Raw genomic sequence first — 60948 nt, forward strand, 5'->3', positions numbered from 1 at the left:
CTTGTAACCGGAGGGTTGCCGGTTCGAGCCCCGACCAGTGGGCCGCGGCTGAAGTGCCCTTGAGCAAGGCACCTAACCCCTCACTGCTCCCCGAGCGCCGCCATTGAAGCAGGCAGCTCACTGCGCCGGGATTAGTGTGTGCTTCACCTCACTGTGTGTTCACTGTGTGCTGTTTGTGTTTCACTAATTCACCGATTGGGTTAAATGCAGAGACCAAATTTCCCTCACGGGATCAAAAAAGTATATATACTTATACTTCTGAGGGCACAAGTTCAGTGTATCAACAAAACTCAATAACAGTTTATGTGATGTGTTAATCAATTAAATTCCCAACAATTTCACAACAGCTAGTTCTGGAGTAGGCCATTCAACTAGCCCGCTTGCTTACGACGAGACTCAGGCTGCGCAGTCGGCACCCGCTTCCTTATTTGGGTTTTGGGTTGCCAGGTTTTAGCCTATGATAAAACGGTTGAAATTGAAACTAAGTGATCGTGTATGTGTAGAGTGTATTTCATACACAATCTGGCAACCTGAATGGATCAAAGATTTTAAAATGAAGTTTGATGGCCATGCAAATTACGGGAGTTTTCCGGGAGAAATAACAAAACGGGAGGGTGCTGGGAGATGACCTTGAAATACGGGAGAAACCCGTGAAAAACGGGAGTGTTGACCGGTATGGTGTGACAAAGCATAAGGTTAAGTTGTTGGCTGTGTTCCGGTAATTGGAAGTTGTTGTCTTTTAATCATTCTACGTTGTCTTTTAAGTCTTAATTATCCTACTTTATGTACTTTAACTATTGGCCCTTTATGCTTTTATGTACTATTACTCTTTGCTTTTGTTCTTGAATTACCCGTGTATGAAATGTGCTTTATAAATAAACTTGCCTTGCTTTACACAAGCCACACAGAGTGTCTCTTTTAACAGTTGTTCTCTCTCAATTGTTTTGCGTCTAGTTCCGCTCCCTGAACACCGTTTCTGAGTGCCTGTTCTCCCTGATCAATGGCGACGACATGTTCCCCACCTTCAAAGACATGCAACAGAAGAGCTACCTGGTGTGGCTCTACAGCCGCGTGTACCTGTACACCTTTGTGTCCCTGTTCATCTACATGGTCCTCAGTCTGTTTATCACCCTCATCACAGACACCTACGAAACTATTAAGGTACTGGCAGAACGCTCTTTGTTTGGTAAATCGGTTTGGGATCACTTTACTTGCGTTTACATTTGACATTTATTTATTGATTCATTTGGTAGACATTGTTTTTATCCAAAGTGACTTATATATACACATGTCAATTATACTACTGTACAAGGACCATTGTACCCAGAGCAACTCGGGGTTAAGTGCCTTGCTCAAGGACACAACGGTGGAAGCCGGGTATTGAGGCCACAACTTTACAGGCTACTGCACGGATAGTCCACCCATATGTTAAGGTTCATGTTCACCATGTAAAGTTGTTGTTGTTGATCAATTACTGAACATCACCTTGACCAATTCCAAAGTCTAACTTTAACCTTAACCATACATGTATAGCTAACAGAGTGTCAACACATGGTTATTGAATTAATCTGTTAAAGGCTATACAAATCTAGACCTTTTCACCAGTATTCAAATGGATTGGATAGCCCACAGCCAACATTGCTATGACTTGCACAGCATGCATGCCTATACCAGAAATGAATTGACATTATGGAGATGTATTTTCTGAATCTGAGCCAACCTGCTAGTAACTTCTCTTTACTTCTCTCAGCATCAGCAGCAGGAAGGCAGTCTAGAGTCTGAGCTGCACGCCTTCATATCCGAGTGCAAAGACCTGCCCGACTCTGGCCATTACCGCCTGGACCAAAATCCTACCGTCTGTTTCCACTGTTGTCTCCCGCAGTGCAGGTGTTTCTTTACACTCTTTTTACTCTTTACTCTACTTTTATGGACCCTTTCAACAAGGTAAACACAAACAATGCTTGAACATTCTATTTGGGCCCCAATCTACTTCCTCTGCATTAAGATAACATATGGAATGTTAAAAAGGAAGTCTTGTGGGGCCAACTATGATGCTGATAATGGAACTCTCCTGAAAGGGTCCATTGACCAGTGACTGCTTCTGTGTGGTCATGTATATTGTGAGAGAGATTCTGATGTTGTCAAGCTGAAGAAGGGAAGGGTTTAGCACTAGAACGACCGTTGACTGTTGAGCGTTGGAATTTAGGGGCCGTGCACACGACGCCGGTTTTTGTGAAGCCGGTGAGGTTTTGTTAACGGTTACGCCTTGCATGTACACGACGCCGGCAGTTTAGGAGACTGAAACCGATAGCTTTTGAAACCGGCTTCCAAAGTGGGAACTTTTGAAACCGCCGGCTAACTTTCGCCGTGTAGACGGCTGTAGGTGCGAAGCCGGCAACTTTATGACGACATAGCCCCACCTCTCAACTCAGCCACGGCACTCGACCTGACATGTTGCTTGTCAAAACAAACCAAACCATTTATTTATCATATTAAAATGTTTTTCTTTCCCCTGTCATGATTTATGTGCACAATGTAGCCTATCAGCCTTTAGTGGCTAAGTTAGAAGCACACGTTAGCTTAACTTAGTTAAACATTAGCTTACTGCATGTTAGTGTTTTCTCCAGTGGTGCTCAGACCTAATGCAATGCGTAGGTTAAAGGAACCGTATGTAGGATTTTGGCCAAAACTGGTACTACAATCACTTTCAAAATACTGTAGAGCGGTGTACACCGCAGATGTGGTAACTAGAGCAGAGCTGGCAACCCAGATGAAACACTACTGAATTTGTGATTACTAGATAGGTGGAAGGTGGCGGATCAGGCTAAAACACAAATATGTAAACATCAACATCAGTTGAGGGCTGCAACTTCACTTTTTTAAATGACGATATCCTGGCCGGACTACTGTTGTCAGTGATATAAGTATTTGAAATTAGCATGATTTCCTAATGTCTAGTGACAAATCAGGGCCATTTTATGATTAATTGAATTACATTTCTTACATATGGTTCCTTTAAGTATTTGAAATTTCACATAGCAGTCACATACCTTGAAAATGAACTTTATTAGTTTAACAGTTGAATTGAAAACCGAATTGTCTGTAGTCTCCTTATTTCATGCGACGTCTTAACCAGAGCACTTATTAGACATTCTCTGGCTTAACAAACTGTTTCAACAATGTTTTCTTCTACGCGATTCACGCGAAATTGTCGTGAAGCTTCTGCACAGCGGCGCCATCGACTGGTCTGGCATATGCACTACAGCACATTTAGCCGGTTACACCTCTGTGTGTAGGCTACACGCGAGGTTTTTTCTTGCCAGAGTCGTTAAAGGTATGAAAGCGGTAAGAGAAAATCCACCCGGCGGTGTCGTGTAAACGGCCTCTTAAACTCAAACATTTCACCAACAGAACTCCGTAAGTCGGTATATGGTTAAATGACTCATTACAGGGCAATTGAAGACTCTCTCGCCCGCCCCTACTGCCTGTAGGAAGAATATCCCACTTGCACGTTCGGTGTATCCGACCCACCGACCTTCAGTCTCACAAAGTCTCAGACATTTTGAGAAGCAGGATCAGTTTACATCCTGCATCCCCAGCACAGAGGCAGGTTAACGAAACACTAGCGATTGTTGCAAACGTGTGTATAATGGCAGAGCCGGCAAAGAATCAGCAAAAACCCTTGACGGAAGATGCAAAAAAAAGGAAAAAAGCTTCAGACCGAGCGAGGGCTCGCACACATATCGACACGTACAGACGCTAGGGGGAGCTTCGTCAAGAAAAAGCATCAGGCTTGCCTGGTGTCCCTTTAAGAAAGTAATTTTTTGAAAAAGAAAAAAAAAAAAAAGAGTTGCCAAAATGACCAGTCACAGCCTTTGTAGTGTTCAAGGCAATGGGAGTTGGTAGAGCATGAAAAGCCTAAAAAAATCTTTAATAATCTTATTTAAATAAATTGGTGGTTTGTATATTCATTGACTGCTTCGTACAAAAAGATCAGCTGCTTATCATGTATTTCATTGCACTTTTTGCAGATCTGATGATTATCAAGAGAGACTGCAGAGTTAGTTGCTACCAGAATGCAATTGCACCACACGAGAAACGGCGGAGAAATGTAAAAAAGTTGAATTGTACTGAAATCAACATTACTGTACAGCTTTATAATCTGTAGTTGAATGTGTTGCATTATAATACAACAACAATAATAATGTTGGTGAGCTATTATTGTCATATGTTGTATGTAAGACCAATGAAGTACTTTAGGCAAGAGGGTCTTATTTGATCTTTTTAACATTTTGTGTCTGAAAATGAAATGTGGGACTTGCTTTAAATATACACAGTAATAATTATGCACACTGAGCAAGTACACCAACAAAATGTAGGCAATATGTTTACAGTACCTTTTACACACATTCTGATGCACTTTGGCACTTTTTCTAAGTATTGTACCTGTCTGCAATAGGTGGAGGATGAGGTGAAGGACAGTTTTTATGCACTGTGTTTTCTGTAAACCTGTATAGATAATCTTGCTTATGGGGTAAGGAGTCATCACAAAAATATGAGTAATAGCGTGGTCTTCTGTCTCTAAAGATTATAAAATTATAAAGATTGTTAAAATCGATCAATGTATAATGGTGCTTTGTTTAGATTCTGAAGAGAAATAAATATTGTGATTTGTTATGTGTTCAATAGCAATTTACTGGAAGCTTGTGGAAGCATATTACCTGTGAGGAGCAGAATTTATTTGATTTATTTATACATTTATTTATGTATTAGTTAATTGTCCTGGGGGGTATTCCAGAAAGCAGGTTTACTGGCTTAAATGGGTATGTTAACCCAGAGTTAGCGGTAAACCTGGGATTTCAGTTCCAGAAAGCTCAAAAATGATCAGGCTATGTAAGTAACTATGGTAACATAGGCTCTGAACTTAACCTGGTAGGGGGTAGGTTTTGTTCAGGTTATGTTAAATTATGTTCGGTTATTTTAGTGCATGTTCAATCAGGCCGCTATTTTTACACTTGTCACGCAATGGCGTTTCATTTTGACGAAGGTCCGATTGACAAAGAAGCACCAAATCATATAATATTCATCCGTGCAATTCACCGTGAGAGGGCGATAAGACCACGACATCACATGATGGCCTATCCATTCTTTTCCAAATGAGTTTTTCAAGAGCGCTAGAGTTTTTCAGCTGAATCGTAAATATAGGCTACTTGAAAAGCATTCTCCATCCCTACATTACGCATGGTGGATTAGAATAGAATAAAATAAATATTTAATGTAGGCTAGCTAGCCTACACCATATGGACATTTGTGTTTGGCTCACCAGACAGATGGACAAACAACATCTCAGACACATTGAAGACATAGGCTAATTAAAACAACTACAGTACAAAAAAGGGGAAACATAGCCTATAGAAAATTAATAAATAAGTTTAAATATAGCTGTACAGCTCAGCCTGGTATGCATGTTGTCACTAAGTTTGGTTAAAAATGCTGATGGCATTTGGGATAAAATATTGTTTTAATAGGCAGTGATGTTGTACTCGAGTCCGGTCTCGAGACCGATTTCTGCTTTCTCGGACTCGACTCGGACTTGTTCCTTCAAAGACTCGGTCTTGACTCGGTCTCGGACCACAGTGGGAGGAGAAGGACTCGTAATTTCAGACCGAGTCCTCGAGACCAACGCATTTTTTATGTTCATATAAAAAAAAAATGTATGTTCATATCAAAAAATCAAAATGAAATTTCACGGCGGCCGTCTTTGCCCCTTGTTGGCCTTGGTGCCCCCTTCTTTCAATATTCTGCTTTGCGTCCGTTTAATTTTATTTAGCCTATAGCCTGTCAAAATAATCTTAGCATCACAGCGCAAACTAATTCAGTTTTACACAGTGGAGAAAATGACAGCGCATGGCAAGACAGAAAGTGCGTCCAAATTCACCCATTCTTCTCAGTTGAAATACTCGCAATCGCTAAGCCTACTCATCACACAGGCACATGTATCACATCACATGAAATAACTTTTCCTCAGCTTTTAAACAATGTTAGCCGCTAATTGCTGTGGTGAACGGTTCGCGACAAACCATATATCAGAATAAACAGCAGACCTTACCGAACACAAAGGTGTAAAGCAGTCCCCTGTACAGTAAGCCGTTCCAGAGTATTCCGGTTAAATTAAAAATGTAATCTGCAGCAAGGTCTACATTCATGTCTCCAACTTTGGTCTTTAGGTTTCAAAATGTGTTTAAATCGTTCTTCATGATTTCATAACAGGCCAAATACAAAATAAATGTTACAAATATTGCCTAGATATAGGTAAATATTAAAATCAGAGGATATACAGCTGAGTAAGAGTTTGTGAAAGGAGTCTTAATGATCAAAAAATGCTAAGCATGCATCAAGGTTGCATCAGTTTCTTAAAGCTGAGCTGTGCTTAAATTGTTCAATACATGATTCCATAACAGGCCAAATATAAAATAAATATAAATATTAAATATAGCCTAGACATCTAAATATTAGATGATCAGATGATTTTCTATGTAATATGTCATGTTTCATGTTTTTGTAATGTTTCATACAGTGATTCAGGTCTACTGCTGTGAATAGGCTAAATACAACTTTGATTATTTTTATAGCCTACTACTGTATAGTTAACTTTGGCCTTGGTGCCCTGACATGTGGCCTTTGTGCCCCCCACCAAATATGCCCAACTGAAGGCCAAGTGGCCTTGCCCCTAAAATGGTGAAATTCCAAGCCTGGGCCTAACTGTTGATTATTAATTGGGATGATATTAAATCATATGAAAACTGACATGTTTTTATGGTCTTGGTCTCGACTCGGTCTCGACTCCTAAAGGACTCGGTCTCGACTCGGACTTGCTTCCTCAAAGACTCGGTCTTGACTCGGACTCGACTGTATTTGAAAACCAACGGACTCGGTCTCGACCCTTCAAAGACTCGGTCTTGACTCGGACTCGGCATAGGCGGTCTCGTCCCCATCACTATTAATAGGCTATACACGCTCTCCGACTGGGAGTTTTTGTAGTGTTGGAGACGCAGAGCATATCGGCAAGCTGTCGGTCGGTGCGTAAAGTTTGCCTTGCGCTAAATCAGTTCCTGCGCAACTTCATTCGTTTTCCTGGACACAAACCCACGAGGATCATTAAAGTGTAGTTTCACCAACTGGCAGGTCAGCATCACTTATTAAATTGTCCAAATGTGCACCGAAATGTGTCCAATAGGCTACACATGCCTTCCGACATTCACCCTTACGATGATGGAGCGCAAAAGTTTAACTTGGCCCACAGCTGCAGGACCCGCGTTAAAATAGAAAATTACATTTGGGATTCTCAAAGAATTCTATGGCCCACTCAATCTGTGACTACTAGGCTAGTTTAAGAAAGCATCATTCAAAGCAGTCAATACAATACGTGATGTCCAGTGAATTATTTAATTGTTCTTTTGACATTAAATAGGCTATCTTAAACATACGCATTTACACGGTCAGTTAGGCTGTTCTCTGCCAAGCAAGGTCTCGGACGCAGGCGCTTAAGTATTGCTCTTTTTTTGTTATTACAGTTCTCTCCTCCTCGTAAGCCTCGACTACTCCGACTCTAAAAAATACGGTGCTCAATTCCTTTCGCCGGTTTCACTCATGGTTTCGACTCTCAATAGATGATGCCTTTATAAGTTCGCCGTGAACGCGCACAACTCTAGGTTATCTAACTCAGGGTTGATTTAACTAACTGGTAACCGGTGTTTTGGAACCGACAGCTCGGGTTTAGTCGCCACAGGTTCAGACAACCCAGAGGTTAAAGGGGAACTTGGCAACTATTTCAACGTAATAAACCCGTTTAGAAATCATTCGGATGGTTAAATGACCTGTTCCGGTGAAAATAGTGACTTTCCCCGCTGCGCCTAGCGTCCCCAGGCGGAAAACCAACCTTGCAACATTGAGACTTACCGTCCCGGAAAGAGAAGTGAGAAACAAGAAACTCGTTTTAAATCGTGTTTCTTACCTTGTAATATCCACATAGTTCTGCCAAACTTATGCTAACCGTTCGCTAGCTTGTAAACAAATCCATGTGCTTTATCGTTACCTTTTCCCACAGTTTGAAATAGCATAGTGCACAATTTCTCCAGCAGAGGGGGAAATCCTGCCAAGTTTCCCTTTAAGTTTTATCTCAGTGTTTGTTAAACATCCTTTCTGGAATACCCCTCATGCTATAATTTTAATGTTTATCACAGTGAACTACCACCATTAGCTGGTGTCTTGCAGATTTACGTGCTGTGCGTGTGGCCACTGAGTGAAATGACGCGTAATGTAGCCTAGGCCTACTGTAAAAGTGTGGAGTTGGGTTAGTTAAACCATAGACATAATATACATTATTGTATATTATGTCTATGAGTTAAACAACTACAGTAGCCTATGTCGCCGGTTTATGACGATTTAGAAAAGGTTTGCCTACTCTGTTTTATGAACTAGGTCTACTAACCTAAGCTACTATAACATAGTAACCTAAACAGAATATGTTATGAACGTTCAGCCTTAGATTTTCGAAGCTGCCAGGTTATTGAAATGGATGGACCATGACATGGTCAAAACGGGTTTGATAGCCATTAAACATGAAACAACTTTAAACATTTTATTCTCTATCTCTAAGCTGAATACTATTGCATGTTCAGATAGGCTAACTGCCAAGTGACCTTACCGTGCTCCCAAACGTCTCCTGCAGCACTGTGCCTGCGTGCACCTTATGAGAGTTCACTGAATGTATGACGCCACGGATTGGTGGCCACAAGGCATTTCAATTAACACAGAAAATTGTTATTTTTCTAAATTTCTAATTTCACAAACTATTAATGAGACATTTTAGCGAATATTCGCGTTGGAACTAGCGGAAGTATTACACATTTTAAAAAGTAAAAAACGGGTCTTGTCAAAAGGGCATTTGGACATTAAAGGGGCAAAAGGGTAGGTGCTAGAGCCCCTGTAGCCCCCCTTCTCTGCACTTGCCTGTTTGGTTGACAGCATGAGATACCAGCGACACTAAAACAGATATAGATATAGCGACACTAAAACAGATCCACTTTCGTGGCACAGCATAGCCTGGCTTTGAGCGCAACATACCTCGCTAACCCACTAATCGAGATTCGTAGTACACCCCACTGGTGAAACGACACCATGAATACACAAGAATAAACACTCTAAGCAACTCTGCAAAAACCTGATTGAAAATCAGAACTCAGGGGATAGACGCAAGCCACTAAATACCCCTTGGCATTCGTCTCACACCCAGAAGAGGAGGGAGTATTGCATAATAGTAAAGATGCCTTGGGCAGGCTGTCCTCAAGAAGTGCATGACCTACAGTAGCAAGGAGACTAGTAAGTGGCCACCAAGACATCTGTGACTCTTAGGCTTCCGCAGCAGAGATGGATGAAACGGTGCATTCAACAAAGGAACAAACAAAAGCGTATATTAATTACCAGCTTGCCAGAAGTCATATGGTAGATTCTGAGATTGGTGTAAGAAGGTTCTACTCAGAAGCGTTTTGGCCTTTGGACTAGACGCTATGCTTGGTGTGCACTAAACATTAGCACTGTGCATCATTAGATGGATGTTAAAGTAACTTTAGCTCAAAGGGCGATTCCTAGTGACTTTTTTTTTATTGTATGGCCATATATAAATACAACACAATGACATGGTTGACACAGCCATTTTTACTTTTGCTTTTACTATTAAGTTGTTTTAGAAAACACATAAAATGCAGCCACAACTGATTTTCAGACTTGGTGCCTTGATATGATTCCAAAAGTCAAATGTGCATAAGTTAATGTTTTATTTGAAAGTACAAAGGCTATCACAACATAAGTACATTCTTTGGTACTGTGGTAAATTATTTACTCAAAAACTGTATTGAGATAATGTTTGTTCTATAATTGCTATAATTATGTGACAACTAAACAGCAACAACAATAACAACGGCTAAATAAAACCAGAACAGAGTACATTCACAAACATTTAATCTATTGTCATCAAGTCCATATGTTCAGTTGTCAAATGTTACATAGAGAAAGTCAATTACGCTCAATGTTTAGTATAAAATAATCAAATAATATTAATTAAACTACATTTTAATAGGATTTTTTTTATTTAAAAGGATTGCTACACACCCTAACCACTAAGGGGCAGTAAATCCCCATTTTCAAACGGTGCTGAGCACCAGTCCTGAAGGTATAGAATAGCTGGATTAGCTGCTTCTGTTCCATCTATTTATACTGTTTGTGTGTGTCTCTCTCTCTCTCTCCCTCTCCCTCTTCCTCTGTGTGTGTGTGTGTGTGTCTGTGTGTGTGTGTGTGTGTGTGTGTGTGTGTGTGTGTGTTTGTCCATAACATCTGTTCATGCTGCTGCTTTGTTATTGTCAACAGTGTCACATGACTGCATCTTTTGAATCAATTATTGCACCTGTCAAATTTGTGTCCTTATGTAATATTTATTCTGAATTGTAAATGAACACAAATAAAGAAGTAAAATGTGTGTGTGTCTGTGTGTGTGTGTGTGTGTGTGTGTGTGTGTACAGTTGTATACACATCATTTTTTGGAAATTTAACCACTGATCAAAATGAAGTACAATAAAACCGTTTTAAAATAAAAACACAAAAAATACCCAGCATTAATCTCCCTGCTGCAATGCCCTTTCTCAGCAAGTAAAGTCAAATAGAAGATGGTACAGAGAACCAAAGTTATAGTCTGCCCTGTGCTACCATTCACAGATGGCGTGGCGTGGCACATATTTCATATGGCTGGGGTGCCAGGGTAATGCCAAAACGGAAATCCATCACAGGCTTCACCCCAGCAGGCATTGAAAAAGTATACCGCTGCAGGAAGGATGTGAAGAAGAGAAAGAGCTCCATCTTGGCTAGGCTTTCCCCGAGACACACTCTTTTCCCTGAGAGAGAGGTAGAGAGAGAGAGAAGGGGGGAGGGAGAGAGGGAGAGAGGGGGGGGGAGAAACATTCATTTGGTTTAAATGAGGTCACAGGCAATATGTTGATGATCTAGCACAGTATGACACATTGAGCTCTGTATCAGTTTTGGTTCGAGCCCCGACCAGTGGGCCGCGGCTGAAGTGCCATTGAGCAAGGCACCTAACCCCTCACTGCTTCCCGAGCGCCGCCGTTGAAGCAGGCAGCTCACTGCGCCGGGATTAGTGTGTGCTTCACCTCACTGTGTGTTCACTGTGTGCTGTTTGTGTTTCACTAATTCACCGATTGGGTTAAATGCAGAGACCAAATTTCCCTCACAGGATCAAAAAAGTATATATACTATATACGTAGTTTCTCAGTCCATTTGAGAGAGCAATGTTGTTGCTATGAAAGTGAGATGGTATTACAGTATATTCTGTAAATATAAACATGCCTGTAGTGGATCTACACTAAAAATCATACATATTTATACGTAGATATTCTATGACTTGTCAGCATTCTACGTTTACATCTCTTTTTCTACCTGCTGAGAATGGGATGAAGGCAGGATTCTTCACAAACTTCCCCTCCTTGTTCAAGAAGTGTCCTGGGTTAAAAGTGTGCGGCGTCTCCCATTCTTCCTTATCAAACATCACTGATGTCAAATTCGCTATTATCTCGGTACCCTGCAAAAGTATGCAAAGATCCATTTATATCAGTGATCACATTAAGCATAGTCAGAAAAAAAATTACAGAAGGGAATTTCCAACACCTGTTTGTATTTGTTTATACTGTATATCTTATAATGTCTTCAGTGATAACTATTTAGTGTGTTTTTGGGCAGGGGTGTATTGAAAGTCACCTTGGGAATGAGGTAGTCGCCGAGTTGCACATCTTTGGTGGTATACCGGGGCAGGCCCAGTGGGGCAATGTTGCCGATCCTCTGAATCTCGTGGATGACCGCATCAGTGTAGGGCATGTCCGCCCTGTCTGCCATGGTAGGCAGGCGTGACTGACCAATCACTCTGTCTATCTCAGCCTGGACCTTTTCTGTTGGAAAGAGCAGGTGGAAAAAAATCAATATTTTCTATTTGATGATGAAAATAGCTAAAAACAATATTAAGTTTAAGCACAAGTTTTTTGGGGGAAGTGTGTGTGTGTGTGTGTGGGGGGGGGTGCATTTTTTAGCTGTGAGTTACAATAAGATCAAATACAAGTTTGATCTAAGTTGTCTAATTTATTGTGGGGGAAACAGTTACTTATTTCAAAATCTGTTACATTTTCAAAAAATCAATTTCATGCATCGGGCGCCCCAGGGGAGGCCCAGGCAGAAAATGATGGTTTCAGCAGGATCACTCCTGAAATGGCAGAGACATTTAACGCCTCCCCGGCTGGCCACTGTGTGTGTGTGTGTGTGTGTGTGTGCAGTGGACTCACGTTACCTTGGACCTCCGGGTACTTGGCCATGTAGAGAAAGCTCCAGCGCAGGGTGGTGGACGTGGTCTCGGAGCCGGCCACAAACAAGTCCAGGGAGCACATAATCAGATTGTCCTCGGTGAAGCCAGCAGCTGTATTCTCCTTGCTCTTGAGTGATAACACAGATAAAAGAAAAAAGAAAAGACAGAAGTGAAAACGTGCCGTTAGGATGACACCTTTGTGTCATTCCTGTGGCCAAGTGAGCAAGTGTCATTCTGATGCCATGTTTAAACCAAAGGACTCATAGGGTATATAGAGCACACAGAAGATAACATGGCACCTCATGTCACAGGTCCAACACACACACACACACACACACACACACACACACACACACACACACACACACACACACACACACACACACACACAAACTTCTCACCTTTTCAATCTCATTCAAGTAGCAGTCGATGTAATCCCTTGGCTCTGAGGGTTCCCAGTCTTTCTTGTGCTGCTCGATTTCTTCCCTCAGGAAAACTTTCACATGGTCATAGATGTTCCTGATGGTCTGGTGAGGCCCTGGTAAGCGTTTCATCACCATTGGGAAAGCGTCATACAGCTACAACAGGTAAGCCAGAAGTTCCTTTTCAATCCTCACTCAGCCATTGAAGTCATTCTACTGATAAACTACTCCTTCTACTTCTAGGAATAGATACCGTATTGCTATTTGCAAAAATGTGCAATAAAACATAGAGTGCTGTTATCATTTAGGACGAGTACAATACCTGTGCCCAAATGGAGGCTTCAAGTTCAATAGTTTTATCAAACATAGCCATCAGTGTTTGGAACTTCTTGTCGGTGTATTCAAATCGATGCCCAAAAACAAGGGAGCATATGATGTTGGCAACAGCGTAGTTTGTAGGCAAGTGTGGATTGAATGTCTTACCTAATGAGACAAGGAGTAAGAGATAAATAAACGCCCTATCCCTTTTTGTATCTTCCTATTTATAACAGGATAATGTATCACATAACCTGACCACAGGTGTACCTAAAGGATCAGTACGTATACAATATGTTTGTATATATTTATGTTATTGTTATTTTGATGATCTGATATTTTTATAAGTCTGTTACAATTATTTAGCCTATTGCTATCGTTAATATATTTTATGTAGGTTATATGACTACTTTTTCAGTCATTTTTAATGATAATGTTTATTGTTATTATTGTAGCCTATGTCACTTTGGACAAAACCATCTGCAAAGAGCCATAATCATACCCATGAATAAATACATCAATTAATACAATTCCTTGCTGTTTTACCAGTTTGATCCATTTTGAATCATTCGACTGTTTCTTTTTTGCAAGAATACAGACTGTATTCTTACCATCAAGTTCTTCAATATCTCTGGATAGATGAGTAAACTCATCTAAAATGGCTGACTCAAGAGACTTCTTGCCGACTCCGAAAGACTTGAGGGTAAATAGGGCAAACTTGCGCTGTTGTCTCCATAAATATCCATTGCTGGTGACAACACCTGTAGAAAGGAAACAACATGTAAACAGAGTCTGCGACTCCAGCCCCCATTTTAAAATGTAGCCTATCGCTAAACTTCCTGTTTATGATCAAAAACCTCCCCCTGGTTTTTCTCTTTTCATTCATTCATTTTAGCAGATATTTTCATTCTGTTTCAGGCCTATACAGACACACTGTGGAAGTGTGTCAGGTAAGGAACTCATGAAGACAGTGCTGTTTGTGCCTTGTTTTGCCAAATGAGCCACAGTTAGACATGGACATGATCTAGTACAAACTAGCACCAATGCAAAAAGAAAAAAGAAAACAGTTTATCGACACCATTCAAGTGCGAATAATCATATGACAGAAGGTGTATCCTTGGTCTTACCAAGATGGTTGGACACCTCCATTGAAAGTGCACTCTCAGGCCGGTCAGCCATGGTGTCTCCTTGAGTCACCAAAGCTTCTCGCACCATCTTGTAGCCGTTCAGCACCACGGACCACGAGGAGCTCATTTTAAGACTGTAGATATTCCCATACTGCTCAGCAAGCTACGAGAGACAGGAGACATCATCATAAGGGCTCAAAAGGCATTTAGTGGCAAGATGTTCCTGAACAGTTGGAGCCAGCTATGGAATATCAGAGAAGAAGAAGAAGAAGAAGAAGAAGAAGAAGAAGAATTCTTGTGGCACTCTTTCATGTATTCTTTCATTATTACAGTGACCAGGTCTCATAAATATCTGATTCTAAAACCTGTTCTCATAAATGTCTGACACCTACCCGGCACAGTTCTAGATGGGCTTTCTTGAAGTCAATGGTGACCGTGTTCCCTATGACAGGCCAACACAGTGGACCTGGAGGAAAGTTCTTTGGCCTGCGCCTCCGCATGATGTCCACTAGAAGCAGAAAGACAATGGTGGACACCAGCAGCACCTGGATGTCCATCCACTTCAGTAAGGAGGAGCTGAACGTTGAGGATGATGAGGAAGCCATTCTGACAAGTTTACGTGCTTTAGAGAATGCCTTTCTCTCTGTCTGACCCCTGACTGTGCTTATGTAGCTGATTAAATACACCCAAGCCAGCCCAGACTCTGCTCAGACGTGTTGCACTTTGTCCTGTTGTCATATCTAAGGCAATGAAATGGTGGGAGGGCTCAGTGACGTAGAGCACGCTTCACCACTCAGCATTTCTCAGTTGTAACTTCATGATGTTATCAAGTGTGTGACACAATTTGAGATGACATAATGTGAAGAGGAAAGATGCTGAATCAGGGGTCTTTGAGAAGTCCCACATTTATGCTTTTGTGTATTTAATCATCAAAGACACCCGACCCTTCACACAATCATTATTCCAGAGGAACAGTAAGACATGTCAGACTGTTTCACAATAGTAACCATTTAGTAAATACTTACAGGGTTGTTCAAAAAGGTCCAATTTCTATATCCTTCCAATATAAAATTGCTGCTCTCTGATCTAACCAGAAAGTCGTACTATCACAAGGCAAGGATTAGTGGCGAGGACCAGAGATGAAATAACAATCAACAGGACTGGTCAGGCCACTTCGGTCCTCATCCCTGTCTGTCACGCAATATTATACTGTACATAGCATCTACACAGCATCTCTATCTGTATTCAAAGACACCTGCATCTGGAAAGTCCAGTCACTGGTCAATCAGTATTCCTGGCTATAATTCCACTATGAAGACCAGAGAACACTCCAAACAACTAAAATAAATGTTTATAGACAAGCATAAGGGAGGGGATAGATACAAAAAAAAAATCAAGTCACTGAACATCCCCTGGAGTTCAGTGAAATCCATCATTAAGTAATGTTAGGAATAATGTTAAATGTGCAAATCTGCCAAGAGCAGGCCGTGACAATAAACTGAGTGACCGTTCAATAAGAATAATGGTGGGGGAGGCCACCAAAGCACCTGACAACTCTGAAGAAGTTCAAAGCTTCAGCAGTTGAGATGGGAGAAACTAAGCATACAGTAAATTTTGCCCGAGTTCTTCACCAGTCAAAGCTCTATGGGTGAGTGTCAAAACTCTTCTTAAATCTTGACTAAAGTTCGCCCCAAAGACATATGGAAGATTTCAAGGTTAAATGGAAGAAGGTTCGTTGGTCTGATGAGACCAAAATCAAGCTTTTTGGACATCAGACTAGATGCTATTTTTGGTGCACACCAAACACTGCACATCACCAAAAACGCACCATCCCTAATTTGAAGCATGGTGGTGGTAGCATCATGCTGTGGGGATATATACTTCTAGACAGCAGGCCCTGGAAGGCTTGTAAAGGTAGGAGGACAATCTGATTCATTCTAGAGAACTACAACTTGGGAGAAGATTTACTCTCCAGCAAGACAATGAGCCGAAGCCTACAGCGAAAACACAGAAATGGTGAATAATTAGGCAGAGTTTAGGACCTGTAGCACGCATTTCAGGTTTGGGTGTAAATAAAAAAATGCCTCCATTCCACTAAAAACACCCGGGTGCAATTAATAATAATTATGCAATCACTTATTTTGCGTTATATATATATTAATTAATTAATATTAATTTGTAGAAATCTGCTTTCACTTCGACATTAAAGAGAGGATCTTTGTAAATTATTGTTAAAATGGCCTAATTAAATTGATCAAGACTCCTTTTAAAAAAGCAGTAAAAGTGGAAATATCCAAGGGGTAAATACTTTTTAGGCACTGTATGTTTGTTGGGAGAGGTAAATGCACACCTTGTATACTTCTCAGCAAGGTGCTGGTCACAGAGAAGTTATGAAGTTAAAAAGGAAGAAACCACACATTGTTTCTAGATACAGTCTCTTCCTTTTTAACTACTGTAAAAAATCAATCCATAAATAAACGATGACTACATTGGTGCATTCGTATAACATTAATAGTGTTTGAATAAAAGTTCAATTATTAGTTTCTATATTTAGTGCTTTTCTGTAAAACCTCACAGGCTTGAGCAATGAGCTCACTACATGTCGTCATAAATGATGCCACAGTTTAGAACTAAACTCATTATTCAGGGTAACGTCATAAGACATCACTCACTTGAACCTGGCAACTGGACCATTTTAGTTAATGATCAACAGAGAGTTGTTGACTGAAGAGATGATTGGACATATGAGTTTGTAATCAGAGACCAATCTGATATAAATGCTGACATGCCCCCCTCAAAGTATATTATGATTGATTACGACTTTGTCATGAAAGACTGTGTCTTAAAATGAAACATTCCTCTGTTAATCATGTGAAAATAAAAATCAAAACAGACAAAATGGAGAGATTTTCCATTCTAATGCTTTAATGACAAACTGTCACTTTAAACAAATGTTTTTTTGTTAACCTCCAACCAACTTACAGCAGAATGACTGGGCACAAACATCAAAAGCAGCATATGCGTGTGTTTATCAGAGCTGACCTCATATACACCGCTCTTCACCTAGACGGATAGAGCCTCAGCCCCTCCCCTTCTTGTTCGTTCACCTGTACTTCCTTAAAATTAGTGCGATTATGTAAACATATATTATGTGTGTTTTGTGTAAACGTCTTTCTGTGTGCCCGTGTGTTTGTGTGCCCATATGTGTGTGTGTGTGTGTGTTTGTGTGTGTGTGTGTGTGTGTGTGTGTGTGTGTGTGTGTGTGTGTGTGTCTGTGTGGGTTTTCTCTCTCTCTCTCTCACTCTCTCTCTGTATGTGTGTGTGTGTGTATATATATGAGTGTGTTAGGGAGGGGGGTTGTCTGTGTGTTTTTATTGCATACTTCATTATCATACTTCTTTTCCTATCTCAACAGGCAGAGTAAATGAGGTGTGAATTGCATTGTCATAGTTGATCAACACAAGTGTCCAATACTTGATCAACACAAGTTAGTGCACAGGTGACGGCTTTACCATGGCAAATATTCATCAGCAAACATGTCCCCGCAACTGTGTTGAAATGGAAGCTTCAGCACAAGTCCTACCCGGAAGACTCTAATCATTCATTCATTACACATGAGCTCTGACCAATCACCTGTCTCCACCCATCTTTGTTATGTTTTGCCTAACATACCTGCTCAGGTGCTGTTATCCGTTGTTTCCTCCTTCCTCCCCATCACCACCAGTTTGGTCCCTGTCCATCTGTCCAGGGGGTAGGCTCCGCCCCTGCCAGCTAATATCAGGCAGGATCTGCAGGGTCAAGTTACTCCAAGACCTGGACCAATGATGGGGCTTTTTAATTAAAGTGTTAGCCTCCCATACTTGTTAAATTATTTGTGAATTAAATCTTGGATCTTGTTATTGCTCTCTCTCTCTCTGAGTCTTTATGGGAGAACTTGTGTTCTGCACATCTCTATTCTTCTTTAGGAGACATGCGACTGGACAGAGCCCAGTTAATCACTCACCCACGATGTTGATATTGGGTTGAGCAGACCTTCCCCTCTGGGGGATCCAATGGGTTTTCCATCTCTCCCTGTCCCTGCTCCTCCACTGCAGCTTAGTCAGTGTACGATTGTAATGACCTCAATTAGCACAGTCAGTAGTGTTCTATTAATCACAAAGTGTGCTATTAAGCACTGATGAGTTGTGGCGTTGACGGTAAGGTGTCAGAAAGGAAAGGAAGATAGAACGCATGCAGTGCTGGATACACTTCAATAGAAGTGGTACCGAGAGGGTTTGTTTTTTTGACCATGGAGGTATTACCAGAGGTGGGACCAAGTCACTGTTTGGCAAGTCACAAGTAAGTCCCAAGTCTTAGCACTCAAGTCCAAGTCAAGTCCCAAGTAAATACAGAGAAGGGCAAGTCGAGTCCAAGTCCAAGTCTCATCAAAGCCAAGTCGAGTCCAAGTCCAAGTCCCAATCTTTTTCAAGTCCTGAACAAGTCATCAGGTACTCTTCACTTAATAATGGCATTATTAGACTATCGATCATAATTTTAACACTTCCATCTAATCCACAGAAGTTTTTTTATAAATACAGATTAAAATATGTTCAATGTTTCTGTCTTGAAATCTTTTACGATATATGCATGCGCATACAATATACACATGTGCATACCTGAGTAATCTGTACAAAATGGATAGCTACATGACAAATAAAAATATTGTTTTTCCAAATTTCGGAGCCCACTGTAAGGATGAGTAATAATTTGACTGATGGCATTTCACTGCGCTAGGCCACAGATTTGCCTGCAAACAATTTATTAGGCTGTCTGCCAGTGGCGACTCATAAGGGAAGCCAAGGTCAACACTTTTATATTATTTAAAAGATAATAATGACACAGTAATTTTGTTTTAAAGTATTCATTTCTTAAGAAATACTACACATGTGATGCTGTTTATCTCATTTGTAAATGGTGCACTGTCACTTTAAGCCCATTATGTGCCACTGTCCACACATTCTCATAATGATCTTTTTTACCAGCTCCATTCCTATGGCTAGTCCACAAACTCAAACATTGTTTGTGCCACATGAATAGCACAATATTAACAATGATAAGCATTATATTAAGTTGGCACAAACAGCTTTCATTCCTTTGGAAATAGATGCATGTATGACATGATGCTTGCTTGACATTTTCTGTTTGCAATTAAATGTGAATTATGAGCCTGGTAGCCAGTAGCCACCTAGCTAGCTGAGTGGAATGCGTTTCAATCGGCATATCAATGTGCTTCATGTAAACAAATTATTGAATAGGCCTACTTCAAGACTCACCATTTCCATTAAACAAAGGCAAAGACAACTCTTCATATTCTTGTCCACTTTCCAAATCACAGTGAGTGCAGCCTATGTCATAGTGACCTGGATCTCATAGTTTATAACAGTAGTGAGAACCGGATAAATCCGCAATTTCCCTAATCTCGTATTTGTTGCCTTCATGATTTCCTTTTATACGTTTCTTATATTTAAAAGAAAATATCAATCATCATCAACAATGACAAGCCAGCTGGAACCTGCCACTCGTTTTCTCTCCCTCTCGTGCGTGCTTAGATGGGGTTCTCAATTAAATGGAGTAGGCTAGCATAAGTTCAAGTTGGATCTTAATGGAGAGGACTCGAAAAGTATCATCTTTATGTAACATGCTGTTGGTGCATTTTGACATTGTAAACGTTCTCTAACAAGAGTGCAAATCAGTTTGCAGTAAAGCTACTAGTTATTAGCTAAATGTTGGTCGTTTCTCTGTCTCTTGGTGCCCTACACACAGTGCGTAACGCATGTGGGGGTAGCGGCAGCACTGAACTGTGCTCTGGACTGGCCGCTTGTCTCCGCTATTTAATTATTTTTTAGTCGCGGAGGGAAAGCATCTCTGGGGTGACTGGTCCACGATCAGGAAATTTAGTTTTTGACTCGAGACATGTCAAGTCGTCACAAGTCAAAGAGGCAAAGTCCGAGTCAAGTCTCGAGTGAATAGTATTCAAGTCCAAGTCGAGTCGCAAGTCATGCCGAATTTTATCAAGTCAAGTCTGAAGTCATTAAAATCATGACTCGAGTCTGACTCGAGTCCAAGTCATGTGACTCGAGTCCACATGTCTGGGTATTACGCTACGTACCAGACAACTTGGAAGACCGATATTTCTGACTTGAAATTTCACAGTTCTGAAATCTGAGTTAAGTTCAGGTTCATGGGTTAGATACAAGTAGGAACTCTGACTTTGAGGGGCATTCCATTTGACTTTTTCTAATAGGAGGTCAGAAAATGTTGACTTCTGAGTCTGTCTGGAAGCATTAGTTTTTTTCAATTCATCCACAACCACACTATGCAAAAAGATAGCAACAACAAAACAACAAATATCACTCACACTAAGCAGCAGCATGGACATTAGTAACAATTCATACAGTGGGTATCAGTTAAGTTTGGACGGTTTCCTGCATGAATCACGCACAAATCACGCATGAATCGCGTATCATATTCTCGGCAGAAATGGCACAAACTGCAGTTGACCCAAACAACCACCAGGTGGCTCTTGGGAGTTCTGCCACTACTATTTTTGATGCGACTTGACTTACTGCTTCCATGACGCATCCAGTTCCCAAGTCAGTAGAATATGCAACTGTAATGCATATCAGTTCTTTTCAGAACAATTCACGTCAGTCATATGTCCTTCCTTCTGGTATATAGATGAGCCAGTGGTGTCATCATCTTGCTATGATGCATATCTTTGTAGCGGGTATGATGGCAGAAACGGGAAGTGCAGCTTGGTGCCCTGCATGCTCTCAGGTGCTAATTGATTAGATCATGTGGTACAGGTGACACTTTCCCTTTAAATGAGCCAGCTGACTAGAGAACAATAGAGCGGTGTGTTTGAAACAGTGAATCAGGAGGTTGGTGCGTCAGCGGTGCAAAGCGGAGATTGTACGTTTCTTTTGGACTGTTCAGCTCTTATATACGCTTAACTCTTGTATTCATTTGTTAGTGCTTGTTTTGTAGCTCAGCCTGGGGCGTGTGACTATGAATCTCAAACTGTGCACGCTGCACAGAAACTTCGCTATGAGAGCGCGTATTAGGGGTTTGCACTGCGTGTCATCAGATCTGGACATCGCCATATTGTGTGTATTCAAACAGCACTAATTTGTTGAGACTTAGGCCTCTATCATGATGACAGGTGACACTTAAAGCGCAGACACTTAAAGCGCAGTCTAAAGTCTATCATCATCACAACGCAAAGCTTATTCCTATCGTAGACTCGAGTTTTTCGCCATGCCCTCCTCTTTTTTTGAGCAACGCGCCAAGGGGTGTGGCAATTAACAACCTAAGGAGGGGTCTGACACATCATCTAAAGATCGCTATCGTACACTACCTAAAACACATTAAGCCACCGACCAAGAGAATCCATAACGAGTTGTTTATATGTTATTTTAAGAGCGCATTATCAACAGTGCTATGGGCGGGTGTAGGCTATATACTCTGCTAGGTTTTAGTAAAGCATGGTTTAGTGGAATACCTGTTCTATACGGTCTCGCGTGCAAGCAGATTCCTTCAAATGCGGTGGTGACTAGCAAAATACCGATGCGCTGTTTGCTGTTAGTCGCGCTGCTTGCTGTTAAAGGGAATGACAGATGTCACTCTCATTGGTTTAAAGGATGTAACGCCCAAAACACACCCATGATTCATTAAGAAACAGGCCCACCTTCTTGCACCAAGCACCGGGCATTTGATAACATTACATAACTACACCACACCCAATATGGACTGGACAACCCACAAAATTTGTTTAAACTTTTTTCCAGTGATCATGCAATTTAGACTGTCATAATAGGGCTCTTATTCACTGTAGTCTAATGATTATGAAACTTTAGTCACTGTAACTAATGTGGAACATTGTTTGCTGTCCTGGTGCCAGAGTTTGTTATTTATCTCTCTGTCTGTCTGTCTGTCATCTGTCAATAAAATTATATATTTTTACTACATCAGATCAGATTGGGAAAGTGTAGCATAGCCGGGTTCATTGAAAATACATTTTGTATTATTGCACACCCTGCTGGTTACATCTTGAAGGGGTTTTCCCTTTGAAAGATTCTCTGAGAACCGCATTCCCAAACGTGATCTGGCTCTGCTGTTGCACTGCCATGCAGTGGCGGAGCTAGACTTTTATACAAGGGGTGGCCAGAGGGTGGGCAAAGCTTTTTAAGGGGGTCCATAAAGGAAATTCTTTGGTAACACTTCACTTGACGGGTGAGTTCATAACACATTCATAGCAGCTGTCATAAACTGCACATAAAGCATTCATGACTGTTTCATGAGACATGACTCAACATTCATACCAAACCTTTCATGAATGTGGAAGACAGAACGACAAAAATATGTCAAAATAAAAGTCCAACAAATGCAAAGCAGCGTTGCCGTTTTTGTTCCAAACCTCTTACCTGATCATGTCACATCTGAGTCAATGGGCTACTCCAGTGCCAAAAAGACAGAACATGGTCAAGCAAATAATTTTTGTTTCATGAAAATGTATTTGTTTTATGATACCTTTGCAGATGATTTCTCATCTTTTGCTACTGGGAATGTCCAACCGTTCCAGGTTACACAAATACGGGTCAGCTGAATGTAGGCTAGTTTACCTCCCAGTGTTAAATTCAGTGATTATGAATACTTCACAACTTGTATAGTAAAGTGACATTCGATGTAGACTTCATAAGATATTCATGAAATATTTACAAAGGCTGGAGAGAAAAACGGCAATGCTGCTTTGCGATTGTTGGACTTTTATTTTGACAAGTTGTCATCGTTCTGTCTTCCACAATTATAAATGGTTTGGTATGAATGTTGAGTCATGTCTCATGAAACAGTCATGAATGCTTTGTGCATGAATGTGCAGTTTATGACAGCTGCTATGAATGTGTTATGAACTCACCCATCAAGTAAAGTGTTACCAATTATTTTGTTACTCTAACCTGGTACCTAGGGAACATGCCTTCTTGACCATTTTCATAACCCAGATGCATCTTTATTGACAGATGACAGACAGACAGACAGAGAGATAAATAACAAACTCTGGCACCAGGACAGCAAACAATGTTCCAACAGATGCATCTCTCTCTCTCTCTCTCTCTCTCTCTCTCTCTCTCTCTCTCTCTCGCACACACACACACACACACGCACACTACTATGATCACTGTGTAGTCATCAGCAAGACATGGGTCCCCCTATTTACATTAACAATATGGGTCACCAAGTGGAAATATTTTCAGCAATTAAAGCTCAAGCATAAAGGAAATTAGTGAGTGAAAGAATTTGGAGAGTTAATTTAACTAAGCAAATTACAAAATGTTATACAGTATGTGCCTATACATAACCAATTTTACATAACATTTTTAGCAAGCAATTTGGCATGACAGGTAGTTTTTAAACGTTACCAGGAGTCTGCATTTAGTAAATGGCAAATTATCTTATGCCTTATCTTAGGACTCTACATACAGTAGAACATAGTGCAAAATTTCATCATGACCATAGGCACCATCAAGTGGTAAATTAATTTAGGTATAAGTGGTAAAAATTAATTTAGGTATAAGTAGAATATAGTACAAAGTTTAACCTCTGACTTAGTGGTGGTAGACTGGGTCCTTGTGTCTGACCACACTGACTTGCCTGGCAGGCTCCAGGTTGGGAGCTGCCAGGGCTGCTGGTATCGGGGCTGGAGTCTGTCTGCGCCATAGATTGTACTCATGTGCCTGATTTGTGCCTCTTTAAATTAAATAAATGTATTAAAATAAATAAATAAATAAATAAGTGGAAATATTTCCTTTTTTCCATTGTTATCTGTCCCTAAACAAAACAAGACTGGTTACACCTCAATTCAACAAAGGAACAAACAAAAGCTCATATCAATTTCCAGCTTGAGTTTGCCAGAAGTCATATGCGAGATTCTGAGATTGGTGTAAAAAGGTTCTAATCTGAAGCTTTTTGGCCTTTGGACCAGACGCTATGATTGGTGTGCACTAAACACTGGCACTGTGTATCATTGGATTAGGTGTTTAAGTAACTTTAGCTCAAAAGGTTAAGTTGTTTGAGAAACACATAAAATGCAGCCACAACTGCTTTTCATTGGGGGCCTAGCTGCGAAGGCACCCATTGAGTTACTAGCTTTTCCTATTATTATTCCTCTGCCATTGGAGTCTATGGCAGCCCATAGAACGCCTGGCTAAAAAGTGCTGAAATTTGGCAGAAAGTTCCTGGACACTGGTCACTGACCACTCCCGCTAGTTTACGGATCTCTAAACCCAGCCGTCTAGCGCCACCAACGGGTCAAAATTTGGCCGAAAATTGAACCGCTGGGTCTAAAGTTATGAAATTCGGCGCACTGATTCAGGACCGTCCCATGACCACTCTCTCCAATTTACAGAACTCTATGCCCAACACTCTAGTGCCACCAATGGGTCGAACCTGGATTGCATTCACACATGTGACAATTGAACGGTGCGTCCGATTTTCACAAATTCAGGCACTGTTGGAATCCCTGAACCGACCTGAGTTCAATGACTCCTATTATTGTCACTTTCCGCCATATTGGACCTCCGCCATATTGGATTTAGTCCAAACTCTACGAAAAGCTTCAGCGGTCACAAATTTCATCCGATTTTCACGGAACTTGGTGGAGATGATCTTCTGCCCGAGCCGCACAAAACAGATTTTTCAATTTCATTTTTGTTTGTTTGTTTGTTTTGAGTGGGGGGTCTGACATCTGACTCATTAACCATCAGCACTGGTGCTCCCTAAGGCTGTGTTTTGAGTCCACTGCTGTACAACATCTACACACATGACTGCAAAGCCAACAGTAGTCATACCTCCATCATTAAGTTTGCAGATGACACAGTGATCTTGGGCCTGATTAGTAACAACAATGAACAGCTCTACTTGGATCAGGTTGATGAGGTGGCACAGTGGTGTCAATCTAACAGCTTGACACTGAATATCAATAAAACCAAGGAAATGGTAGTGGATTACAGAAGGCAGCAACAGAACTACAGTTACACCCCACTAATGATCAGCGGGCAACCTGTAGAGAGAGTCACAAGTTTTAAATACCTTGGTGTCCACATTACTGAAGACTTAACATGGACTGTTAACACTCAATATGTTCTGAAGAAGTCCGGACAACGACTCTACTTCCTTCGTCAGCTAAGGAAATTCAAAGTTTCTACATCCATCATGAAGGCCTTCTACACTTCAGCGGTTGAGAGTGTTCTAACTGGTAGCATTATCACCTGGTATGGGAACTCCACAGTTAGAGATTGTAGTACTCTGCAGATAGTAGTGCGCGCAGCTGAACGTACTATAAGAACTCAACTCCCTGCTCTACAAGATATCTATTCCAGAAGAGTACTCCTAAGAGCCCAAAAGATTCTGAAGGACTCTTCTCATCCTAACAATGGATTATTCCTACCGCTGAAATCAAGAAGACGTTGCTATGCCTACCCCGCTCTGCTGCAATTCATCACGGGTAACGTTGTGCGGAAGCCAGTATGTATGCTATTCAACTATTCTCAGCCGGACACTACGTTGCCCGCAATGCATTGCGCACACAATGTCAAAACCATTTCTGTCTGGTGATACATGATTTAAGCGGCACCAGCGAGAATACAGGAGGGAGGAACTTTCTCTCGTTGCGTTTTAAAAGAGAAAACAGATGTCACTCAGTTTTCAATGGAAAACAAATTCCAACGTTCATTTACAGTGATGTCTGCCGTTCATGACACATAATGTGAACTAATTCACGTACAAGTTCTTTATTAAAAAATGTGTTGCGTTCAGTTCAACGTTCACGAAAAAATGAGCGTGTTCAATGAACGCGTTCTTTTGAACTCGTTCACGCACAACACTGGAGTTAACATAGTAAAACTCGATACCATTAGTCAGGACACTGTCCCAATCACTCACAGCAATTTTTATGCATATACATTGAACGCTCTAGCGCCACCACCAGTTCAATGTTGGACATGCAATCATGCGCATGATCCTTGACTCTTTTGTCTGATTTTCACAATTGAGGTAGCGTCTGAATCTTTGGACCATCCCAAGTTCATCAACCCCTATCCCGTCACTTTCCACCATGTTGGACCTCCACCATATTGGATTTAGTCCAAACTCTACAAAAAGTTTCAGCGGTTAAACATTTCATCCAATTTTCACGAAACTTGGCGGAGATGATCTTCAGACCAAGCCGCACAAACAATACTTGTCAGATTTTTTAATTTCAAGTAGACAGGATCCTAGGTTCCTGGCTGGCTGGTGAGTGGGGGGGCTGTCAGTGATGGGAGAGTGGGTAGAGTGTTCAGCATCCTGATTGCTTGGTGGATGAAGCTACTTGCAAGTCTGGTGGTGCGGGAGCGGCTCCTGTACCTCTTTCCAGAGGGCAGGAGGCTGAACAGTTTGTGTGCAGGGTGGGTTGTGTCCTTGACAATCATTAGTGCTTTGCGGGTGAGGCGGATGGTGTAAATGTCCTGCAGGGAGGGGAGTGGTGCTCCAATGATCCTCTTAGCTGTGTTAACAATGCGCTGGAGGGTCTTCCTGTTCTGATCTGTGCAGCTTCCGCCCCACACTGTGATGCAGCTGGACACGATGCTCTCTATGGTCCCTCTGTAGAATGTGGTCATGACGGGAGGCGTGGCACTTGCCTTCTTCAATTTGCGCAAGAAGTAGAGGTGCTGCTGGGCTTTCTTCGCCAGTGCTGTGTTGGTGGTCCAGGAGAGGTCGTCGCTGATGTGCACCCCGAGGAATTTTGTGCTGCTCACTCTCTCCACAGCATCTCCGTCGATGGACAGTGGTGGCAGTCGTTTGTGGCCTCTCTGAAAGTTGACAACAATCTCCTTGGTCTTGCTGACATTCAGCAGGAGGTTGTTGTCTTTGCACCATTTGGTCAGCAGGTCTACTTCTTCTTTGTAGTGAGCCTCATCGCCCTTAGTGATGAGGCCCACCAGTGTTGTGTCGTCCGCAAACTTCACCAGATGGTTGGAGCTGTGAGTGGTTGTACAGTCATGTGTTAGCAGTGTGAAGAGCAGGGGGCTGAGCACACACCCTTGCGGGGCCCCTGTGCTCAGGGTCAGAGTGCTTGAGGTGTTGTTCCCGACACGTACTGCTTGTGGTCTCTGCAACAGGAAGTCCAGCAGCCAGTTGCAGAGGGAGGTGCTGAATCCTAGCTTGTCCAGTTTGCTGATGAGTTGTTGTGGTATTATGGTATTGAATGCTGAACTGAAGTCTATGAACAGCATTGGTATGATGGTGGCAGCTTTGAAAAGTGATGGGATGACTGCTTGCTCCAGAGAGGTGTTGAAAATGTCTGAAAAAACAGCTCTTCTGCACAGTCCTTCAACACTCTGCCTGGTATGTTGTCTGGGCCTGCTGCTTTGCGTGGGTTAATGGTGGCTAGTGTCCTCTTCACGCTGGCAGAGGACAGGTACAGGGGTTGGTCGTGGGGGGGAGGTGGGTTTTTCTGTGGGTGAGTGTCATTTTGTGCTTCAAAACGGGCGAAAAAACTGTTCAGGTCATTTAGCAGAGAGGTGTTGTTCTCACAGCTCCGTGGCGCAGGCTTGTAGTCAGTGATGCAGTATGCCCTGCCACAGGCTTTGTGCGTCTCTGCTGTCTTTGAAGTGTGTTGTTATTTTGTCTGTGTAATCCTTTTTTGCCTTCCTGACGCCCTGGGACAGGTTAGCCCTCGCTGTTCTTAGGCCAGCTACATCTCCAGCTCTGAAGGCTTTGTCTCTGGCCCTCAGCAGTCTGTGGACGTTTCCTGTCAGCCATGGCTTCTGGTTGGCCCGAGTGGTGATGTGTTTTATTTCTGTAACATCATCGATGCATTTGGTGATGTAGGAGGTCACAGTGTCTGTGTATTCCTCAATGTCAATGTGGTTGTTGTGGGTGGCAGCTGTTTTGAAAATATCCCAGTCTGTTGTTTCAAAACAGTCCTGAAGTTGTGAGACGGTCCCCTCCGGCCACACTCTCACCTCCTTCAGAACTGGTTTGGTGACTTTTGCTCTTTGTCTGTATCGGGGCAGCAGCAGGATGTTAATGTGGTCTGACTGTCTGATGTGGGGAAGGGGTTTGGCTTTGTAGGCTTCTTTCTGTGGGGTGTACACAAGGTCCAGGGTGTTTTGTCCTCTTGTTGGGAAGTTTACATGTTGGTGAAATTTTGGTAGTACAGTTTTGAGATTGGCGTGATTGAAATCTCCAGCGATGATTGTGAAGGCATCCGGGTGTTCACTTTGTTGTTCACTGACGGCCCGATACAGCTCATTCAGTGCCATGCTCCTATCACTGTTTTTGTTGCTGGGGGGGATGTACATGGGGAGGTAGAAGGGTCGGCACTTAATGATCATAAACTGCGCCAGTGGAGAGCAGTGTCTGTGTACTACCGTAGCGTCTCGGCACCAAGCATCATGTGTGTAAACACAAACTCCTCCACCACGTTTTTTGTCTGCTAGGGCTCTGTCAGCTCGATAGCACGTTAGCTGCTCCAGGTGTATAGCAGAGTCGGGGATGTTCTCGTTGAGCCATGTCTTGTTTGATGATCTTAGCAACCGAATGTCGTCCATGTTATTGTCCAGTGTATGTTGTAATTTATGAAGTCCAAACTTGGTACAGGGACTTGGTATCTGATTGTGAGGATCATTTGGCCTCTATAGGTGGCGCTGCAATACAGGATGTGAGCTCATATCTCAGCAATGCTTTGATGTACAAAGTCCAAACTTGGTACAGGGACTTGGGACCTGATTGTGATGACGCACTATGAAATTGGCATCATTTGGCCTCTATAGGGGGCGCTGCAATACAGGAAGTGAACTCTTATCTCAGCAACGCTTTGATGTAGAAAGTCCAAACTTGGTATAGGGACTTGGTACATGATTGTGAGGACGCACTAGGAAATTGGCATCATTTGGCCTCTAGGGGTGCTGTAATAAAGAAAGTGAGCTCACATCTCAGCAACTTTTTGTTGTATGAAGTCCAGGGACATAGTAGCTGATTGTGAGAACGCACAAGGACATTGGTGTAATTTGGCCTCTAGGGGCACTGTAACAAAGTAAATTAGCTTATTTCTCAGCCATTCTTTATTCAATTGCCATCAAACTTGCTGTGAGTGCTTGCTCATGCCATGGCAATGCCGTTCCTGCTATTGCGCACTGCTAGGCCCCCACATTGCTGCTTGCAGCTATATTTGTCTTTATAATTCTTCAGCCTTATATGTTTGGTGCCTTGTCTGATATGATTCCAAAACTCTAATGCACACAAAAGTTAATCTTTAACATGTTTTACTTGAAAGTACAAAGGCTATATATCACAACATATAGTAGATTCTTTGGTACTGCGGTAAGTTATTTACTCAAAAACTCTATTGTGACCTGCAATGTAAGTATAAGTATATTAATATAAGTATATACTCTTTTGATCCTGTGAGGGAAATTTGGTCTCTGCATTTATCCCAATCTGTGAATTAGTGAAACACACTCAGCACACAGTGAACACACAGTGAGGTGAAGCACAGTCTAATCCCGGCGCACTGCAACAACAGTGGCGCTCGGGGAGCCGTGAGAGGTTAGGTGCCTTGCTCAAGGGCACTTCAGCCGTTCCTACTGGTCGGGGTTCGAACCGGCAACCCTCCGAAGTCCGAAGCGCTAACCAGTAGGCCACGGCTGCCCCACAAAATGGATGAGTCACATCAACTAAACAGCATTAACAACAACAATAACAACGGCTAAACAAAATCAATCTCAACACAGTACATTCACATACATTTAATCTAATGTCTGTATGTTCAGTTGTTAAATGTTACATAGAGAGAGTCAATTATGCTCAACGTTTAGTATAAAATAATAAAATAATAATAATAAAAAAACATGAAACCGAATTTAAAAAGGATTGCTACACACTCTAACCACTAAGGGGCAATAAATCCCCACTTTACACCTGCACCTTGCACCTTGCAAATGCGTGTCCTTATATAATATTTATTCTGAAATGTGAACACAAATAAAAAAGTAAAATGTGTGTGTGTGTATCTGTGTGTGCAGTTGCATAGTGTACAGTATGTGTACAGTTGCATACCCACCCATTGGAAATTTAAACACTGATCAAAATGAAGCACAATGAAACGTTTTTTTTTTTTCCGCCAAAACCACAAAAAATACCCAGCATTAATCTCCCTGCTGCAATGCCCTTTCTCAGCAAGTAAAGTCAAATAGAAGATGGTACAGAGAACCAAAGTTATAGTCTGCCCTCTGCTACCATTCACAGATGGCGTGGCGTGGCACATATTTCATGTGGCTGGGGTGCCAGGGTTATGCCAAAACGGAAATCCATCACAGGCTTCACCCCAGCAGGCACTGAAAAAGTATACCGCTGCAGGAAGGATGTGATGAAGAGAAAGAGCTCCATCTTGGCTAGGCTTTCCCCGAGACACACTCTTTTCCCTGAGAGAGAGAGAGGTAGAGAGAGAGAGAAGGGGGGAGATAGAGAAGGAGGGAGGGGGGAGAGAGAAGGAGGGAGAGAGGGAGAGGGGGGGTGAGAAACATTCAATTGGTTGAAATGAGGTCACAGGCAATATGTATGATGATCTAGCACAGTATGACCCAGGTGAAATAACAGTCTGATTTTACATTAAGATCTGTCTCAGTTTCTCAGTCCATTTGAGAGAGCAATGTTGTTGCTATGAAAGTGAGATGGTATTACAGTATATTCTGTAAATATAAACACGCCTGTAGTGGATCTACACTAAAAATCATACATATACGTAGATATTCTATGATTTGTCAGCATTCTACGTTTACATCTCTTTTTCTACCTGCTGAGAATGGGATGAAGCAGGATTCTTCACAAACTTCTCCTCCTTGTTCAAGAAGTGCCCTGGGTTAAAAGTGTGCGGTGTCTCCCATTCTTCCTTATCAAACATCACTGATATCAAATTTGCTATTATCTCGGTACCCTGCAAAAGTATGTAAAGATCCATTTATATTCATGCCCAGGTAAAAAAGTAGTATACTTTAGTGTGTTAGAAATATGATTAAAGTATATGAAGTATAAAACAAGTATGCTTACACTTTTTGTACTTTATGTAAAGTATGTTTAATGTACTTTTAGAAAGTATACTTCAAAGTAGATGTTATTAAGTTCAACTTAGTGTACTAAAAGTAAATATACTAATTCTGCAATATTCAAAGTGTTTTTGTAATGCACTTTTAAAAAGTGTACTTTGTTGTTAGTGTATTTTAAATGGTAAAGAAGTTTAATTTGCTTAAGTGTATTAAATTGGTAATAGACTTACTTACTTACAATAGAATTGGCTTAGAGTTGTAATATAGTGTACTTAGCAAGGAAGAAAATGCTGCAAGCGAGGAGGAATCTGACCAGCGCTCCAAACAGCCACTCGAAAAATCACTCGGCTCTCTCAAAGTTGATTTCTGCTCACGAGAAGTGAATTTCTGCTCTCATGGGTCTCTACTTGGGGGCGGGAACCAGTTTCACTGGTCAGATTCCTCCTCACTCGCAGCATTTTTTCCTCGCTCAGGGAGCAGTTTCCTCTGAGTCCGCGCGCGCACAGAGAATTTGCGCGCTCGCATTTAATATCTATGCGTGTGAAACAATATAATACGCCCAAATGCATGTTTTATCGCGTGAGTGCTTTGTGGCTCTATTGTGTCTCCGTGGTAGGCCTACAATGACAAAGTTACCACATCCAACTTGAAAAGATATGCTCAAGAGATCCATAACTTTCAGAAAAATGTTTTACTTTTGTAATGGATGAATATTATGTTTGTTATGGATGAATATTATGTTTTGTTTTGAGAGAAATCTGTAATTTTCATTCATATTAATAAAATGTTTTTCTCATAAAGTGTAATTTATCATGTAACACAATAGGTAGGAGAGTACTAATAGTACAATTTTAAATCACACTAATATTATACTTAAATTGCATGCCTTTATAATGCTTAAAGTATCTTAAGACTAAACTTTTATTAACATAACTGCAAACTTTCAAGGCACTTATTGTAGTCAGGAAGTACATTTGAAGTTAATTTAAATTATTACAGAAGCATGCCAAATGAATAGAAATGAGAATGATAAGAGTGTATTCAAAATACACTACTACTCTATTATGAGTTATACTTATATTATAATGCCTTTTAAGTACATTTCCAGTACACTTGGGATGTTACAAAAGTGTACTGTGACTGTGTTCTGAATGCTCATTAATCTCTTTTTGTATAATGTGCTTAAGAACACTTAAAATTTGAAAAAAGTTGTTCCATTTTAGCATACAATTTACACTTGAAGTGTAGTCAAATAGATTTTAAGTTGAACTTAATACATATTTGAATACACTTAACTACACTTGGATTTGACGAAAAAAAGTGGGCATTGAATTATCAGTGATCACATTTAGCATAGTCAGAAAAGTTACAGAATCTATTATGGAATTTCCAACATCTGTTTGTATTTGTTCATACTGTATATCTTATAATGTCTTCAGTGATAACTATTTAGCGTGTTTTTGGGCAGGGGTGTATTGAAAGTCACCTTAGGGATGAGGTAGTCGCTGAGTTGCACATCTTTGGTATACCGGGGCAGGCCCAGTGGGGCGATGTTGCCGATCCTCTGAATCTCGTGAATGACCGCATCAGTGTAGGGCATGTCCGCCCTGTCTGCCATGGTAGGCAGGCATGACTGACCAATCACTCTGTCTATCTCAGCCTGGACCTTTTCTGTTGAAGTAAATGGAAAGAGCAGAAGGGAAAAAAATCAATGTTTTCTATTTGATAATGAAAATAGCAAAAAACAATATTAAGTTTAAGCACAAGGTTTTTTGGGATGTGTGTGTGTGTGTGTGGGGGGGGGGGGGGGCGACTTTTTTCAAAATCTGTTACATTTTCAAAAAATCAATTTCATGCATCGGGCGTCCCAGGGGAGGCCCAGGCAGAAAATGATGGTTTCAGCAGGATCACTCCTGAAATGGCAGAGACATTTAACGCCTCCCCGGCTGGCCACTGTGTGTGTCTGTGTGTGTGTGTGTGTGCAGTGGACTCACGTTACCTTGGACCTCCGGGTACTTGGCCATGTAGAGAAAGCTCCAGCGCAGGGTGGTGGACGTGGTCTCGGAGCCGGCCACAAACAAGTCCAGGGAGCACATGATCAGATTGTCCTCGGTGAAGCCAGCAGCTGTATTCTCCTTGCTCTTGAGTGATAACACAGATAAAAGAAGAAGAATAGAAAAAAGAAAAGACAGAAGTGAAAACGTGCCGTTAGGATGACACCTTTGTGTCATTCCTGTGGCCAAGTGAGCAAGTGTCATTCTGATGCCATGTTTAAACCAAAGGACTCATAGGGTATATAGAGCACACAGAAGATAACATGGCACCTCATGTCACAGGTCCAACACCAGACATGTGGACTCGAGTCACATGACTTGGACTCGAGTCATGATTTTAATGACTTCAGACTTGACTTGATAAAATTCGGCATGACTTGCGACTCGACTTGGACTTGAATACTATTCACTCGAGACTTGACTCGGACTTTGCCTCTTTGACTTGTGACGACTTGACATGTCTCGAGTCAAAAACTAAATTTCCTGATCGTGGACCAGTCACCCCAGAGATGCTTTCCCTCCGCGACTAAAAAATAATTAAATAGCGGAGACAAGCGGCCAGTCCAGAGCACAGTTCAGTGCTGCCGCTACCCCCACATGCGTTACGCACTGTGTGTAGGGCACCAAGAGACAGAGAAACGACCAACATTTAGCTAATAACTAGTAGCTTTACTGCAAACTGATTTGCACTCTTGTTAGAGAACGTTTACAATGTCAAAATGCACCAACAGCATGTTACATAAAGATGATACTTTTCGAGTCCTCTCCATTAAGATCCAACTTGAACTTATGCTAGCCTACTCCATTTAATTGAGAACCCCATCTAAGCACGCACGAGAGGGAGAGAAAACGAGTGGCAGGTTCCAGCTGGCTTGTCATTGTTGATGATGATTGATATTTTCTTTTAAATATAAGAAACGTATAAAAGGAAATCATGAAGGCAACAAATACGAGATTAGGGAAATTGCGGATTTATCCGGTTCTCACTACTGTTATAAACTATGAGATCCAGGTCACTATGACATAGGCTGCACTCACTGTGATTTGGAAAGTGGACAAGAATATGAAGAGTTGTCTTTGCCTTTGTTTAATGGAAATGGTGAGTCTTGAAGTAGGCCTATTCAATAATTTGTTTACATGAAGCACATTGATATGCCGATTGAAACGCATTCCACTCAGCTAGCTAGGTGGCTACTGGCTACCAGGCTCATAATTCACATTTAATTGCAAACAGAAAATGTCAAGCAAGCATCATGTCATACATGCATCTATTTCCAAAGGAATGAAAGCTGTTTGTGCCAACTTAATATAATGCTTATCATTGTTAATATTGTGCTATTCATGTGGCACAAACAATGTTTGAGTTTGTGGACTAGCCATAGGAATGGAGCTGGTAAAAAAGATCATTATGAGAATGTGTGGACAGTGGCACATAATGGGCTTAAAGTGACAGTGCACCATTTACAAATGAGATAAACAGCATCACATGTGTAGTATTTCTTAAGAAATGAATACTTTAAAACAAAATTACTGTGTCATTATTATCTTTTAAATAATATAAAAGTGTTGACCTTGGCTTCCCTTATGAGTCGCCACTGGCAGACAGCCTAATAAATTGTTTGCAGGCAAATCTGTGGCCTAGCGCAGTGAAATGCCATCAGTCAAATTATTACTCATCCTTACAGTGGGCTCCGAAATTTGGAAAAACAATATTTTTATTTGTCATGTAGCTATCCATTTTGTACAGATTACTCAGGTATGCACATGTGTATATTGTATGCGCATGCATATATCGTAAAAGATTTCAAGACAGAAACATTGAACATATTTTAATCTGTATTTATAAAAAAACTTCTGTGGATTAGATGGAAGTGTTAAAATTATGATCGATAGTCTAATAATGCCATTATTAAGTGAAGAGTACCTGATGACTTGTTCAGGACTTGAAAAAGATTGGGACTTGGACTTGGACTCGACTTGGCTTTGATGAGACTTGGACTTGGACTCGACTTGCCCTTCTCTGTATTTACTTGGGACTTGACTTGGACTTGAGTGCTAAGACTTGGGACTTACTTGTGACTTGCCAAACAGTGACTTGGTCCCACCTCTGTCCAACACACACACACACACACACACACAAACTTCTCACCTTTTCAATCTCATTCAAGTAGCAGTCGATGTAATCCCTTGGCTCTGAGGGTTCCCAGTCTTTCTTGTGCTGCTCGATTTCTTCCCTCAGGAAAACTTTCTCGTGGTCATAGATGTTCCTGAGGGTCTGGTGAGGCCCTGGTAAGAGTTTCATCACTACTGGGAAAGCATTGTATATCTACAACAGGTAAGCAACAAGTTCCTTTTCAATCCCCACTCAGCCATTGAAGTCATTCTACTCATAAACTACTCCTTCTACTTCTAAGAATAGATACCGTATTGCTATTTGCAAAAATGTGCAATAAAACATAGAGTGCTGTTATCATTTAGGATGAGTACAATACCTGTGCCCAAATGGAGACTTCAAGTTCAGTCATTTTTTCAAACATAGCCAGCAGTGTTTGGAACTTCTTGTCGGTGTATTCAAATCGATGCCCAAAAACAAGGGAGGTGTTGGCAACAGCGTAGTTTGTAGTCAAGTGTGGATTGAATGTCTTACCTAATGAGACAAGGAGTAAGAGATAAATAAACACCCTATCCCTTTTTATAGCTTCGTATTTCTTGTTAGAGTCTTCTGATGTACAGTGCATATGGAAAGTACAGTATTCACAGCACTTCACTTTTTCCATATTTCGTTATGTTACAGCCTTATTCCAAAATGGATTCAATTATTTTTTTCCCCTCAAAATTCCACACACAATACCCCATAATGACAACATGAAAAAGTTTGTTTTAAATGTTTGCAAATGTATTAGAAATAAAGAACGAAAATATAATATGTACATAAGTATTCACAGCCTTTGCTCAATACTTTGAGCGATGTCTGGTGTCCTCCAAACATAATGCTTGGCATTCACGCCAACGAGTTCCATCTTTGTCTCATCAGACCAGAACATTTTGTTTTTCCGTGGTCTGAGAGTCTTTCAGGTGCCTTTTAGAAAACTCCAGACAGGCTGCCATGTGCCTTTTATTACAGTAAGTAGGCTTCCGTCTGGCCACTCTACCATACATGCCGGATTGCAGCAGCAATGGTCGTCCTTCTGGAAGGTTCTCCTCTCTCCACAGAGGAACGCTGAAGCTTTGTCAGAGTGACCATCAAGTTATTGGTCACCTCGCTAACTAAAGCCCTTCTCCCCCGATCACTCAGTTTAGAGGGACGGCCAGCTCTAGGAAGAGTCCTGGTGGTTCAAGACTTCTTCCATTTACGGATGATGGAGGCCATTGTGCTCATTGGGACCTTTAAAGCAGCAGACATTTTTCTGTACCCTTCCCCGGATCTGTGCCTCGAAACAATCCTGTCTCAGAGGTCTACAGACAATTCCTTCAACTTCATGCTTGCTTTGTGGTCAGACATGCACTGTTAACTGTGGGACCTTATATAGACGTGTGTGTGCCTTTCCAAATCATGTTCAATCAACTAATTAACAAGGCTGTAACATAACAAAATGTGGAAAAAGTGAAGCACTGTGAAAACTTTCCGTATGCACTGTATGGGTAGCATTAGTAGCAAGAATACAGACTGTATTCTTACCATCAAGTTCTTCAATATCTCTGGATAGATGAGTAAACTCATCTAAAATGGCTGACTCAAGAGACTTCTTGCCGACTCCGAAAGACTTGAGGGTAAATAGGGCAAACTTGCGCTGTTGTCTCCATAAATATCCATTGCTGGTTACAACACCTGTAGAAAGGAAACAACATGTAAACAGAGCCTGAGTCCATCCCCCATTTTAAAACGTATCACTAAACTTCCTGTTTATGATCAAGTAAAACTTCCCCCTGGTTTTTCTCTTTTCATTCATTCATTTTAGCAGATATTTTCATTCTGTTTCAGGCCTATACAGACACACTGTAAAAGTGTGTCAGGTAAAGAAAGTCATGATGTCAGTGCTGTTTGTGCCTTGTTTTGCCAAATGGGACACAGTAGGACATGGGCATGATCTAGTACATGGGTTCCCAAAGTGGGGGTCAGGACCCCCCGGGGGGTCGCGGGACGCCGAGGGGTGGGTCGCGAAATGATTTCCATAAATCAAATAAATTTGGGAAAAATAAAAGAGCTGTCACTTGACCGCACTTTAAAGACAGATTTTAATTCCAAGACGCTTGCTGAGTTTTGGATTTCAGTCGAGAGGGAATATCCACAGCTATTCAAGACTCCACATACCTGTGCGAAAAGACTTTCTCTGCACTGACATATATTAAAAACAAATACAGATCGCGTCTAAATGTGGAGGATGATCACCGTGTGGCCGTCTCCACAATTAAACCAAGAATGGACTTGCTGTGTTCCGCGCATAGCGCGCATCCATCTCAATAGATGAGATTAACGCTGAAACATAGTTGGCAAAATGTAAATTTGCGCAGCAACAATGTACATATGTTTACAACAGTTTGTGCATATTACCCTGACTGAGATATTCTTCTGTTAAAATGGAAATTTAAGTAATGTTTCAAAGTTAAGTTTGCATGACAGCAATAATGTGCACTCATGTTACATGGATATTATTTTTTGACTAAGGTATTCTGCTTTTATCATATAGTAAATTTCTATATGTAAAATCATAACAGGCTGCTCTGTTCTTTTGTGTTGTCGCTAAGCCTGTGTTTGGATAAGCCTAGTGCGTATGGCCGGTGCGCAGATTTTATTTTATTTTTTGAGTCACATCCAGGGATAGTAGGGGTCGCCAGTCTCTGGCACGGTTATTTTGGGGGTCGCGGGTTGAAAGGTTTGGGAACCCCTGATCTAGTACAAACTAGCACCAATGCAAAAAAAAAAGTTGCAGTTTATCGACACCATTCATGTGTGAATAATGATATGACAGAAGGAGTATCCTTGGTCTTACCAGGACAGTTGGACACCTCCACTGTAAGTGCACTCTCAGGCCGGTCAGCCATGGTGTCTCCTTGAGTCACCAAAGCTTCTCGCACCATCTTGTAGCCGTTCAGCACCACGGACCATGAGGAGTTCGTTTTAAGGCTGTAGATATTCCCATACTGCTCAGCCAGCTACGAGAGACCTTGTCAACCATTTAATAACACTACATACATATAGGCCTACTTTTTTCATGAAAGACAAAAAATAGTTTAAATTTAATTTCAGTGATCGCGTGGTTAAGGATTTTGAATGATATATATTTTTGATATAATTTGAAGTAATTATGTCATCTTTATAAAAAAAAATCTTGGAGACTCCTGTAGTACCACCAGAAGGAGTCCGCATACCACTAGTGGTACCCGTACCACAGTTTGATAACCACTGCCCTAGAGGATGTGTATGGGGAACAAGTCACAGTTGTCCAGCTGCAGGCCCGTTTCTTTACCTGCAGGCAACAAGATGGAGAGGAGGTGGGGCATTTATCTTGCGACTGCGTGAGTGTCTTGCCAGGTGGCGGAGTAAAGAGGAAGGTGATGACTGTGACAAGATGTTGCAGTCTCAGCTTGTAGCAGGGCTTCGGCCAGGATCCCTGCAGACAGAGCTCCAAAAGCTGATACGGAGGAATACCACTCTGACGTTCTCGGACGTTTGCAAGGAGGCCAAGGCTGTAGAGCAGGAGCAGAACCAACATGCTGAAGAGGCCAGCACAAGACGAGCCTATGTGCCCGCTAGGGCTGGGCGATATGGCTAAAAAATAATATTGGGATATTTTTAATCTAGTAGTATAATATATATCTCGATATTTTTAAATTTTATCAAAAGGACATTAATTCTCACTTTCACCCTGTGATGTTTAAATCATGCCAGTATGATGCAGTAGGCTAGGAAAAATCATACCAGTCCAATCCCTGCAAATGATATCCACATTAAAACATTCTTGGTTATTCACAAGTGGTTTTTATTTTAAATTTGCATGTAAAAGCAGGGGTGAAAGTAATTTTGAATTCTTGCCAATTCCACCCTGGTCTGGCAGCGTTCAAATCGACCGTTCCGCAGCACACCAGCCGGGCGTGGGAGAAGGCCTTCCAGGTATGCAGGCCATCAGTTCTATGACTGAGTTCCAGGGCACGGCACGGCTGCATTCCCCAGAACCCATCCTGCTACCCCCTGAGACAGAGATGATGCTGTGGGCATCTGTGCCACAGGCCACTGGCCATCCAAATTGCTGTGTAGTGGTGGAGGACTTGGGGGTGAGACAAGAGAATGGAGGGTTGGACGAGCGATAGTGCAGTTGTAGGCCGGCAAGCTGCCCCTCCACATATGCAACCCACACCCCTATCCTGTGAAACTACCCTCCCGCAAGTCGTTAGCCCAAGTCACACAGGTAAACTCTGCCGACATCCAAGACCAGAAGCAATTGGTACTATGGCCCAAAGGTGGCTCGGAAATTGAGGTTTATGTACACCCCGTGTGCACAGAGAACGACAACAACCACTCTGCCGTTCCGTTTTCCTACAGGGGGAGGGATTGACCGCAGGTCAGCAAGAAAGATTGACTAACCTGCTCTGTGTCTATGCTGCCCACGAGGAAGACTATGGACAAACCAGTGCGGTGATGCATCAGATCCCGACAGATAACGCCCCCCCCCCCCCCCCCCCCCCCCTATACAGAAACGGTATAGGCCTGCCCCCCCTCCCAGTTTGTAAACAGAACTGCGCACCTTGCTTCAGGGGATGTTGGCTAGCGGGATAGTCACAGAGTCCCTTGGCTGCTCCTGTCGTCCTAGTGAAAAAGAAGGATGGCACCTGGCGGTTCAGTGTCGATTATAGGAAACTAAACGCTGTGACTCATAAGTATGCATTCCCTCTTCCTCGGATCGAGGAATCACTGACAGGACTGAAGAAAGCTGCATGGTACTCGACCCTTGATCTGGCCAGTGGTTACTGGCAGGTTGAGGTCGGCCCACATGACAAGAAGACTGCCTTCGTAACACCTATGGTTCTTTACCAGTGGGAGAGGATGCCATATGGGTTGTGTAATGCACCCGCTATCTTCCAGCGCCTCATGCAAAGGTGTCTGGGGGAGCGGGTCCACGACATCCCTCGATGATGTCATCATCTACTCCCCTGACTTTGATAGCCACTTCGTCCACCTGGAACAAGTCTTTGAGTGGCTTCACCATCATGGCCACATGAATTCCAATACAAATGTCAAGTTTTTGCCTGAAATTGCACTGTGCCTATTTATAAGGGCATTGTTCCCACCTCTTTTGGGGCCTACCATCAAATGTTTGACCTCCTTCTATGGATTCTTGTGAATATTTCAGTACCCAATATGTGGCATCTACTTATTGTGCTGCAGCCAGAGATCAGGGTAGCACCAAAAGCGGAGGAGGGCGAGGGGGGCATTTTGGATAAAATTTAATTGAGACATAATAAGATTAATCTGAGAATGTAAAGCACTATACAGATTGTACATGAAAAAATTGTTGTCATTTTTGGATTCCCAAGAGTCAAAGCTTTCAAATGGTGTATAACTATGCTACATAGCAATATGGTGCATAGGTTTATTCCCGGATTCTCCAAGATCGCGTTGCTACTGAACAAGCAACCTGAACTGAACTGAACTGCTTCAGGGTACGGGGGAAGAAAACTTCAGTTGTTGCGTGGAACCCGGAATGTCAGGGGGCGTTTGAGAAACACAAGGGGCTTCTCCTCCAGACCCCTGTCCTGGCGTATGCAGATTTAAAGGCCCCCTTACGTCTCTACACAGATGCTAGCTTTCAAGGCCTAGGGGGTGTGCTTGCTCAGGTGCAGGAGGGGAAAGAAAGGGTTATCGCCTATGCAAGTCGCAGCCTCCATCTGGCGGAGTGGAACGATATAAACTATAGTTTCTTTAAACTGGAGAACCATCCTGAGGCTGATTGGCCCACCATACAGGAAGCAGACACTGACCTTGGATGGATCTGCCAGTGGAAGGCTGAAGGCAAGACACGGCGGCAAGTGAACGCTCAATCCCTTTCAGCCAAAGGTCGGAGACTACTACGGGAGTGGGAACACCTGCGACTGTGTGAAGGGATCCTAGTTTGGGCAAGCCGGGACCCAAATACGGGACAGCTGTTGACCCCAAACGGTGGTGCCCTGTTACATCTGCCTACTTTCCTACAGTCCTGTATCTATTTTGTGCTTTTGTGGTAAATTAGTCAATCTTGCGTGTTGCCTGTGTATTGGTGGATTTGGTTGTATTGAACAGGGGAGTAGCACCTTGGCATTACTATTAAACTTAAGTAAAGGCTAGTATTTCTAATCCCTTACACAGAGAAGAAGAAGAAGAAGAAGAAGAAGAAGAATTCTTGTGACAATCTTTCATGTATTCTTTCATTATTACAGTGACCAGTTTTCATAAATTTCTAAGATTCTAAAACTTGTTCTCATAAATGTCTAACACTTACCCGGCACATTTCCAGATGGGCTTTCTTGAAGTCAATGGTGACTGTGTTGCCTATGACAGGCCAACACAGTGGACCTGGAGGAAAGGTCTTTGGCCTGCGCCTCCGCATGATGTCTGCTAGAAGCAGAAAGACAATGGTGGACACCAGCAGCACCTGGACGTCCATCCACTTCAGTAAAGAGGAGCTGAACGTTGAGGATAATGAAGGAGCCATTCTCAAGTTTATGTGCTTTAGAGAATGCCTTTCTCTCTGTCTGACCCCTGACTGTGCTTATGTAGCTGATTAAATACACCCAAGCCAGCCCAGTCTCTGCTCAGACGTGTTGCACTTTATCCTGTTGTCATTTGTAAGGCAATGAATTGGTGGGAGGGCTCATTATCAAGTTCCAGTATACAGTAAGACATCTCAGACTGTTTCACAATAGTAACCATTTAGTAAACACTTACAGGGTCATTCAAAAAGGTAACATTTCTATATGTTTATCCAATATAAAATTGCTGCTCTCTGATCTAACCAGAAAGTCGTACTATCACAAGGCAAGGATTAGTGGCGAGGACCAGAGATGAAATAACAATCAACAGGACCGGTCAGGCCACTTGCAGGTCCTTATCCCTGTCTGTCACGCAATATTAAACAAAGTCAAACCGAATTCCAGCATCTCTATCTGTATTCTGAGCCCAATCTGGATGCCCATGTACAGTAGGAGGACTGAGATATGGTGGCCTCCCTGCATTTGGACCAGCACTTTTTAAGTCATGTGAATGGACACACAGACAGATAGATAGACCTGACAATACCCTCTACCCCCTGACAAGGGACAGGGTAATGAGGTGGTAAAATAAATTGACTCTTGTCAATTTAATTTGGCCTTTTTTTTAATTAATTAATATTGGATACAATATTAATTAATTAAAAATATATGATGCAAAATAAGTGATTGCTTAAATACCCCCCTTAAAGTAACTGACCTTAATCAACAGTGGTCCAGCCAAGTGGTGCTAATAGTCTCACAATTTGTGAAATGGAGAATGCCTGAGTGCAGTGAATGTGTATAGTATAGTAATATCAAGACACCTAGGTCTGGAAGGTCCATCACTGGTCAATCAGTATTCCTGCCTATAATTCCACCATGAAGACAAAAGAACACTTCAAACAAATAAAAGAAAAGGTTATTGACTAGCATAAGTGAGGGGATAGCTACAAAAAGTCACTAAATATCCCCTGGAGGTCAGTGAAATCCATCATTAAGGAATGTAAGGAAAATGGCAAATGTCCAAATCTGCTTAGAGCAGGCCGTGACAATAACCCGTTCAAGAAAAAGAATTGGGGGAGGCCACCAAGACACCTGACAACTCTGAAGAAGCTTCAGCAGCTGAGATGGGAGAAACTATGCATGCAGCAACATTTGCTCGAGATTTTCACCAGTCAAAGCTCTATGGATGAGTGGCAAAACTCTTATTAAATCCCTACGAAAGTTCACCCAAAACATGTGGGAGATTTCAAGGTCAAATGGAAGAAGGTTCATTGGTCTGATGAGACCAAAATGTAGCTTTTTGGCCATCAGACTAGATGTTATTTTTGCACACCAAACACTGCACATCACCAAAAACGCACCATCCCTAATTTGAATCATTGTGGTGGCAGCATCATGCTGTGGGGATACTTCTAGAAAGCAGGCCCTGGAAGGCTTGTAAAGGTAAAAGTAAAATGAATTCAGCAAAATCTATGGAAATCCTGGAAGACAATCTGATTCATTCTATAGACCTACAACTTGGGATTTACAGTACTCTCCAGCAAGACAATGAGCCGAAGCCTACAGCAAAAACACAGAAATGGTTTAAAGACAACAAGGTGAATGTTCTGGAGTGGCCGAGTCAAAGCCCAGATCTCAATCCTATAGAAAATCTGTGGCTGGTTTTAAAAAGGGCTGGTCACACGCGATCCCCTTCTAATCTGGCAGAACTTGAACAGTTTTGCAAAGACAAATAGAGTAAAATTGCAGTATCCAGATGTGCAGGCCTAATTGAGACCTATCCATGCAGACATGCTTAAATTTAAAACATTAAAGAAGGGATTTTTGTAAATTTTTGTTAAAAAAGCCAAATTAATTTGATCAAGATTTAATGTTAAGTTAATGACCAACAGAGACTGATATACTGTATAGATTACGGGTAACGTCATATGACATCACTGTCACTTGAACCTGGCAACTGGACCATTTTAGTTAATGATCAACTGAGAGTTGTTGACTGAAGAGATGATTGGACAGATGAGTTTGTAATCAGAGATCAATCTGATATATAGATTTCTTTTCATGACAAATTCCAAGTAATATAACTTAACCATACTTTAAATGTCATGCAGTTTATCAGATCCTTACCTGTTAACTTCATGAAACAAGGCCGTACAGCTATGGAGTCAACTTTTGGGGGAGACAAAATGTGCATGGTGGGAGAAAACAGCTCTTGCCATTCTATTATATGTACAAATTCATGAACACATGGGGTGATATGTGTATATGTTTCATTTTAAACAAGACTGTTTTTCTCATTTTTGTGTGCCATTCTATCTTTTGTGATCATGCAAACAGTTTGTAGTGTAAAACAGTTTGTAGTAGCTAGTAGTTACAGTAAGCACTACCCTAGTTCAACTTAAAAAGAGCACTGATCAAATGCTACAGGAAGCGAAGGGCGGAGAGAGAAGGCAGTGCGTAATTTCTCACAAATAATGACCAATCATTAAATCTGCTTTATTCAATTGGTATTTCATAATTCCATGGTATTCTACAACTTTCACATACAGTAAGTGATGACTCAAAAGAGGATTAGGCTGTTGTGCAAGACAAGTAAGTGTTTTCCAGTGGTTTCCAGGTTTAGATCATCTCACCTCTACACTACCTTTCTTTGCCATTTTTGAATATTTGGGGGGCCAGTTTAATGACAAACTGGCACTTTAAACAAATGTTTTGGTTATTCAGGCTCATGACAAACAAGTCTTATCTTATAACCTCCAACCAACTTACAGCAGAATGACTGGGCACAAACACTTAAAAAGCAGCATATGCGTAATCACTCACCCACGATGTTGATATTGGGTTGAGCAGACCTTCCCCTCTGGGATCCAATGGGTTTTCCATCTCTCCCTGTCCCTGCTCCTCCACTGCAGCTTAGTCAGTGTACGATTGTAATGACCTCAATTAGCACAGTCAGTAGTGTTCTATTAATCACAAAGTGTGCTATTAAGCCCTGATGAGTTGTGGCGTTGACGGTAAGGTGTCAGAAAGGAAAGGGGGATAGAACGCATGCAGTGCTGGATACACTTCAATAGAAGTGGTACCGAGAGGGTTTGTTTTGACCATGGAGGTATTACGCTACGTACCAGACAACTTGGAAGACCGATATTTCTGACTTGAAATTTCACAGTTCTGAAATCTGAGTTAAGTTCAGGTTCATGGGTTAGATACAAGTAGGAACTCTGACTTTGAGGGGCATTCCATTTGACTTTTTCTAATAGGAGGTCAGAAAATGTTGACAGCATCATTTGTTTTTAATTCATCCACAACCACACTATGTAAAAAAGACAGCAACAACAAGATAACAAACATCACTCACACTACGCAGCAGCATCGACATTAGTAACAATTCATATCAGTGCAATATGCAACTGTAGTGAATATCAGTTCTTTTCACAACAATTCACGTCAGTAATACTGTATGTCCTTCCTCCTGGTATATGGATGAGCCAGTGGTGTCATCATCTTGCTATGGCGCGTATCTTGAAGGGCTTTGGCCCAGAGGTGATCCCCACTGTTCCCTCCACCCTGAGCGTCTGGCCCTCCAGGGTCTGGAAGTGGAAGCGCTGCATGAGAGAGGTGAAGAAGACCAAGAGTTCCATCCTGGCCAGCTGTTCACCCGGGCACGCTCTCTTTCCTGCCAAGAGAAGACACATTCCTGAGCAACACGACACAGGCCTTGAAACACAACTTTTGACTTGTTGATTTTTGTTTTTGTAATGTATGTGTACAAGGTTTGGGTGTTGTATGAAAATGCCCTTTGTGCAAATTTGTGCAATTATTTCCTTGAACAGGCTGCCTAGGAATGCAAGGGGGAAAAACAGTGAAAACTGACAATAAAATTGTATCATATTGTATTGTATTATTTCATTAATACTTGATACTGCTGTAAAACTTCAGATCCTCAAGAGGGGTTGTTACATGCTGTAGACAACGAGTTATACTGTACTAGACAGAAACAACCGACCTCTCCAGTGCCATCCAATACCAATACTTAAACAATAACACTCATGAAGTCTACTCCTCTTCTTCCAACTCCCTCCGGCTTCACACCCCCAATCCAAACAAGGCAGTATCATGGAAACGTAGTCAATACTCACAATGAACTATACCCTTGCAGTTCTTACATTGTTTTCCATAACATTGATGTAAGTCAGTGTGTAAATATTGTGTTTTGACAGGATAGCCGGGGACACAGAAGTGTACTACCTATTGAGAATGGTATGAAGTTATCTCTTTTCATAAAGTTGCCATCTCCATCAAGGAAATGGCCTGGGTTGAACTCCTCTGGGTGGCTGTACTCATTAACGTCATAGAGAATTGGCTTGAGCATTGGGAGCACCATCATTCCCTGAGTAAAAGAATCAAGCGGTTGAACAGGTAAGCACACATTGCTGCCTCTCGTACTGTAGCTTTAGCTTGTAGTTATATTTCTCTGGCAGGTAACTGATAACAAAGATTCTAGAGTGGAGCTCTGTTCTAGAATCTTTGCTGATACTCCAAACCTGTATTCAGAACATTCACTCATCCACTACATAGTGTACTATACTGAATTCAGTATATGGTGTTGTGTTGTGAAAGCCTGTGCGATTGTTGACTCTGTGCCGACTGACCTTCGGAATCTGACACCCTGCGACAGTGGTGTCCTTATTAGACACCCTGGGAGGCGTGAAGGGGACGATGTTGCCACACCGCTGAATCTCGTGCACCACGGCGTAAGTATACGGCATGTCCATTCGGTCGTCCATGGAGGGCTGGCGAGAGTGGCCAATCACTCGATCAATCTCCGCATGCACCTTTTCTGAGTAAGAGCAACGTGGCAGAAAATACACCAGAAAATAGATTTGATGGGATTTGAAATTTCAACCATTTTAATAAATAATAATGATAATAAGTTTTATTTATATAGAGCCTTTCTCAAACTCAAGGTCGCTTTACAGAGTCAAAGCAAGTAACTTGAGTAGGTCTGTGATTCCCTTGCGAGGTGCACTGAATATCTTTTTTTGTGAGAAACACAGTTATTTGTAATAATGTGATGAATAAGCCAATCCCATGAATAAGACGGTGACAACATGAGCAACATTTTAGCCTCAACTGATATCCAAGTGTGAGTACAAGGGAAGAAAAATAAAACAAGGCAGCACAGACATTTCCCAGTTGTAACTGCAATAAGGAACTGACCAAAATAACTTCCCAGAGGTGACCAGATCAGACTTGTCCAATGAAATCCTAAGCTGAAACCACTGCATGATGGGATGCATTTATTAAAACACAATGATTAAATATCTGTATGTGCAGCCACTGTGTTATTTCTCCCTCTCGCAAGCCCTTGTCTTTGTATTCTGCAGCAGGCTCAACTCTGCTCTTGGCTGCAGAGCGTCCTTCTCATCTCCTCTGTCCAGAGGGAGAGCACATAATCAGGTAAATACCTTGAACAGATGGGTGGTTGGCCATGAACAGGACGGCCCATCTCAAGCTGTTAGCGGTGGTCTCTGTGCCGGCTCCAAACAGATCCACCACGCAGTACAGCAGATTCTCCTCCGTAAAACCAGCGGATGGGTCAGTACACTAGAAAAGCACCACAACAACAACAGAATTATGAAGCCAGTCTGTTAGAGGAGGGCAGTATATACCGCAGTCTGTCTGAGCAAGGCATAACATTTACATTTACAAACAATGACCCAATGGCTCAATACTGTTAGGTATAGAAAACCTTAGTTAAAGCCTGACTTAAATAGCGGGCAAAAAACAATGTCTATCAACAAGCAAAGTTTCCATACATGAGTTACACCTTTTGTGTGGGAGCATTGAGCTGACTCATCAATATTTGTGGTCTAGACTAGAGAGTTAATAAATAAGCTCTAGTTAGACTTAAGAAATTGCTCATCATTCAAATTGGGGTCACTTATGTTGTGGGTGACTAGACCTGCTAGACCTGCTGACACCAACCTAGTGAGATTACTGATGGTGCTTCATAACAAAATGGAAACATAAGCATCTCTGGAATGTCAACAAAAACACTAACATTTTAGTGCACATGATCACACACTATGGCACTGAATGACCATTGTGCATGATAATGTATTATATACATAAATTTGAACTTGAGCTTAACCTATGGACAGTCCATGTAGAAAACTTCTCTTTACACTGTAGTGAAACATTATTCATCAGTCACTCATTCTTTCTCAAGATCTGCTTTGTATTTGTATTGCAAACACTAACATGGTGATGTCAACGCTTTAAGTAGTATAGATTCCACCTTCTCGATTTCCTCCAGGTAGCAGTCGATGTAGTCTCTGGGGTTCGCCGGGCTCCGGTCCTCCCTGTGCCTCTCCACTTCCTGCTTGATAAACTGCTTGATTCTGGTCAGGTTGGAAAAGGCTGACTGATGCCTTCCTGGCAGAAATTGCATCAGTGTAGGACACTGGTTATACAGCTGTGAAAAGAATGAGAAAATATACTGGTGGCAATGATGGGCCCAAGCATTAAGGTTTCACGACTGACATTTTCTCATCCAACAATGCACTCACATCTGATGTGTCCGTCAAATGCTCACATGTGGTGTGTGTGCTAAATCTAACAAGTATCAGATAGATAGATAGATAGATAGATAGATAGATAGATACTTTATTGATCCCCAAGGGGAAATTCAAGGAAAGTATCATTCAATTATCATGACTACACTGCACATTTATTGAAATGATCAGAACCATCTTAATGTGGCAGTCCCCTGGAGTACTTTTAAATTAATGAGTAAAACAAAGTTGGCCAACAGTTTCTCAACATGCATGGGAACTCCTTCAAGACGGTTGGAAAAAAACCTTCCAGAAGTCTATCTGCAGGCCAGATGGGAGAATGCCAAAACTGTACAAAGCTGTCATCTCAGCAAAATGTGGCTACATTGAGGAATCTAAAATATATGTGTGAGCCCAAGTTCATGTTTGTGCCGCAGCCTGCACTTCTGGTGCTCGGTCCCTAAACATGTGGATAATGAATGAATGGAGACAGAAAAATGAATAAATGTCCCACAGAGGCGAGGCGGACAAATTTACCAACGCAGTGATGTTTTCATCTGTCATTGCTCAAACACGTTACGCTTCACTTGGGTGAGTAGATAGATAGAGATGACTCAACTCAACTATTATTCTGCACACAGACTGTAATATATCACTGGAGGAAACTTCACAGATGCTGCAGTGCTGATAACATAAAACAGAGAGCTGTGTGGAGCTAAATAGATGTGTTGTTGTTAGGACTTTTGGACCTTACTCGACCCCAGATGGTTGCAGGCAGCTGGAAGACTTCATCTGAACATTTCAGCATGTCGTGGAAGTTGTGGTCATCATACTCAAACCGATGCCCGAACACTAATGAACAGATTATATTTGCCACGGCGTTGGTCAGAACACAGTGTGGATTGAAAGGCAAACCTGGAAATTGGAAAGAGAAAATACAATAAATACGTATGAATAAAGCAATCCAGTTTTTATATTTCTTCCAGCAGAGTGTATTTCAACTTAAAAAACAAAAGTGACTTGGTTAATAATAGATTATAAAAAAAATCACCCAGAGAATACGGTGACTTTGCATGCTAAGAATACAGTTACATCAGTACAGCACATACAGCACAGTACCAAGAGGAATGTGCAGGATTCTTCTTATGTGTGCGTGCCAATACTTGACATTGAAGGTCTGACTGAAATCCTTAATCCTGAGCAAATCCCTGAGTGTTTGCTTATCATATCACTCCATGCCTGTGGGGGGCAGCACTGAGCTCCAGAGGACCACACTGACCTCCCTCTGCCTGGATAGCATCACAGAGCCACTGGCTCTCACGTTGGATGGAATTCTCCAGGGTTTTCTTCCCCACGCCAAAGTACTTGAGGGTGGACAGAGCAAAGCGCCTCTGGTGCTTCCACATGGGACCACTGGAAGAAATGATACCTGGATCCGACCCAAACAACACATCCGAGCATGAGAGTCTCTGCAGGACCTCATGCCTATGACATCTGTTATTAGGATTCATTTTCAGCTATACAGTATATGTGTTAGTCAATAACCACTATTGTGAAATATTGTTAGCCGATTCAGTTGCATAAAAGACTTTTTATCATAATGCAATTCTAGTGATCTACCGAGGCCTTTGCAGAGCTTGTTGTTGAGAGGGTAGTTGGGACGATCTGCAAAGAGGTCAGCCTGCTCCACAAATGCCTCCTTGAATCCTTTGTACCCAGAGAGGAGAATACATTGGTAACCTCCAATGTCAACCAAGGACACATGCCCATATGTCTCTACAATCTATGAACAAAACAGGAAAGGATGTTGTCATCATCATCATCATCATCATCATCATCATCACTTTTATTGCCAGACTCGGTCCATTCAGAAGACACAGACAACACAGACATGCCATACAACATACATTAAAAATAAAAAGTTCACAGTACTGTAACACAAAATTAACCTGGTCATGCTATTCAAAGAGTACATAGCCAGGATATTCGGTGATATTCATCAGCATTATTTGTTACCTAAGGCCTCCTCTGTATAGTAGTGTTCATTGTTGTAGCATTAGCTAGAATGTTGTTCCTCATTTTGTAAGTCGCTTTGGTTAAAAGTGTCTGCTAAATTAATCAATGTAAATGTAAATTCCATTTTTATTAGCATTTGGCTTGAATCAGTGTGTCAAAGATTCAATTTAATTTTCAATTTAATTTCACTTATAGAATGACAAAACATTGCACATGTCTCATGGTGCTTTACAGAGTGTAAAGCAATCCAGTCCACACACACGAGATGAGATCATATGGCCAAAATGACCCTAATCTGCTGTGTGATGTATCCATGGCACAGCACTGAAGTAACAGTAATCCTGGAAAGATTAGATATGAAGACATATAGGCTGTTTCAAGTTTCAGGAATTCTTACTGTAGCCTGAGGGAGAACATTCTGTGAGGAACTAATATCACTCCAGTCATAACTCAATTGACATTTCACTCAGTGTGTGTGTGTGTGTGTGTGTGTGTGTGTGCGTGTGCATGTGTGAATGAGTAAGTAAATGTTACATCAGCACTGTGGGAGTTTTGGTCATGCATGCAAAACCTTGCAAACACACATCTTTGCACTGTTAGAAGCGTGCTAACATACTAAATGGTGTCTTTTCGCAATATAATCCACCATAATGTTATGGTGTGAAATAGTTTCTTTTTCATTTTTGCGGTTTGTTCCAGCCCATAACACAGGACTGCATGTGGACACTCTGGATGGCTGGCGGAAACAACATAGGTGCTTATCTATCCTTCACATGATATACCATCAAAAATAATGTAAAGATGATACTAAAACTTGTTGCCTGATAGAAACACACCTCAAAAAGTGGCAAATTATTGCATAGTGTTGCTTTAAATAACTTTACGTCTCAAGTTGTTCACTTACCTTTCTAAAACCTGCCAAAGGATCCTTCAGCCCAATGCTAAACAGATTCCCAACAATGGGCAAAGGGAAGGGTCCAGGTGGGAGGTCCTTATGGGGAAAATCTCTCACGTATTTGACTAGGATCAAGGCACACAGGAACACCAGGATGCCCTGCACATCTACCCATGCACCCAGGAGATGCCATAGAGCACTGAATAGCGTTGCCATTGTTCTTCAATAGCGCTGCAAGCCAAATAATAATAATTAAAAAAACAGAAATATCTGACTTGTGTCATTATGACATTGTACTATATAATACTTTGAAATTGATGTATATCTGATATATGCTGTAAATGTTCAAATGTCTCTCTCTCCCTCTGTGTGTGAGAGCGTGTGCATGCATGTTTATAAGCTTTGTCGATATCATGGTAAAAAATATTCAGAGTGCTTACTGTTGCAAAACAAAACAAAACAAAAATCCATAGAGCCACTTACTGCCCACAAAACAATTAATTAAAGCCATCACGGTGGTGGGCGGCCAGGCCACTGAAAAGTCCATCTTAAATGTTAATGGGAGCTAATTGCAATCTCCTCCCAGTTGCCTTCAAGCTTGATTGAATTTAAGGCTTACAAGATATTGGTAATTGGCTGTGCCCTGTTTGCGTTAAGGTACACTTCATCAATTTTAATAAGTCAGGGTAGATAATTATCTGTTCTCAATGTCACAGTGTGCCTCCACTGATGAGCCGTGGCCTTTTTTAACTGTCTCTCTCTCTTTCTCTTTATCGCTCTCAGCGTATCAACTCAGAGATACAAGCATCAACTTAGACATCTCCATATAAACACAAACACACAAACACACACACACACACACACACACACACACACATAGGGAGGCAGAGAGAAAAAAACACACCTGCAACATCTGCACATCTACACAAATGCATACATACAAACCCATATGGCTATATAAATAACAGCAACAGGAATGAATCAATAGTTATATAAGCTGCATCAGATGAGAACATAGTAAATAATTGAGACAAGTCTGTAAAAAAGTCTGTAGAATACCACAAAATTCTGTCAATGCCTCTGCTATTTGTTGTGACCACTGTGTTTGGAAAAAAAGAAAATGACAGCTATAGTTACAGTACTTACTTGGGTTTGTACTTCTGAGCAATTCCAGTGCTGGCCAATGCAGACCACGCAGAGTTCACTAGAGGAATAAACCACGCTGACCATTCTCCCCAGCCTTTTGTTATGTTTGCATTTGCCTGCTGATTGAAGTCCACTTACACAAGCATTGCACAACAACCTTACAAAAGAAACTTGGCAACACTTTGTCAAACGTTTTCTAAGTAGTTCACACTGAACAATGGTGCTCCCAAACAAACAGAGATAATCAGGTTTGGTATTTGTTTTGTTATATCAGTTCCATTTTCAGCGTTGCCTCTGAAAAGGTGATATCTGTTCCTATTAATCCTGTGGAAATAGCAGTTCATTTTAAAGAAAGAGCGCTTATATAATCTGTTTTCTAGCTATACAGGTTTGATCTGCTACTGGGTTGAGACTAGTCAGACCTTTTCTCTACCTCATTTCTTCTTTCTCTCATCAAACAGAAGCAGTTGTTCCAATTTCCATGGACGAAGAGATGCCAATCATTGTAGACCTATCCTTAAAGCCAGATATAGACCACATCAAACAAATTATAAGAAATACAAATATCGCCGTGTTCTCGTGTAAAATGAAATAAAATATTGCCGTGTTCTTGTGTGAAATTAAATAAAATATTGCCGTGTTCTCGTGTGAAATGTGAGCTGTATGTGGTGGGGGGGTCAGATTGAAATGTGAAATTCCAGGATTTTCCGAAGGTTAAGAAAATGTTTCATTTCACTTAAATTGCAAATACTTTCAGCTCTGGCATGTGTCAGGGATGTGTGCATGGCTGAGGGTGTGACAGCCCACTGACCTGGAGCAGGGGCCGTTTTAGTCTGATCTGTAGTCTTGTCTGAACAGAAGTGGTATCGTGACAGATTCTGCCAAAGCAAAGCTCACAGATGGTGGCATTGCCCCTCTAATATGACCCTGCAAGCACACTGTTGAGATCTGACCAAACTCTACTGCCACAGTATTCTCTGACAACTTTCCCAACAGCAATGCTGTGAAACTCCTAATCTGGATACAGAATGGAACAGCTATTATGAGATTTTGTCATTTAAATCACACAGTGCAATTTTGCTGCACGATTTGCGCTTTATTTGGATTTCAGACACTGCAAAACTACAGAAGGAAGCAGGAGCAAGTGCCATAGAGAAATGTTGGACACCAGGCACAAAGAGTAGTATAAATGTACAGTTCATGGAATCAATTCAATTCAGTTTTATTTGTGTAGCGCCACTTCATTTTTCTCTCAGTAACACCTCAACCTTTCAACATTTGAGAGAAACAGTGGAATCTTTTTATATTTCATAGATGTGCCTTTAAAGTCATTTCAGGTCTTAGAAAAGTGCTACGTTAAGTCATAGTAAGTCATAAAATAGAAACTTTAACTCTAATGATTGTACTTTCAACATTTAAGAATGTTTTCTTTCATTTGTGGCCTAACACTGATATTTTCTTTTTCAAATCACGTCGAAATAAGTTTACCTTATGTGTGCATTTCACTGAAATACTGCACTGAAAGTCATAACAATCTGCATCTCATGAATGGGTTGGCTGGGTGTGTTAGAGCACTCCGATTCTCTGTCCCTAAAAGGAGTCAATGTACAGACACACTAAATCGCTACACAGTACTGGCGCATAGCCCTTATCTTTAAGAGGTAAATACTGAAGTGTGTGTGTGTGTGTGTGAGAGAGAGAGAGGGCGGGGGGTGTTGAGGTGCGTTGAGGAGCCACATGTTTTCATAGCTAAATGCAAACACACATATGGAAACGGGAAAACAAAACACCAATTTTCAGATCACACTGGCACATGTTTAACTGATAGAGAGAGAGAGAGAGAGAGAGTGAGAACTGAAAGACAGTATTTTCAATGTGTATTTACAGTACAGTATGTGTAAGTGATTGCTCAATTGTGCAATACTTCCCCCTTGTGGATAAGGATGCTTGTGGCAGGACAAAAATGTAACATGGGTGACCTTGGGTCTGCGAATGCAACATGACTAAAACATCAGGTGGCTCTTACTTTGACACAATGCCCAAGATGTGCTGGATCTTCATCAGTTTGAAACATGTAATAAGGAAAAAAATAACATGATTCAATAGCATGTTGCACATGAAAAGACAAAGACTCAGAGTGTGTAGAAGGGAAAAGACAGAATCCCATCATGTAACAAGTGTTTTTTTGCTGTCCATACATAGATTCAAAATGTCATCCACAAAATGTGTTGACTAAAATTGAGACTGTGTCACTGTTCTTTCGTAGCTGTTTCGGTTGCAAGATCAAGCGTCAGAAAAGGGCATTTAATCGGATTTGATCAAAAGATCAAAGAGCATCAAATCTGGGTGCAACCAGTCGCGGATATTCTGTCTCTTCCGGATCGTTTTAAGAAAACCTTTTCCTGACAAAACATCTTGTGATTACATCACAAGCAACAGCCAGGTCATGTTGCACTGACTGCAAACGAGACCAGGCAACATCTCTTGTTAATTAAACACAAGTAGACTTGCTGCAGTGCAAATTCCCTTGCCTCAAGGTGGACTGGCAATTGGTGGCATTCCAAAAGCTAGGTCCCGCTGTAGACTTCACGAGGTAGTTGCAACGTCTCATCAATGGTCACCACAATCTCCTCGTCCTTGATGGCACCTGAGCAATTTGGGTGGTCATGGGAAATGAAGTTTGTTTCCACAATTTGTGGCAGATCACTCATCTCATTCACGGTGCTGGTGATGCAGTGGATGTCACTCTTGGTGCTGTTCGCCCTGACTGAACGAGAACCAAAAACCCAGTCTGAGGAGAGGAGGAAAGAGAACATGAATTTATTTTATCAAATAAATATTCCCTGCCAATGGCATAAGCCCTGGGGGAGAATAGGGAAAATATTTGCTTGTATTTACATGTTTATTGGGGGACTGAATAAGACACAGCACAACACAGCATTCGCCTGCTGTTAGACATTCTAACTCTGAAGGATACATCACACGCATGGCACTTATATATTCTCTTGCCATACATACAAGATAGAATTTGCCATCATTTTACACAGCAGAATAAGCATCATTCACATAAATGGTAGTCAGCTTTGCAAATGGAATTTAAGCGTGTAATGGTAAACATACTCTGCTGCTAAGCTGCAGGAGATATTTTTGTGAAACATGATATATTACAAGTCACATCTATTCAATGTTTGTGTAATACACATGGCTTCATGTGGAATGAAAAGACAATGTTCTCCATACATATTCATGTGAGAACCTATTTCTATTTGAGTGAATTACGGTTTGATGGCTTCACAATTCCATTAGAATCAACGCACCAAAAAATTGTTTCTTGTGTGACATGGCTGCCACAGAATCCTCCCCATCACGCCTGTGAATACAGTGTGGATTTCAGCCATCAATCAATGTGCTGACAGACACGCAGCTTAAATGAGGGGAATCGCCTGTACTAGTGGGGTGGCAGCCTCAGGCCGGAGGTGTAATTATTCTCTTCTATGTTAGGCTGAACTCACCACCAACACCATATACTTACTTACTTATACACACACACACACACACACACACACACACACACACACACACATTTTATAGTTTTGTCAACCATCCAATGATTTGCTGAAATGAGTGTAGTTTTTCATTTGGTACCTGCAACAGATAAACCTTAGTTACTGCATGAATGAAGAGATGGTAATCTCTATATATGAAATCTTATATTTCTTATATTTGTATAAAACATTGTTTTGCACTAAACAATTAAATACACATGAATGATTTTAACAAAATAATAAAATAAAATAAAAAAGAATATCCCTCAGGTTGAACTTGAACATTTACAGTAATTTGGGATTGGAATTGTAAATGACACTAGGGCTGTTCTCCATCCAATCATCATATCAGGGGTTCATGCAGGTGCACTGCAGAATTAGTCTACATTATAGTCCAGCTTCCTCCATTAGTTTCCATAAAATGATGACATTCACGGAAATCTCCTTTAAATGGTCCCAATGTATCATCTGAATAGGCACCCATGTGAGCTAGACGTGTTATGGTACCTCCATTCCAAGGAAAATTAATTTGCCGTCTGTTTCAAATCATTGAGTTGCCTGCAGCTTTGACCTCGCATGGCCAAGAGCAGGACCGTCCTCTCACTATCGCCTCTCACAGTGCCAGGGTGAGGAGTTAAATGAGAGCAGATATCACCAGCACGCTGCTCACTGAGAGGAGGCTATTCAGTTGAAGTGCTTTGGTAAATACTCGATCTTAGAACGGCACACCCCACAGTGTACAATACACCGTGAATGGACAGAGATAACGGCCTGCTCTAAATCTATGCAAATGACAGCAGGTAGTCACTTTGTGGCCGCGCTCAAATAAAGCATATCTTGCACAGCTTGTGTTGATTATGCTAATTATCTGCGATGCCCTGTTGGTTTTGGGTTTATGCGTACCATAGGCATTTCCAGATTTCTTTTTTCCCCCCTCCCAACGCTCAGATTGCCTCAAAAACAAGGCCAGTCTGTTGGTTAGGACAATTAAAATGTCCATCCAAGATGAGGTTTCAATTACCACCCCTTGGCTTGAGTTCACTATTGAGATATGTGTGTACCCAAAATATCTACCTTTAAACTCTGTTCCAACAACCCCACCACACACACACACACACACACACACACACACACTCACACACACACACACACACACACACACACACACACACACACACACACACACAAACAAACACACACACACACACACACACACACACACACACACATTCTCACACTCTCACACTCATCCTCTCCCTCTACTCTGGAGGTGCAAGGCTGCCACATTGGTTTTGAGGAGAGAGAAAAAGACAGATAGAAAAAACCCAACAGATTCTGAGGGAGTGTGATTTCTCTTTTCATGTCTGGCCCCCGGGAGCGAGGGTAAAAAAAAAGCCACACAACAAAAACAATCTACACATTTACACCTCGTGACAGAGCACAGACCAGACAGGGAGGCAAAGAAAGGCAGAAAGAAAGAGAGAGAAGAAATAAAGAGCAATAGATAGATAGATAGAGAGAGAAGGGGAGAGAAAGCATACCGCCACTGTTGTGTGTGTGTGTGTGGGGGGGTATTCTCGGGAGTTTTGTTGAGTGCTCACAGACCTAGTTTCCTGTGCCTGGTGATTTTTCTCTTGGCCCCCGCCGAATTAGGTGAACATCAGGTGTGCCGAAAATGTCACTTTGAAATGTGGAAGGATGTGTTTTCCATTTTTTCATGTAGGAATTATTTATTTATTTATTTATTTCCAGCTGAATCATTTCCACTCTTGGGTCAATACAGGTGCTCTTTGATTTAGTTTGTGCGTTTTTTTGTATTCTAAAGTAATGCATAACAATTGTAGACTTGAAATGTGTTAATGTGTTCCATGTAGTCTACATGTAGAGAGAGAGGGAGGGAGGGAGGTAGAAAGAGAGAGAGAGAGAGACTGTGAACATAATCTTTCTAACCTAAGGCTGCATTACATTATTGTTCCAGCTGTGCAAGGTCAAACAGGACTCTGTCAAAAGAGGCTGAGGTGGTGTGAGGGAACTTACCCAAACCTTAAATGGACCAACAGGCCCAACTGAGATGTTTTACTCATATATTACCCATGCCAAAACAAATAAAAAAATCTTTGTGACATTATTATCAAGATTGTGTACCATATCTTACCAACTAATACATGCATAGGCACACAAAATATAGGCACACTGTTAGGCATGGCACACTGACTCTCTTCAATACACACACACACACACACACACACACACACACACACACACACACACACACACACACACACACACACAGAGAGAGAGAGACGCACACACACACACACACACACAATGCTTAATGACACACACACACACACACACACTCTCTCTCGCTCTCTCTCTCTCTCTCTCTTTCTCTCTCTCTCTCTCTCTCTCACATACACACACACACACACACACACACACACACACACACAGGAAATTGGAGTAAAATGGGTTACTCATATAAAACAGAGTTATTTTACAAAACCTAAGCAAATCAAGTTAAATCACGTTTCATCCATTTTGGAAAGTGAAACTTGCAAAAAACTTACCAACAAATTCATGGACCAGATCTTTGACAAGGTGCCCAACGATGGCATAAGCCACCGCCACTACCACTAATGCAGCCATGACTAAGTATAAGACCGCTTTGGGCAGAGGGATCGAGTCTTTGGGCGGCGTTCTGTAGTCCGTATATAGGTGGTTGTTTTCGGAGTACGAGTACTGAAAGACATGTTCCAGCCCGGACGTGTGGTTTGTGTCCAGGGGCGGGTGGCTTGCGCTCATCCCGGCGAGGTCGGGTTCCAACGCGGTCACCATGGGGTTCGTGACTGCTTCCACTTTTTCAATGCTATTATGAACAAACCCTGTCGACTTGTTCATAAGCGGCAGTATCTGCGATAGAAAATAACTCCAGTCCGTGATTGCACTGGTGTTACAAGAAAACATAGTGCCGTAGATGTATCACGTCGTCCACAGCAGCTGCGTTGACCTCCGTTACAACTGGCCTTCCATGGTGGAATTGTACCCTTGCGAGGTTGGACAACAGCACGCCATAAATTCTCAACAAAATAGAGAGCAGCCTGAGAAAAAGGGTAGTCCTGGAGGTCAATCCAACAGGTACCGTGAAACACAACCAACCGTCGGACAGTCATGGAAAGTCATGGCTTGTTGGCAAGCTATATCACTCTCTCCAGCGGAAATGAGCTGTCAAAATAGAACACAGAGTTGTCGTTTAATTCGACAAATTAGGTCTATAATGTAGCATGAATCCTTGATGACACACGTCAAATGTCTCCGGCGCTAGTCGCGGATATTTCACACAGCTTGTTTTACATTGTCAGAGTGACAGGAACAAGTTCCCAGAAAAACAACTGTCTAAGGTGAAAATCCACTAGTTTAGGTATGACACCTTGACTGATTAGCGGATCAAAGGTTGTAGGGTACCACTTACTGTTTACAAGATCAAACATTTCACAGCCCTGTCTGCATTTCACGAACCAGAGAACACGTGTAAAATGCGTCTTTAAGAATAAATCACTGTGCGTAAAAACGTGTCTCCTTCCCAATCACGAGCTCCTGTCATAAGAGACCCAAGTGAAGAAAGCTGGATCGGTAAAAAAAAAAGTACACAACGCGAGAGTCAGATCGTCGGTTCAGGGAAGTGATGAGTAGGGTAAGTGCGGTCGACGTCCAGTGCAATACCACGCAAATGACGGTGCGATTTGCTCGGATCTCTCTCCCGTTGACAAGGAGTGCTGTCCAGTGCTGAAAACCAATGAGTCTTCATCCCGCAGGCACGAGGAGAGCGCGTCCTTAGACGTCTCTCTCTCTCTCTCTCTCTCTCTCTGTCTCTCTCTTAAGCACCAACCGATGGAAGGGACAGACAGAAAAGTTAGGTAAATTGAAGACTCAAGAAAGCCTAGAAAAGGAAAGTTTTATTTCTTCTACGTGTGGGAACATCGAAGTAGCCTACTGAAAGACTTTGGTCCCCAATTAAAGAAAGCGCCAATTTTCTAAGAAATAATAATAATAAAAATTCTAGACCAAATATTAGGCTACATTGAATGCATTTGTTCTCACATATATTACGAGTGGCAACACTAACTAATCTAAAACCCATATTATGTTAATAATACAATCGCCATGTCGAAATAAAAATGCTGCACTGTTTGTAAACATCTCCTTAAATCCTCATGTGCCAGCAGGCAAAGGAGGGCTCATCAATACCGGGACACTGCGCGCTCTCAGAGTCACGTGTTCCGCTGCTCGATCACGTCCCGAGATATCCTCCAGCCAACTGATAAGCGGTAGAGACGAAGAGACGCAGCGGAAATATCCTGCCCTGTTAAATGACCTCCTTGCACATAAAAGAAACAGCACAATCTCACACAACCCTCTGATAAATACCTTGATTTTCTTTGCTTCGCACCGTAGGGTTAGCCCATCCTTTGCAAAAAGGCTTTTGAGCACAATATAATGTGTCTGCTAGGTCTACTTAACTCTGCTCACGACATCAGAGAGACTGGGCATGGGTTCGATTTATATTATAGGGCCATAACAGCAGCATAAGCATTCCACTCGCGAT

General features: G+C 41.7%; 4 protein-coding genes across 10 annotated transcripts in view; 1 reads left to right on the top strand and 3 right to left on the bottom strand.

Moving 5' to 3' along the window:
* mcoln3b (mucolipin TRP cation channel 3b) overlaps nucleotides 1-4675 on the top strand; it is an 11388-nt gene extending 6713 nt beyond the window's left edge. For 2 of the 5 annotated variants that reach the window (XM_042056677.1, XM_042056676.1), the window contains exons 12-14: nucleotides 955-1161; nucleotides 1751-1926; nucleotides 2084-2203. In XM_042056677.1, coding sequence (XP_041912611.1) covers nucleotides 955-1161; nucleotides 1751-1926; nucleotides 2084-2150 — 450 coding nt within the window. In that variant the 3' untranslated portion in view covers nucleotides 2151-2203. Of the gene's footprint in view, nucleotides 1-954; nucleotides 1162-1750; nucleotides 1927-2083; nucleotides 2206-4028 lie in introns of those variants that run through there. The other 3 variants (XM_042056673.1, XM_042056674.1, XM_042056675.1) reach the window with 3 other exon arrangements.
* Nucleotides 4676-9814: 5139 nt separating this feature from the next.
* On the bottom strand, nucleotides 9815-14976 carry LOC121677516 (cytochrome P450 2J6-like). Its single transcript, XM_042056268.1, has 9 exons — nucleotides 14675-14976; nucleotides 14283-14445; nucleotides 13767-13916; nucleotides 13163-13323; nucleotides 12820-12996; nucleotides 12404-12545; nucleotides 11824-12011; nucleotides 11506-11647; nucleotides 9815-10946 (listed from the first exon to the last, which is right to left on the bottom strand). The coding sequence occupies exons 1-9, from the start codon at nucleotides 14885-14887 to the stop codon at nucleotides 10765-10767; spliced, it is 1518 nt and encodes a 505-aa protein (XP_041912202.1). The 5' UTR covers nucleotides 14888-14976; the 3' UTR covers nucleotides 9815-10764.
* Nucleotides 14977-30625: 15649 nt separating this feature from the next.
* LOC121677518 (cytochrome P450 2J6-like) lies at nucleotides 30626-42205 on the bottom strand. The gene is made up of 9 exons (XM_042056272.1): nucleotides 41931-42205; nucleotides 38448-38610; nucleotides 37136-37285; nucleotides 35949-36103; nucleotides 35606-35731; nucleotides 33402-33543; nucleotides 32889-33073; nucleotides 31153-31293; nucleotides 30626-30781 (listed from the first exon to the last, which is right to left on the bottom strand). Exons 1-9 carry the CDS (start codon nucleotides 42141-42143, stop codon nucleotides 30752-30754), a joined length of 1305 nt encoding a protein of 434 aa, XP_041912206.1. The 5' UTR covers nucleotides 42144-42205; the 3' UTR covers nucleotides 30626-30751.
* Nucleotides 42206-44663: 2458 nt separating this feature from the next.
* Nucleotides 44664-60319, bottom strand: LOC121677517 (cytochrome P450 2J2). 3 transcript variants are annotated; one of them, XM_042056270.1, is made up of 12 exons: nucleotides 59815-60319; nucleotides 58913-59567; nucleotides 52798-55588; nucleotides 51661-51882; nucleotides 50361-50523; nucleotides 50020-50169; nucleotides 49495-49655; nucleotides 48485-48661; nucleotides 47652-47790; nucleotides 46836-47023; nucleotides 46432-46573; nucleotides 44664-45859 (listed from the first exon to the last, which is right to left on the bottom strand). In XM_042056270.1, the coding sequence occupies exons 4-12, from the start codon at nucleotides 51865-51867 to the stop codon at nucleotides 45684-45686; spliced, it is 1503 nt and encodes a 500-aa protein (XP_041912204.1). In that variant the 5' UTR covers nucleotides 51868-51882; nucleotides 52798-55588; nucleotides 58913-59567; nucleotides 59815-60319; the 3' UTR covers nucleotides 44664-45683. The 3 variants fall into 3 exon arrangements, with proteins under 3 accessions (XP_041912204.1, XP_041912203.1, XP_041912205.1); XM_042056269.1 differs by having other exon boundaries at nucleotides 58913-60319; XM_042056271.1 differs by lacking the exons at nucleotides 58913-59567; nucleotides 59815-60319 and adding an exon at nucleotides 56115-56319.
* Nucleotides 60320-60948: the final 629 nt, after the last annotated feature.

Source organism: Alosa sapidissima, chromosome 12 (genome assembly GCF_018492685.1).
Source record: "Alosa sapidissima isolate fAloSap1 chromosome 12, fAloSap1.pri, whole genome shotgun sequence".
Taxonomy (NCBI): domain Eukaryota; kingdom Metazoa; phylum Chordata; class Actinopteri; order Clupeiformes; family Clupeidae; genus Alosa; species Alosa sapidissima.

Excerpts from the sequence above, each read along its gene's own strand:
- LOC121677516 (XM_042056268.1), bottom strand. The coding sequence starts at position 14,887 with ATGGCTTCCTCATCATCCTCAACGTTCAGCTCCTCCTTACTGAAGTGG. Across the intron at positions 13,917-14,282 it reads GGAGGTGTCCAACCATCTTG|GTGTTGTCACCAGCAATGGA; the intron begins GTAAGACCAAGG and ends TCCTTTCTACAG. Across the intron at positions 11,648-11,823 it reads GCGACTACCTCATTCCCAAG|GGTACCGAGATAATAGCGAA; the intron begins GTGACTTTCAAT and ends ATACTTTTGCAG.
- LOC121677518 (XM_042056272.1), bottom strand. The coding sequence starts at position 42,143 with ATGGCTCCTTCATTATCCTCAACGTTCAGCTCCTCTTTACTGAAGTGG. Across the intron at positions 33,074-33,401 it reads CAAGTACCCGGAGGTCCAAG|AAAAGGTCCAGGCTGAGATA; the intron begins GTAACGTGAGTC and ends TTACTTCAACAG. Across the intron at positions 31,294-32,888 it reads GCGACTACCTCATCCCTAAG|GGTACCGAGATAATAGCAAA; the intron begins GTGACTTTCAAT and ends ATACTTTTGCAG.
- LOC121677517 (XM_042056270.1), bottom strand. The coding sequence starts at position 51,867 with ATGGCAACGCTATTCAGTGCTCTATGGCATCTCCTGGGTGCATGGGTA. Across the intron at positions 50,524-51,660 it reads CTTTGGCAGGTTTTAGAAAG|ATTGTAGAGACATATGGGCA; the intron begins GTAAGTGAACAA and ends TTTTGTTCATAG. Across the intron at positions 46,574-46,835 it reads CAGGGTGTCAGATTCCGAAG|GGAATGATGGTGCTCCCAAT; the intron begins GTCAGTCGGCAC and ends TCTTTTACTCAG.